The sequence below is a fragment of the Neoarius graeffei genome, chromosome 6, assembly GCF_027579695.1.
Source record: "Neoarius graeffei isolate fNeoGra1 chromosome 6, fNeoGra1.pri, whole genome shotgun sequence".
Lineage (NCBI taxonomy): Eukaryota > Metazoa > Chordata > Actinopteri > Siluriformes > Ariidae > Neoarius > Neoarius graeffei.
Window position 1 is genome coordinate 32,085,568 of NC_083574.1, and position 72,089 is coordinate 32,157,656.

At 41.5% G+C, this 72,089-nt stretch overlaps 2 protein-coding genes across 3 annotated transcripts; one reads left to right on the top strand and one right to left on the bottom strand.

Moving 5' to 3' along the window:
- The first annotated feature begins 4,528 nt into the window (after positions 1 to 4,528).
- Positions 4,529 to 36,490, top strand: kcnk6 (potassium channel, subfamily K, member 6). 2 transcript variants are annotated; one of them, XM_060923570.1, is made up of 3 exons: positions 4,529 to 4,930; positions 15,902 to 16,297; positions 34,829 to 36,490. In XM_060923570.1, the coding sequence occupies exons 1-3, from the start codon at positions 4,612 to 4,614 to the stop codon at positions 35,041 to 35,043; spliced, it is 930 nt and encodes a 309-aa protein (XP_060779553.1). In that variant the 5' UTR covers positions 4,529 to 4,611; the 3' UTR covers positions 35,044 to 36,490. The 2 variants fall into 2 exon arrangements, with proteins under 2 accessions (XP_060779553.1, XP_060779554.1); XM_060923571.1 differs by lacking the exon at positions 34,829 to 36,490 and adding an exon at positions 31,117 to 31,509.
- Positions 36,491 to 43,314: 6,824 nt separating this feature from the next.
- On the bottom strand, positions 43,315 to 43,951 carry sertad3 (SERTA domain containing 3). Its single transcript, XM_060924333.1, has one exon. It carries the CDS (start codon positions 43,945 to 43,947, stop codon positions 43,315 to 43,317), a length of 633 nt encoding a protein of 210 aa, XP_060780316.1. The 5' UTR covers positions 43,948 to 43,951.
- Positions 43,952 to 72,089: the final 28,138 nt, after the last annotated feature.

A 72,089-nucleotide genomic window follows, 5' to 3' on the forward strand; every position in this document is an offset into this window, starting at 1 on the left:
AGTAAATAATGGCAGTTGTCATGGCAACACGATTCGTACAATCTAAAAAAAATCACTTTCCTCAATGAATAAAAACAAACATAAACTTGTCACATTAAATACAAGGAAAATATTGTTCCTCCATTTCATCACTATGACTACTTACATCTTGCAAATGTGCTGTTCGTAGACTATTCGGATGCAATACACTGATATGGAAATCACAAAATTTATTTTTACTGTAGACAGACATACAGCTTGGATATAGAGATGGGGTTTGTTTAAAAAAAATAATACAGTGGCCAGTCTGATTAGCCTAACATTTAAACTAGGCAGAGCACAGCTATGCTTCAGATCTGATTAAACCCCTGACACAGACAAACAATTAAATTGACTGAGAGAAGAGTGAAAAATAACAACTCTCTAATGCACGGAGTCTCTTCAGTCCAGTGGATGTTATTTCAATACTGACAGTTTCACTTATCATTTTGAGAAAAGCATGAAAACACTTAAACTGTGTCAAAATGTAGTAGTAGTAGTCCTATTTTCCCTGCATTTTAAAAAACAGAATCAGAATCAAGTTTGTTGCCAAGTATGTTTTCACATACAAGGAATTTGCTTTGGTGGTAAATATAAATAGAATTTTGAAAAAAAGAAGAATCTAGGATATACAAATATGAAAAGTGGACATATTTAAGGGGTATGTGCATGGATTGTTTTGAAATCCAAGCTGTACAGTATGTCCCTGAATATGCAAAAATAGGTCACAGGATGAAGATGAGTCATGACATGAATGTGTGAGAAGAGAATGTACAATGGGTTAAATAAATAGGTCAAGCTGTACAGTGTGCGCCAGAATGTGCAATACAAGTTCACAGAATGAAGATGTATGGCATGACCATGAAATGTGCATTAATGTCACAGATCGAAAGTGTGAGATTAGAGACAGTGGAGGTCTCTGAGCTTATTGATGAGGTCAGCTGCAGTGGGGAAAAAGCTGGCCTTATGGCGTGAGGTTTTGGTTCTAATGGACCGCAACCTCCTACCAGAGGGGAGTGATTCCAAAAGTTTGTGTCTGGGGTGAGAGGGGTAGTCCACGATCCTTTCTGCTCGCCTCAGGGTCCTGGACTCGTACAGGTCCTGGAGAGAGATGTGCTGAATAATATGATAGTTCGACCCTGTGAGATTGGCAATAAGTGTGAAGATCAATTTGCTGTGGTTAACTTTCAGACCTTGCTCACTTACTAGTGATGTGACACAAAGATTCATTGACTTTATTACTGATTCGAGTTAAGGGAATAAGAATGCTGTTTATTAGTTGAGTTTAGGAACCACTTCTGACAAGAAAGGAAACAGAGTTGTTGTTTTTTATCACCCAAGAATAACAAAACAACGGAGAGACATTTTTATACAGTGGTGCTTGAAAGTTTGCGAACCCTTTAGAATTTTCTATATTTCTGCATAAATATGACCTAAAACATCATCAGATTTTCACACAAGTCCTAAGAGTAGATAAAGAGAACCCAGTTAAACAAATGAGACAAAAATATTATACTTGGTCATTTATTTATTGAGGAAAATGATCCAATATTACATATCTGTGAGTGGCAAAAGTATGTGAACCTCTAGGATTAGCAGTTAATTTGAAGGTGAAATTAGTCAGGTGTTTTCAATCAGTGGGATGACAATCAGGTGTGAGTGGGCACCCTGTTTTATTTAAAAGAACAGGGATCTATCAAAGTCTGATCTTCACATCACATGTTTGTGGAAGTGTATCATAGCACAAACAAAGGAAATTACTGAGGACCTCAGAAAAAGCATTGTTGATGCTCATCAGGCTGGAAAAGGTTACAAAACCATCTCTAAAGAGTTTGGACTCCACCAATCCACAGTCAGACAGACTGTGTACAAATGGAGGAAATTCAAGACCATTGTTACCCTCCCCAGGAGTGGTCGACCAACAAAGGTGACTCCAAGAGCAAGGTGTGTAATAGTCGGCAAGGTCACAAAGGACCCCAGGGTAACTTCTAAGCAACTGAAGGCCTCTCTCACATTGGCTAATGTTAATGTTCATGAGTCCACCATCAGGAGAACAATGAACAACAATGGTGTGCATGGCAGGGTTGCAAGGAAAAAGCCACTGCTCTCCAAAAAGAACATTGCTGCTCGTCTGCAGTTTGCTAAAGATCATGTGGCCAAGCCAGAAGGCTATTGGAAAAATGTTTTGTCAACGGATGAGACCAAAATAGAACTTTTTGGTTTAAATGAGAAGCGTTATGTTTGGAGAAAGGAAAACACTGCATTCCAGCATAAGAACCTTATCCCATGTGTGAAACATGGTGGTGGTAGTATCATGGTTTGGGCCTGTTTTGCTGCATCTGGGCCAGGACGGTTTGCCATCACTGATGGAACAATGATTTCTGAATTATACCAGTGAATTCTAAAGGAAAATGTCAGGACATCTGTCCATGAACTGAATCTCAAGAGAAGGCGGGTCATGCAGCAAGACAACGACCCTAAGCACACAAGACATTCTACCAAAGAATGGCTAAAGAAGAATAAAGTTAATGTTTTGGAATGGCCAAGTCAAAATCGTGACCTTAATCCAATCGAAATGTTGTGGAAGGACCTGAAGTTAGCAGTTCATGTGAGGAAACCCACCAACATCCCAGAGTTGAAACTGTTCTGTATGGAGGAATGGGCTAAAATTCCTCCAAGCCAGTGTGCAGGACTGATCAACAGTTACCGGAAATATTTAGTTGCAGTTATTGCTGCACAAGGGGGTCACACCAGATACTGAAAACAAAGGTTCACATACTTTTGCCACTCACAGATATGTAATATTGGATCATTTTCCTCAATAAATAAATGACCAAGTATAAAATTGTCTCATTTCTTTAACTGGGTTCTCTTTATCTACTTTTAGGACTTGTGTGAAAATCTGATGTTTTTGGTCATATTTATGCAGAAATATAGAAAATTCTAAAGGGTTCACAAACTTTTAAGCACCACTGTATGTAGAGATACACATGACAGGGGCGTAGCTAGGATTTTTCGGGGGGGGGGGGGGGGGGAGGTCACACACTGACTGGCAGCCTGAGTACATTATGTAACAAAAAATAATTACCATTGTTACTTTTAGGTAGCTTAGAAACCGGCTCTTCCATCATTGCTGTTTCTTCCATGTTTTCTTTATGTTGTGTTCTAGAAACGGCACTAAAACTTAGCTTCGAAGCCACAAAATGCAACTTTGATGGAAAAAAAATATATAATAAATCGCTTACCTCTCTTCACGTCGAAAGTTTCGCTTGTTTTGACATGGCGAATTATTAACATGAGGAAATACTCGTAATTCGCAACTAAAAAGACTGCAGCTACACTAGCAGCTTGACCATGCTTTCTAGTGCGATCGTGTTGCGCTTGTGCAGAACTGTGTCAGTCCTGCGCGCCTTGGCTTTCCGGCATGCGCGCTGTTAACAAAGAACACCTGTCTTTAATCAGTGAACTATGTTTGGGCTATTTAAGGACTGCGCCCATGCAAGGATGATGCGAAGTATTACACCGAATCTAGCGTGCCTTGTTTCCTGTTCTTGTTGACCTCCTGGTTTTTTGACTCCTGTTTCTCATCCCTTGATCTTGTATCGTTTTGCCTCTGATATTCTGTCCATGCCTCGACTGACCTCCTGCCTGTTTTCTCGATTACGACTTTGCCTGCTGTGTGTGTTTCACACACTTTATGCTCATATCGCACTGTGTATTATTTAACATGTCTGCACTTACATCCGCCTCTCCCGCACACACTCTGACAAACTGGGTTTTCATGCCCAAATCACAAGAAGTCCATACAAGGTTATAGAAACCCTAATGAGGCTGAGGTGACAATCTAGTTTAAAAAAAGAAGTTAGAAAAATTACAGTGGGCGCTTTTCTAATATTCTTATGCGGCTATTGAAAAAATGTATGGTCCGACAAGGGGGGGATCACGCACCCCAGGACCCTCCCCCCAGCTACACCCCTGCATGACATCTCACCTCATTATCTCTAGCCGCTTTATCCTGTTCTACAGGGTCGCAGGCAAGCTGGAGCCTATCCCAGCTGACTACGGGCGAAAGGCGGGGTACACCCTGGACAAGTCGCCAGGTCATCACAGGGCTGACACATAGACACAGACAATCATTCACACTCACATTCACACCTACGGTCAATTTAGAGTCACCAGTTAACCTAACCTGCATGTCTTTGGACTGTGGGGGAAACCGGAGCACCCGGAGGAAACCCACGCAGACACGGGGAGAACATGCAAACTCCACACAGAAAGGCCCTCGCCAGCCATGGGGCTCGAACCCGGACCTTCTTGCTGTGAGGTGACAGCGCTAACCACTACACCACCGTGCCGCCCCCCGCATGACATCAGATTAAAAAAAAATAAATCGAATTTGGAACTAAAGCCGATTCATTCCGTATCGCTTTTTAAAAGAAACCAGTCAACGTGATTGATTCTGATCTGGCAACCCTATTCCTGAGTTTCACATCAAGGCGGAGATGAAAAGGGTGCGTGTGTGTAAAGAAGAAGTAGAAGAGGAGTTCAGCCGGATAAGCATTTTGCTTGTCATTTGAGCGTCACTTTGCCAATATGTCCTCTTCGCTCAGGTCGTATTTGGGCCTGCTGGGTCTGGTGTGTGGATATGTGGGGTATTTGGTGATCGGAGGTTTTGTATTTTCAGCACTGGAGAAGCCTCAGGAAGAGAAAGTTCAGGCTGAGTTGAATCTTCTCAAACAGCAGCTTCTTAGCAACATGAGCTGCATTAACACCTCAACACTAGAACAACTTGTACAGATGCTCCTATACGCGAACAAATACGGAGTGTCATTATTGCAGAACTCCTCCGGGAACTCAAACTGGGACCTGGCGTCTGCTGTGTTCTTCTCCAACACTCTTCTCACCACTATCGGTGAGTCTGATTCAGCTTCCTTATTTACAGCTACTTAATGCACAAGTACCATCAAATCGCGCATGTGATGGCAATTTAATGAGATTGTGTTCGTAAAGAGCTTAGATCCAGGAAATCCAGGTTAAAGGAGACCTTATATGTTTACATTCCACTTAAATAGGTGTAAACAATTCGGTTGTTGGGTGTCTGAAGATTTGTTTTGGGGCTAAAATTACGACACAGGGCGGGGAGGGGAAAAAAGTACCCTATGAGTACACGTGGCTACTGTTTTTATAAATTTTTTTTCTGATACCATGTCCATACAGTAAATATAGCATATACATGTTATCAATTCTACTCGCCTCATTTCTTGCAAGCATCACCAAGCTGTGAGCAGCATCAGGGCTTGTAGTATTTTGATTACCAGTTTTTAGTGTTTTGTTCAAAATACAGTGCTGTGAACTAATATGTATTTTCAAAATAGTAAGAAAGCACTTGTTCATGAATTGTCTTAGAAGCATTATTTAGTACTGATGAGCATATTTTGTTTCACAAGTGTAGTGTAAAGGTTCTAAAATAAAATTTTAAAAAATTCAAGAGAATAGCAGAAGTTTGACCAATTATACTTTTAGTTTTCACGAAGGAGCTGATTTATTCCCACATGGGACTTTTGTAATTGCAAACTGAGTGGATTGCTCAAAAGATTCCAATGTTGGCTTCGCTGCCTTCTCGACTTTTTGTTGAATGGCTGGAATTCTTGGTGTAAATATCTGCCAAAAACTAAAAAAAAAAAAAACCTTACAAGACTTTTCAGAAGGACCAAACAAAAGCTATGATAATCAAAAGGTAAATTTTTCTTAAACACTTACTTGATATTGAGTCAGTAGCCTTGGTGAACCATGTGGTGAATTTCGTTTATCTTTTTATCTGCCAGTTATCTTCCAGTACTACAAAGTTCTAACGAGGTTTCTCTTATTTTGTTTCTGGTTCTGATTGGTTCTGAAGTTTATCAAGAAGTAGAACGGGTAATCAAACTTGATCAAGATAAGTGCTGATTAGTTACAAAGTTTCGTTATTGTAAGAATGAGTGTAACAACATGATGACATAGTGGCTTCGCCACTTGTTCTTGCGTACCTTTTGATATTGTGAGATCACGATTTGCTGTTCTGGTGATTGTAATGCTTATACGCAGTGTGCTATTGTTACACTCATTCTTACATTCTTACAACACAATGACATGGTGGCTTTGCCACTCATTCTTGTGTACCTTTGATAATGCAAGCTCAACTGTTCATATTGCGATCATGATTCGCCGTTCTGGTGATTGTAATGCGTATGCGCAGTGCGCTATTGTTACACTCATTCTTACAACACGAGGACATAGTGGCTCTGCCTCTCTGAGGCAGTAGCCACAAAAAAAAAAATATAATAATAATCTAGAGAGAAGACTATGGGAACAGAGAGATATTTAGCTAGCTTAGTAAACCCAAATGTTTTGTGATGTATGGGATAAAATTATGAGATCACTTTTAACAATGACCACCATATACATTGATCAGACATAACATTAAAACCAGTGACTGGTGACATGAATAATAGTGATTCTCACTACAGTAACACCTGACAAGGGGGAGGATATATTAGGTAGCAAGTGAAAAGTCTGTTCTTGAGTTGAAGTTGATATTTTGGAAGGAAGGAAAAATGGGCAAGTATTAGGATTGGAGTGGCTTTGACAAGGGCCAAATTGTGATGGCTAGATAACTGGGTCAGAGCATCTCTAAACTGGCACATCTTGTGGGGTGTTGCCAGAATGCAGTGGTTGGTACCTACCGAAAGTGGTCCAAGAAAGGACATTTAGTGAACCGATGATGGGGTCATGGGCTCCCAAGGTTCACTGATGTGCATGGGGAGTGAAGACTAGCCTGTCTGGTACGATCACACAAGAGCTACTGTAGCACAAGTTGCTGAAAAACTTAATGCTGGCTCTGATAGAAAGCTTTCAGAACACAGTGCATCGTACCTTGCTGTGTATGGGGTTGTGTAGAAGAGGACCAGTAAGAATGCCCATACTGACCCTTGTCCACCACCGAAAGCGCATCTGACCTGGACCATGGAGCAGTGGAAGAAGGTGGCTTAGTCTGATGACATGTTTTCTTTTACATCATGTGGACGGCTGGGTGTGTGCGTAGCTTACTTGGGGAAGAGATGAGCTGATGGAGGCAGTGTGATTTTCTGGGTGATGTTCTGCTTGGAAACCATGGGTCCTGTCGTTCACGTGGTTGTTAATTTGACATGTACCATCTACTTAAACATTTCTGCAGACCAGATAGACCCCTTCATAACAGTATTCCCTAATGGCAGTGGCCTCTTTCATCAGGTTAGAGGGACCTACACAATGCACAGTATTAGGCAGGTGGTTTTAATATGATGGCTGATCTGTGTGTGTGTGTGTGTGTCTGTCTAAATTTACACAGTACTGTGCAAAAGTCGATGTCTTCAGAAATTCTGAAATGCTTCTACATAGTATTTTAAAAAATACTATAAAGGGCAATATACAGGAATAAAAGAAACAAAACCAATATTTAGTGTGATAACCCTTTGCCTAAAAAAATGTAGTTTTGGGTACAAGTTGGTAAATTTTACTGAGCATCTTGCAAAACCAGCCACAGTTCTTCTGGACGCTTTGACTGGCACGCTTCTTAATTTTGCAGCAAAACCCAGTAGCCTTCATTATGGTTACATTTACTTGATAATGTAAAAAAAAAAAAAAAAAGAGTATTCTCCCCAAAGTGCTTTTGCATCTTGGGGCCAACACACTTTTTTTTGCGCTCCAACACTTGCTGAAAAATCACGTCAGACTTTTACCTTGTGATGTTTGTTTGGGTCATATTTTGAAGGAAAATCAGTGTTTTGGGTTGGTTTGCTGGCATGCTGCACTCGGGCAGATCGGAAATACCTCTGGGAAATCCCCAATCACCACAAACGCCCTCACTCACTTTGCTGCTGCACTGGTGCCATGACGCTTCAGTGTGTGGGCGGGCACACTTGCATGTTTACCTTAGCAACTGTTGCTTCCCTATGCCTGGGGGACAAGCAAACTTTGTTTACACACTGTGCACATACTAAAGCCAAGCGAAGATGTCTGTTGTCCAAAGAAAACTACAGCTAAAAAAGCTCTACTGCTGGATTACTTGGATAATCTTAGTCAGAAAGAAGCAAAGGATGCAGAAATTAGTTTATTGGCGGTTATGATCCATACAAAATTCCTCTTAACAACTGGAGTGATGGTGCAAATTTGTGACCTAGCGTTAGCTACATGTTGGAATATACCTTCTTTTTCCTGAAGAGTCCTAACATGGAAGGATAGTTTAAAAAAAAAAACTACAAAAGCAAGAAAACCTTCTTTGTGTAAAGAATTTTTCCTGACATCAGCTTTTGGAAACAGAATGCTGCGAAAGCCAAAACATTTACTCTTGAAGGACTCCGACCTGAACTGTAGGCTAGATGGTATTCCTGGCCCTCCATGTCTCAAAAACCCCAACGACATCTAGTTACAGAGCTATTTGCACTCTATCATTTATACAGTGATGCTTATTATTGTTAAACAATATCTGAAGTCTCATTATCTCTCTAGCTGCTTTATCCTGTTCTACAGGGTCGCAGGCAAGCTGGAGCCTATCCTAGCTGACTACGGGCGAAAGGCGGGGTACACCCTGGACAAGTCGCCAGGTCATCACAGGGCTGACACATAGACACAGACAACCATTCACACTCACATTCACACCTACGGTCAATTTAGAGTCACCAGTTAACCAAACCTGCATGTCTTTGGACTGTGGGGGAAACCGGAGCACCCGGAGGAAACCCACACGGACACGGGGAGAACATGCAAACTCCACACAGAAAGGCCCTCGCCGGCCATGGGGCTCGAACCCGGACCTTCTTGCTGTGAGGCTACAGCGCTAACCACTGCACCACCATGCCGCCCCAATATCTCATCTCATCTCATCTCATTATCTCTAGCCGCTTTATCCTGTTCTACAGGGTGCAGGCAAGCTGGAGCCTATCCCAGCTGACTACGGGCGAGAGGCGGGGTACACCCTGGACAAGTCGCCAGGTCATCACAGGGCTGACACATAGACACAGACAACCATTCACACTCACATTCACACCTACGGTCAATTTAGAGTCACCAGTTAACCTAACCTGCATGTCTTTGGACTGTGGGGGAAACCGGAGCACCCGGAGGAAACCCACGCGGACACGGGGAGAACATGCAAACTCCACACAGAAAGGCCCTCGCCGGCCACGGGGCTCGAACCTGGACCTTCTTGCTGTGAGGCTACAGCGCTAACCACTGCACCACCATGCCGCCCCAATATCTGAAGTGTTATTTGTAAAATAACAAAATATCTTGCTCTAGACTTTCAAACAATATTGTAATATTTTAATTTGATCTAATAGTGGATGGTACAATAATTACATTAATACAATAATTACAACCCCGATTCCAAAAAGTTGGGACAAAGTACAAATTGTAAATAAAAACGGAATGCAATAATTTACAAATCTCAAAAACTGATATTGTATTCACAATAGAACATAGACAGCATATCAAATGTTGAAAGTGAGACATTTTGAAATTTCATGCCAAATATTGGCTCATTTGAAATTTCATGACAGCAACACATCTCAAAAAAGTTGGGGCAGGGGCAATAATGGCCCTTTTCCACTACCCTTTTTCAGCTAACTTCAGCCCGACGCGGCTCGCGTTTCGACTATCTAAGAACAGCACGACTCAGCTCGCTTCAGCCCTGCTCAGCCCCCAAAACTCGCACGGTTTTGGAGTGGGGCTGAAGCAAGCCAAACCGAGCTGAGTGAGGCTAGGGGCGTGAGGAGACACTCCCCTGTGCACTGATTGGTGAGGAGGAGTGTCCTCACATGCCCACACACGCCCCGCAAGCACGCTGGGATCTGTAAACACCGTAAACCCGGAAGAAGGAGAATTACGAATTACGAGAATTATGAAGCCTTATGCGCCTCGCCTCATCTATACGCTCTTGCCAGTATCTGTTGGCGTTGTCGGTGACAACAAGCTACAGCACCAAGACCAGCAACACTAACGACTCCATGTCCTCCATGTTTATTGTTTACTCTCCGGGTCGTGAGACTACCGCTTAAAAGGTCACTGATGTCACTGTTTGCGCCGCATAACGACATCACCTGATGTCCACCCACTTTCGCTAACTCCACCCAATGTGTCCACCCACTTCCAGCCAGCACGGTTCAGCGCGGTTGTAGTCGAAATGCAACTCCAACAGCCCCGCTCAGCTCGACTCAGCCCGACTCAGCACGGCACGGCTCAGCCCAACTCAGCCGCGTTGGTGGTGGAAAAGCGGCATAAGAGGCTGGAAAAGTTAAAGGTACAAAAAGGAACAGCTGGAGGACCAAATTGCAACTCATTAGGTCAATTGGCAATAGGTCATTAACATGACTGGGTCTAAAAAGAGCATCTTGGAGTGGCAGCGGCTCTCAGAAGTAATGATGGGAAGAGGATCACCAATCCCCCTAATTCTCCGCCGACAAATAGTGGAGCAATATCAGAAAGGAGTTCGACAGTGTAAAATTGCAAAAAGTTTGAACATATCATCTACAGTCCATAATATCATCAAAGGATTCAGAGAATCTGGAAGAATCTCTGTGCGTAAGGGTCAAGGCCGGAAAACCATACTGGGTGCCCGTGACCTTCGGGCCCTTAGACGGCACTGCATCACATACAGGCATGCTTCTGTATTGGAAATCACAAAATGGGCTCAGGAATATTTCCAGAGAACATTATCTGTGAACACAATTCACCGTGCCATCTGCCGTTGCCAGCTAAAACTCTATAGTTCAAAGAAGCTGTATCTAAACATGATCCAGAAGCGCAGACGTCTTCTCTGGGCCAAGGCTCATTTAAAACGGACTGTGGCAAAGTGGAAAACTGTTCTGTGGTCAGACGAATCAAAATTTGAAGTTCTTTATGGAAATCAGGGACGCCGTGTCATTCGGACTAAAGAGGAGAAGGACGACCCAAGTTATCAGTGCTCAGTTCAGAAGCCTGCATGGTATGGGGTTGCATTAGTGCGTGTGGCATGGGCAGCTTACACATCTGGAAAGACACCATCAATGCTGAAAGGTATATCCAGGTTCTAGAGCAACATATGCTCCCATCCAGACGACGTCTCTTTCAGGGAAGACCTTGCATCTTCCAACATGACAATGCAAAACCACATACTGCATCAATTACAGCATCATGGCTGCGTAGAAGAAGGGTCCGGGTACTGAACTGGCCAGCCTGCAGTCCAGATCTTTCACCCATAGAAAACATTTGGTGCATCATAAAACGGAAGATATGACAAAAAAGACCTAAGACAGTTGAGCAACTAGAACCCTACATTAGACAAGAATGGGTTAACATTCCTATCCCTAAACTTGAGCAACTTGTTTCCTCAGTCCCCAGACGTTTACAGACTGTTGTAAAGAGAAAAGGGGATGTCTCACAGTGGTAAACATGGCCTTGTCCCAACTTTTCTGAGATGTGGTGTTGTCATGAAATTTAAAGTCACCTAATTTTTCTCTTTAAATTATAAATTTTCTCAGTTTAAACATTTGATATGTCATCTATGTTCTATTCTGAATAAAATATGTAATTTTGAAACTTCCACATCATTGCATTCCATTTTTATTTACAATTTGTACTTTGTCCCAACTTTTTTGGAATCGGGGTTGTACATGTACCGGTACAGTACTAGTAGCAGTATTATTGTGCAAACTTTTATTCTCAGGTGCTTTTGGTGTTTGAAGTATTAAGTAGGCGTAAGTATGAAGGGCATTTATGGAGTAAATGCAGTCTGCAGGGGGTAATAATAATAAACTGTATTAAATTACAGATTAAAGTAAAAAGTGCAGCAGAGAGGGGTCAGGTGATTTCTGGCAAATCAGGCTGGTAAGGCGCATGATCAGCTCAGGGACCCTTGCCCCCTCTACACGCAGCCCAGACAGCGAATGGGACCAGCTCCCAGGAAGTGCCGCCTAGTCAAACCCGCCAAGAACTTTCCTAAGGATATGGAGACTCCCCAACAGGGCAGCCTTCTGCATTGTCCACAGAGTGAGAAGAGCTGTGCTTCCGGTGGAAAACCCGGGTACACTCCTAATCTGCGTTAAGAGATCAGAAGATACCAAATCTAGGGCACCGAGAACAATGGGGAGTCTGACAACTTTGTACCTGGGATACAAGCGAGACATTGCATATGCGAGGTCTGCATACTTTGAGTGCTTCTCCTGAATCTTATCAATCACATTGGTGTCAAAAGGGACAGAGAATTCAGTGATGAAAATAATTTAATTGGTTTTGTCAAATAAGACAAGATCAGGTTTGTTGGCTTGTAAATGTTGTAAGCTGTATATGGGCCTGTTCCAGTATAGTTTAAAGCACTCATTTTCCATGACACCCTGTACATGTTCCGGGTCATCCCATGGATGGACCTCAGAGTCAAAGCCACGGGCATGCTGAAGATGGGAATCGAAAACACGGGCCATGCCATTGTGCCTCTTGAGGTAGGAAGTTTGAGCCAAAGCAGGACATCCACTGACAAGATGCTGGACAGTCTCACTAAATTCATTGCACAATCTGCATTTACTATTTACAATTTCCTTTAAAATCACAGTTTGGCGATTTCGGGTGGGAAGTGACTGGTCCTGAGCAGCAAAAAGAAAGCCTTCAGTTTCACTTTTCAGGCCAGCTGACTTCATCCAAGCAAAGGAGTCAGAAGGATTACTATTCTGTTCAACACACTGCACGTAAACATGATGCAGTGGCTTCCTGGAAAGCACCTCCTTAAAGTGTTGACTCTGGGCAGATTTTATGTGTGACTTTATTTGGTTGACACCCATTGCTGTACCATCCAGCAGTACCTTGCCATCAACAAAATCAACATTTACACTGAGTACCTGTCCAACCACCTTGGCACGTTTAAAATAACTATGGAATGCCCTACTTTGGTTATGTATCTTGACATGTGTCGCTAGAGGATAATCAGACAAATAAATATGTGCAAATATACATTTCAATGATTTATTGTGAAGGGCTTCCACATTAATCAAACCACATCCTCCCGAATTGTTTGGCATGTATAAATGATTTAGGGATGAACATGGGTGGTGAGCCCTATTATCTGACATTATTTGTCTGGTGAGGGTGTCAAGGCCACAAATTTCTTGCTGGGTCCAGTCAACAGTGCCAAAAGAATATGAAAGGACTAGCATGGCATAAATGTTAGTGGCTTTGACTTTGTTGCGAGCGTTTAGCTCAGAGCTCCAGATTTTCTTGAGACCAACTTTGTACTCTGTCCTTAGTTTGTCCTTAATATGGGCATTCTGGAGCTTATCTCTCACTTCTAGTCCCAGGTACGTGCACGACTGGCTTTCAACGAGATGTTCAATGACTCCTCCCCCAGATAACTCAACTGACCCATCATCTACAACCTTGCCACGTTTAATATGTGATATGTTGCACTTGTCTAGTCCAAAAGACATGCCAATATCATTTGAAAAGGACTCGAGGAGAATTTGATCTTTCAGGTTGCTTTCTCCTTTGTCAAGGATTTCAAGATCATCCATGTAAAGATGAGTAAGGGGTGTTGGAGATCTGTGCTGTGGGGGTCCTGGATTATTATTATTTTTTTTTTTTCTAACTGCAACAGAACTCATTTAAACTTTTGGTTAGTGGTGTTCTGGCAGTGGTTCAGGGAATAAAACAGGATTATTATATACTACATTGTTGTCAGATGATGACTTTATTTATTGTTCATGTGAACCCCATGCTGCAAACCACAGCATCACAGACCTCCACTTGTAGCAACCTTTTCAACCATGTTAACAGGAAAAAGTGAGTGTCAGTACCACCATAAAATGCCATAAAAGTCACCAGATGCCACCAAATGGGCTCCCTTTTTTCAACGTTTTCAGAGGGGAAAAAGTATGAAAAATTTTTCATACTTTCACGGGAATTAATTAAATTGAGAGAAATTAGCTCAAGTGTGAAAATTGTCAGTGCAGCCACCTTTTTCCTGTGTTCATTTAAGAAACAGGAAGCCAAACCTTTCACAGGAAAATGTAAGGCAGCCCAGAACCCCCCCCCCCCCCCCCCCCAAAAAAAAAAAAAATAAATAAAATAAAATAAATAAACGGATGTCACTACAACATTCTATAAAGTTATGGAAAACAGCCACAAATGACCAAAAATCAGGTTTTGACCAAAATTTTGTTTTTCTGTCAGTAGTATGTTTTAACTTGAACTATATAGAAGTTATTTTATTGAGGCTGCTTTCTAACCTTGCCTTGATTTGCCTCCAAATTATGTTTGCTAAGGAGCCACTGATGACCTCAGTAACTGCAGTCGGTCTGTAAAACCTTATTCCAGCTTTTAAATAATTACATGCCATAGCAAAATGGTCATAAGCCTAAAACATTCAGTTTGTAATCAGATAACAGCTGTCAAAATATCATCTGCAATTTACCTGAGCCAAGACAAAGACAAAAAAATGACCTTAATAACAAGAAATGCGATCAGCAGACCTGAGTTAACTCGATAAACTGATTTACTTATTTCACCGATGTTGGTGTGAAGAGAGAGATTAGTCCTGTGTAGAGGCTTGTGCTTAAATGCTACAAGTGACCTTTTACCTCAGGTGATGAGACAGAGACTGATGTGGATGATGCTGATAATCAAATTAATTATTTCACATTATAAACTTGAATTTAAAATTTGTCATTAAAGGTGTTTTTCCATATATAGGTTAGGTTATAAAGGGTAGGCCTTTCTGCAAAATAGGTGTGTGGGTGGGTGTGGTAGTAGTTCTTTTTCCACTTTAACCCCTTCGGACACAAGGAAAAATGCTATGGAACTTCATGTGTACAATTGTACACGTTATGTCCGAAGGGGTTAAGGTGTCCTCTTTTTTTTTTTTTTTTTTCCACCCGGTTTGAAACTGCGAAAACATTACTTGTGGTTGTGATATTTCAGTTCAGGAAGCCTGTAGTTTTCAGAACTATATATCATATGAAATGTCAAAATTTGGTTTCACAGGCTTTTTCACAAATGTCGATTTCTAGTCTGACTTTTTTTTGTGTGTGTGTGTTAAACTCCTACATCAAAACTTTAGACATTGACAGCAAAATATCTTTAACACTGACATTTTATAAAGAAAAGTTGAGGGGGGAAAAAAGACAAGCTTGTTATCGCTTCCAGGAAATAATAATGACGTTTTCATTTTTGGTTTCTCTTTGTTCTTCCTGATTGTGTTTAAAATGACCAATATTTGTTTAAAAGTATAGTGATGCTAAAAATCCTATTCCACTCATATTCTATACAACATTGTGCTCAGCTCAATTTCTCTACAAAATGCTGTAGAATTATCTCCCCTTTAGCTCTTTGGAAAAGAGAAATGAAAACAAAAGACTTGTGCACAGGGATGTTTTTGTATAGATATGTCAGTCCTTTCAGTTCCCATTTTCAAACTCCCAGTAAAATCAGTCTTTAACCATGTATGCCTAAGGGCTAAAGGTCATGTGTGGTTGACGAGATAACGTTCCCTAGCAGCCTATAGCAAAGACAAGGCTTAAACGTATAGGGATTTACAGAATTTAATTTAGAATTCTCAACATTTTGGACAATTCTAATTTTATAAGCTAATTAAAAAAAAAAAAAAAACGATTGATTTGGAGGATTTGGATCTTGGTTTCCATTAGAATTGTCTTTATTGAATGTTTATCTAGTTAGCGCTGGAATTATTGGTACTGCTGGTAAAAATAGGTTAAAAAATATGGTTGTCATGAATTTGCTCAATCTTGCACTGAACACATGAGAAATTGAACCGTTTATTGAAATCCATTTATTCTCTAAAGTTTTAAATAAATATAAATAAAATATTCTTGTGTGTTTTCTCGAGGTTATGGCAACACCACTCCGCTGTCTGATGTGGGGAAGGCATTCGCCGTTGTGTATGCCTTATTCGGTGTCCCCTTCACCATACTGGTGCTGACGGTATGTGTACAGCACCTCATGGTACCACTGAATCTTCGGCCGGTGGTGTTGTGGAGTCGGCGGTTTGGCTGGCATCCTCACAATGCCAGCGCCCTACACTTTGTCTTCCTGCTCCTGCTGGTCATTGTGATGTTCTTTTTGGTGCCAGCTGCTCTTTTCAGCTACACTGAGGATTCATGGTCATTTTTGGAGGCTATTTATTTCTGCTTCATCTCCCTTTGCGCTATTGGGTTAGGCGACTTTGTTCCAGGCGAGCAGCCCGATCAGAAACTCCGACCACTCTACAAGATCTCTGTTATGGGTAAGTGAATTATTGAACTGATAATATGGTACACTGGTATACTAATTAATATGATAAAATGGTAAGCTATTTATAGTAACCCATGATGGTAAACAGTTTAGGACAGTAGGATTCATTTTGTAGTATATTTTATTCAATTGTATGTACTACAAAAGTACATTTACTGTTTTATCTCATTAAGTACAGCATGTGGTTTTATTGTAGCTGAAAAAGTGGGGAGATTTATGCTGCGTTCAAGTTGAAGTTGCAACTTCCCCTCCTGTAATTCCCCATCTATAATGAATAGAATGACTGACTGAATACGGCCCCTCAACTACTAGTTCCTTCCGTGTTTAGAGTGTGACATCAAATCAACATGGCCATGCACACAATGAACAGTGTAAAGTAGCCCTTCTCAACTTTTAAATGAATTTATAGCGATATCTGCTTTAAATCACTGACGTTTGCCAGCTAGCTTGTTGCTAATCAAAGTCCTTCCCACACCATGTGGCGCATAGGGTGGCGGCGATCTCCGTTTCTGTATCCCTCTGCCTCTTGCCTATTACATAACTAGGGTTACAGTGGGGGGCCAGTCCTCTGGCAACCGCGAGAGTTTGACTCTCCACTCGCATCTGTACTGCAGCGTGCCTTGCCAGATGGCAGTAGGTATCATTTTTATGATGGTCTTTGGTATGACCCGACCGTGAGTAGAACTCTCAATCTCCCGATCGAGAGGCGGACACGCTAACCACTAGGCCAACTCACGGTAACTTGTTGCTAAGCTGCTCGCTATTGTCCACTGTTGTTGCTGTACTGCAATTCAGTCGAAAATATTGCATAAATGTTTCTTCACTATAGCAATAGCTATTCAGGCCTGTAACTGTAAAAGTCTGGTTGAAGAAGCTTTTTATAAGCTTTACATGCTCTATTGGAGCAAATAAGACACACTTTCATGGAGGCATCCATATTTTTTCCACTTTGCGCCTCAAACATCCCAAGGTAAGAAATGACGATATTACAACTTGCACATTCTAATGGTATTTTACAAGAGCTATTTACAAGGCTTCATAAATGCAGCATCAAGCTTGTAACCCTACATTCACGTCAAACGCGGCGAGTGTGTCAAAATTTGCTCACACCGCCCTGCTAACAATGCTGGTAAGTTCATGGACTCTCTGATGTACAGTGGTGCTTGAAAGTTTGTGAACCCTTTAGAATATTCTATATTTCTGCATAAATATGGCCTAAAACATCATCAGATTTTCACACAAGTCCTAAAAGTAGATAAGGAGAACCCAGTTAAACAAATGAGACAAAAATATTATACTTGGTCATTTATTTACTGAGGAAAATGATTTCAATATTACATATGTGAGTGGCAAAAGTATGTGAACCTTTGCTTTCAGTATCTGGTGTGACCCCCTTGTGCAGCAATAACTACAACTAAACGTTTGCAGTAACTTGATCAGTCCTGCACACCAGCTTGGAGGAATTTTAGCCCATTCCTCCGTACAGAACAGCTTCAACTTTAGGATGTTGGTGGGTTTCCTCACGTGAACTGCTCGCTTCAGGTCCTTCCACAACATTTCGATTGGATTAAGGTCACGACTTTGACTTGGCCATTCCAAAACATTAACTTTATTCTTCTTTAACCATTCTTTGGTAGTATGACTTGTGTGATTAGGGTCGTTGTCTTGCTGCATGACCCACCTTCTCTTGAGATTCAGTTCATGGGCAGATGTCCTGACATTTTCCTTTAGAATTCACTGGTATAATTCAGAAATCATTGTTCCATCAATGATGGCAAGCCGTCCTGGCCCAGATGCAGCAAAACAGGCCCAAACCGTGATACTACCACCACCATGTTTCACACATGGGATAAGGTTCTTATGCTGGAATACAGCATTTTCCTTTCTCCAAGCATAACACTTCTCATTTAAACCAAAAAGTTCTATTTTGGTCTCATCCATCCACAAAACATTTTTCCAATATCCGTCTGGCTTGTCCACGTGATCTTTAGCAAACTGCAGACGAGCAGCAATGTTCTTTTTGGAGAGCAGTGGCTTTCTCCTTACAACCCTGCCATGCACACCATTGTTGTTCAGTGTTCTCCTGATGATGGACTCATGAACATTAACATTAGCCAATGTGAGCGAGGCCTTCAGTTGCTTAGAAGTTACCCTGAGGTCCTTTGTGGCCTCGCCGACTATTACACGCCTTGCTCTTGGAGTGATCTTTGTTGGTCGACCACTCCTGGGGAGGGTAACAATGGTCTTGAATTTCCTCCATTTGTACACAATCTGTCTGACTGTGGATTGGTGGCGTCCAAACTCTTTAGAGATGGTTTTGTAACCTTTTCCAGCCTGATGAGCATCAACAACGCTTTTTCTGAGGTCCTCAGAAATCTCCTTTGTTCGTGCCATGATACACTTCCACAAGCATGTGTTGTGAAGATCACACTTTTTGATAGATCCCTGTTCTTTAAATAAAACCGGGTGCCCACTCACACCTGATTGTCATCCCACTGATTGAAAAACACCTGACTCTAATTTCACCTTCAAATTAACTGGTAATCCTAGAGGTTCACATACTTTTGCCACTCACAGATATGTAATATTGGATCATTTTCCTCAATAAATAAATGACCAAGTATAATATTTTTGTCTCATTTGTTTAACTGGGTTCTCTTTATCTACTTTTAGGACTTGTGTGAAAATCTGATGAAGTTTTAGGTCATATTTATGCAGAAATATAGAACATTCTAAAGGGTTCACAAACTTTCAAGCACCACTGTAGATGAAATGGGTGGTTCCAAGGTCGAAGGTCATTTGGAATGCTTCGTCTTGCAAAGTTTATTTAAAAGAGCCATAAAGCAAACACACGTCTCATATCTTAATAAAAATCATTTTTAAAAAATGATAACGTTGGTTGACTAGGGAGACTGGGTAGACATTTTGTTTTTACTTGTTTTATGCCACGTTGTTTAAAAAAAATTGGCAAAAGTGACTGCTTTCATTTTTACGTATCCAACATGCACCTCGTCTCATTATACCTCCCATTCAATAGCATCATTCAAGTCACATTTAAGTAACTAGCCAGTACTCTTTTGCATGCTATGGCGCTTGTTAGCATGCAGTTCTCTCTTATAGATGACTTGCAACCATGTGATCAAATGTGCTATGTCATGAGCATCCACCATGATGGTGGATATAAAATTCAACTAGGATGGCAGCCACTGAAAGCGTGTCTGTAAACAATGCTGAATTTTCTCAGTTTTACCACGATTTGAACAGTCAAGCAAAGATTCGATCCAAAGAGAAGATAAGTACCGTATTTTCCGGACTATACGTCGCTCCGGAGTTTAAGTCGCATCAGCCAAAAAATGCATTATGAAGACGAAAAAAACATATATACGTCGCACCGGACTATAAGTCGCACTTTTTTGAAGGGTTATTCTATCCATAGAATCTGTGATTCTATCTGATAAGCGGCGCGTGGTTACTGCGCGACTGCATTGTTTATTTAATAAACGAACAGCTGAGCAGCTGCCCTGTAAGTAGCCTAGTCTGATTATTTTAAATATCTACTACTATCTTTAATACTATCACTATCGTTATTACTAATAGCCTATATTATTATTATAACTAATATTAGTAGCCTATTACTGATGCATTAATCAGTTTGCTTTTAGAATATTTTTACCGGTAGGGCTTATTATCGCCCCATGGCTCTTTCATCTGTGTTATTAAAGCTGTAGTCATCATCGAGGAGTGTCATTCTTCATTTTTGTCGAATTTTATTTCATCAAATCAGAGGTCAAGTAGGCTATAGGTATATCATCTCCAAAGACAGGTACGGTAGTAAAAACAACCGTCTAGTGAAAAAAAAAAAAAACAACAACAACCGCTTTTAAATCCCCTACTTAAATCCTTAAAATGAGTCATTTAACTCATGTCTTGTGTGATCTGATCTCCAATGGTGAAATAAACCGGCTGTGATGAGTACAGTCTGTTATTTTAGAAGATAAATGTAATATATAATTTAATATATAGACTAATAAAAATTAATATTTTATAATATCACGACATATTACTGTCTGTAACTGTTTGTCACTAAAGCGTTTTCTAAGATCATAATGTCTGATATTATTATTATTATTATTATTATTATTATTATTATTATTATTATTTTACACACACAATAAGCGCATGTGCGTAAAGTTATAGTAAACCATCCCCCGCCTTTTTTTTTTTTTTGAGTCGCCGGACCCACCCACCTCCTGCGTTCTGGGACCTCCCACTTCACAAATTAAGCACTGCCTAAAATCACTACATAACTTATTTAAATAACTATAGGCCTATCATTTAATAATAAAACACAGGTCAATCAAGTTTATCAAGCTGATGATTTCACTCCAAAACAGCAAATCCATTGAATTCCTCATCCTCGGTGTCGCTTCTGAACAACTCTGCCTCCAGCGGCAGATGAAGCGCCGTTTCCTCTTCTTCTGCGTGGCTGTCGTCAGACTCAGCATCAGCTCCAGTTATTCCGCGGTGAAAAAAAAAAAAAACATATATACGTCACACCGGAGTATAAGTCGCATGGCCAGCCGAACCATGAAAAAAAGTGCGACTTATAGTCCGAAAAATACGGTATGTGTGGTTTTGACCCATATTATTTTTAAAAAGTTGGATTTTTCTGAAGGTAAGATGCTTCTACCGACCATCAAGTACCCAGATATCACGTTATATCTGGTTTGGCTGCCGAAGAATCAAGTCCGACCTTGGACGAAACATATCCCATGTTCTGAGTGGGTGCCCAGTCTGGATTGTTTCTATCATATAATTTTGCTGGAGCTCCTAGAAGCGAAATGGTAATATACGTGTTAAAATTATAACACCGACCGAGTGAACTATGACAAGAGAGTGCTCATTTTATAGCAAAATTCTAGCAACACGAAATAAAATTCTTCCATGATGTTCTTGTGAGAGCTTTTGAATCTCACCTGAGATAAAATGATTACTACAAACACGAGCTGTTTTGGTTTTAGCCTCTGTTAGATCAGCCCTGCCGATGTTGTTCAGCCGTGCTCGTCTCCTCTCTGTACTAAGCCTCAGAGTTTCCTTGCCTTCTTTCCGAATCATGGACGGAATTCTAAAAGTACCATGGTCACAAGTACTGTTGTGACCCCAATCATACACAGCACAAAGATATGGCATAATTAATGAACGCTTAGAACAGTGGAAAAACAGAGTTGCACACGCGTGACTGTTTTTATATGGAATGTCGCTTGACCCCGCATTTGTATCTCTGCCAACATGGCCGACAGTCGGGTTTCTATTTTGCTTTAACGTCACTTGCAAGTCAAGGATTTTCACAAAACATATTACACACTTCAGCACCTCACTTGAACACCAACTCGCTTGAAACACCCACCACTGCAATTATCAGTTTCTCCCCCATAATGGGCTACTTGGGAATGTTTTGAATGGAACCAAAATTTACATAACTTCGTCCTTAAAGCCCCCGTCACACTTATTCGGAATTAGCAGGAATCAAGCAGAACCAGCCGGAATGGGAATTTTTCAAAATTTGTGCCACATTCGGGCGGGAATTTCAAACTGACCAACATTCTTACAGCTTTGTAAGAATGCCGTTCGAATACTTAGAATGCACTTCGAACCTGCCTCGAATGATTCTTGCACATTCTGGGTGTATTAGCTTTCGAATGTAGTTGGAACACAGTAGGAATACCTAGAATGCAGTAAGAATGTTAAGAATGCACTTCGAATGCCGTACGAGTGTGGTTCAATTGCTGCCCGAATACCACCCGAAGTCTGGTTGGAAGGTGCCTCGAATGCTGTACAAATTCACCTCAAATCCAGTCAGAACGCTCCCGGAATAGTCGCCGAATATGTTTCGAACGTCTAAGAATTCAAAGACAATGCAGCTCGAATACTTAGAATGTACTTCGAATGTGCTTAGACTGTAACATGAATGTCCCGAGTGTACCAAGAATGCCACCGGAATGGTCCCCGATAGGGTATAAAACGCTGCCAAATCTAGCATTTTCATCAATCTTAGCCCAGACACCATAGAGTATGGACCCCCTGGACCATGTTGCTTTGCTCCAGATTGCTGTCCTCCAGCAAGACCTGCTTGAAAGAGATGTGGAGGAGGCTAGGAGAAGAAACATTAGGAGGAGAAAACCCAGAAGGTATCAGACCCGACCATGGCCGCGGCCAGTGGTGGAGTTCTTGACCTTGGCTCCCTTCTTCCTTGGCGGAATGATGCGAGAAACTTGGGAAACTTTTTAAAACAATAGACAAAAGGTTGATGTTGAGCAGGCGACGACTCAATGCAGACTGAAGTTCCAGCGGCAGCTAGCCATGTTTTTATGCGATTCAGTGGTGGTCTGAATTACATCTGGACTCATTCGAGGGCCAGTCGGAACGTTCCAACTGCATTCGAGATGTATTCGAGTGGCAATTGAAATATTCAGACGGCATTCGAAGTGCATTCCAGCTGAACGATTTTAATATCGAAATAGATTCCGGCAGTAAGAATATTTAGAATGCAGTTAGAATACACTTCAAATGCCATTTGATATTTCTCCTCTTCGAATGCACCTCGAATGTTTTGAGCATGAGCAAAACATTCGGGCCGGCCACAAGAATGGGCCCGAATGTTTGGAATGCACTCCGAATGCAGTCAATTTTTAGACTGCACCTCAAATATCCCGGAATATATGAAGAATTTTCATTCCGACGGCATTCTGCCTCTAGTGTGGCTACTCTTAGTATTCTTTAGAGTGGAGTGCTTCTAAATTTCTGTTGATTGCTGCCAATTTGCATCATAGTTCATAACCATAAAAATTTTTCAACTTTTTTTTTTCTCTTGACTCCCCCACTGCCCAGAATGTACCATCAACCATCTCTCCACCAATAGACACTAGTTCACATAGAAAATGAATGACTTGCAGTCATTTTGATGCTTTTGTCATGTTTAGTGTGAACGAAGGGTATGGGTTTGTAACAAATGTCGCTATAGTAAACATGTGCTCTACTTAAAGTAATGATGGATGTAATTTCTCTTTACTTAATTCTTGCAGTTCTTGACCTGATATGGATTACTACAGTTGTGGAATAGGGCTGTTGACTGTGTTTTTATTATATATTATTACTGCTTGATCTCAAACACATTAAAAAAAAATCAAGAAATTGCACTAATTAACTTTTGACGAGGCACATCTGTTAATTGAAAAGCATTCCAGGTGACCATCTCATGAAGCTTTTTAAGATAATGCCAATAGTGTGTAAAGTGTCATCATAGTAAACGGTGGCTATTTTGAAGAATCTAAAATATGAAACACATTTTGTTAAATGCTTTTTCATTTACCACATAATTCCATATATGTTTCATGTGTTATTTCATAGGTTTAATGTCTTCAGTATTGTTCTACAATGTAGAAAATAGTCAAGATACAGAAAAAATGATGCATGAACAGGTGTATCCAAACTTTTGACTTGTAAATACAGTATGTGGCCAAAAGTGTGTGAATACCTGACCATCACACACGTGCTTTTTGAACATCCCATTTTGGACCTAGTTTTTATACAACCCCCAGTTCCAAAAAAAGTTGGGACACTGCGTAAAACACAAATAAAAACAGAATGTGAATATTTGCAAATCTTGGAAACTCTATATTTCATTGAAAATAGTACAAAGACAACATATCAAATGTTGAAACTTGTATATATTTTTTAAATGGATGCTCCTTTTGAATTTGATGTCGGCAACACATTTCAGAAAACTTGGGACAGGAGCAACAAAAAAACCTGAAAAAGTTGTTTAATGCTTTTAAAAAAATTGTTTAATTGGCAACAGATCAGTAACATGATTGGGTATAAAAAGAGCATCCCAGAGAGGCTGAGTCTCTCAGAAGTAAAGATGCGGAAAGGTTCATTGCACCGTGAAAGACTGCGTGGGCAAATTTGGGGATCATATCATCTGTGGTACATAATATCATTAAAAGATTCAGAGAATCTGGAGAAATCTCTCTATGCAAGAGATAAGACTGAAAACTGACATTGGATGCCTGTGATCTTCAGGCCCTCAGGCGACACTGCATTAAAAGCAGACATGTGTCTGTCGTGGAAATCACTGTATGGGCTCAGGAACACTTCACAAAACCAACGTCTGTGAAAACAGTTCATTACTGCATCCACAAATGCAAGTTAAAACCAGATATAAACAATGTCCAGAAACACCGCCACCTTTGGGCCTGAGATCTTTTACGATGGACTGAGGCGAGGTGGAAAATTGTCCCGAGGTCTGAGGAATCAAAATCAGAAATTCTTTTTAGAAATGGACACCACGTCCTCCAGGCTAAAGAGGAAAGGGACCATCCAGCTTATCAGTGCACAGTTTAAAAGCCAGCATATGTGATGGTATGAGGGTGCATTAGTGCACATGACATGGGTAGCTTGTACATCTGGGAAGGCATCATTAATGCTGAATGATATAAACACGTTTCAGAGCAATATGCAGCCATCCAGACAAAATCTTTTTCAGGGAAGGCCTTCCTTCTTTCAGCAAGACCACTTTCTGACCAAACCACTTTCTGCACATATTAAAACTGCATGGCTCTGTAGTAAAAGAGTCCGGGTGCTAAACTGGCCTGCCTGCAGTCCAGACGTGTCTCCCATTTAAAACATTTGGTGCATTATGAAGCGCAAAATACGGCAAAGGAGACCCTGAACTGTTGAGCAACTGAAATTGTATATCGGGCAAGAATGTGACAGCATTTCTCTTTCAAAACTACAGCAGTTGGTCTCCTCAGTTCCCAAATGTTTAGAGTGTTAAAAGTAGAGGTGATGCAACACAGTGGTAAACATGCCCCTGTCCCAACTTTTTTGAAACGTGTTGCTGACCTCAGTCAAAATGAGCATATATTTTTCAAAAAACAATAATTTCTCAGTTTCAATAGTGCAAATAGCCTTTGCACTATTTTCAATGAAATATAGGGTTCCCATGATTTGCAAATTATCACATTCTGTTTTTATTTACAGTTTACACAGCATCCCAACGTTTTTGGAATTGTTGTTAACCTCCACTCTGCTGGAAAGGCCTTTCACTGTATTTTGGCATGTGGTTTTGGGGATTTGTCCATTCAGCCTCAAGAGCATTAGTGAACTCAGGCACTTAGGTGAGAAGGCCTGGGGCACAATCAGCAGTCAACAGTAAGGTTGAGGTCAGGGCTCTGTGCAGGTCACTTGAGTTCTTCCATTCCAACTTTGTTCTTCCAGTCTTCATGGACCTCTCTTTGTGCACAGGGGCATTGTCAAGCTGGAACAGAATTAGACCCTGTTGTAATAGTACAGCATACAAATTGTGTTTCCAACTTTGTGGCAACAGTTTGGGGGGAAAAACCAAATATGGGTGTGATCGTCAGGTGTCCACAAACTTTTGACCATATAGTGTATGCATAAATTAGAAACTCGTTCTACAGTGGTGCTTGAAAGTTTGTGAACCCTTTAAAATTTTCTATATTTCTGCATAAATATGACCTAAAACATCAGATTTTCACACAAATCTTAAAATTAGATAAAGAGAACCCAGTTAAACAAATGAGACAAAAATATTATACTTAGTCATTTATTTATTGAGGAAAATGATCCAATATTACATATCTGTGAGTAGCAAAAGTATGTGAACCTCTAGGATTAACAGTTAATTTAAAGGTGAAATTAGACTCTGGTGTTTTCAATCAATGGGATGACAATCAGGTGTGAGTGGGCACCCTGTTTTATTTAAAGAACAGGGATCTATCAAAGTCTGATCTTCACAACACATGTTTGTGGAAGTGTATCATGGCACGAACAAAGGAGATTTCTGAGGAACTCAGAAAAAGTGTTGTTGATGCTCATCAGGCTGGAAAAGGTTACAAAACCATCTCTAAAGAGTTTGGACTCCACCAATCCACAATCGGACAGATTGTGTACAAATGGAGGAAATTCAAGACCATTGTTACCCTCCCCAGGAGTGGTCGACCAACAAAGATCACTCCAAGAACAAGGCGTGTAATAGCCGGCGAGGTCACAAAGGACCCCAGGGTAACTTCTAAGCAACTGAAGGCTTCTCTCATATTGGCTAATGTTAATGTTCATGAGTCCACCATCAGGAGAACACTGAACAACAATGGTGTGCATGGCAGGGTTGCAAGGAGAAAGCCACTGCTCTCCAAAAATAACATTGCTGCTCATCTCCAGTTTGCTAAAGATCACGTGGACATGCCAGAAGGCTATTGGAAAAATGTTTTGTGGATGGATGAGACCAAAATAGAAATTTTTGGTTTAAATGAGAAGTGTTATGTTTGGAGAAAGGAAGACACTGCATTCTAGTATAAGAACCTTATCCCATGTGTGAAACATGGTGGTGGTAGTATCGTGGTTTGGGCCTGTTTTGCTGCATCTGGGCCAGGATGGCTTGCCATCATTGATGGAACAATGAATTCTGAATTATACCAGCAAATTCTAAAGGAAAATGTCAGGACATCTGTCCATGAACTGAATCCCAAGAGAAGGTGGGTCATGCAGCAAGACAATGACCCTAAGCACACAAGTCGTTCTACCAAAGAATGGTTAAAGAAGAATAAAGTTAATGTTTTGGAATGGCCAAGTCAAAGTCCTGACCTTAATCTAATCAAAATGTTGTGGAAGGACCTGAAGCGAGCAGTTCATGTGAGGAAACCCACCAACATCCCAGCGTTGAAGCTGTTCTGTACGGAGGAATGGGCTAAAATTCCTCCAAGCCAATGTGCAGGACTGATCAACAGTTACTGGAAACGTTTAGTTGCAGTTATTGCTGCACAAGGGGGTCACACCAGATACTGAAAGCAAAGGTTCACATACTTTTGCCACTCACAGATATGTAATATTGGATCATTTTCATCAATAAATAAATGACCAAGTATAATATTTTTGTCTCATTTGTTTAACTGGGTTCTCTTTATCTACTTTTAGGACTTGTGTGAAAATCTGATTGATTGTTTTTAGATCATATTTATGCGGAAATATAGAAAATTCTAAAGGGTTCACAAACTTTCAAGCACCACTGTACCTATGAAAATGCCTTACCCGAGTTAACTGCGCAAGTGCATAATGGATCATTTGCTATTTCATACACACCCATAAATGTATGCTGCCACCAAATGAATTGGTTTGCTGTCTTTTTAGACAAAGAAATAAGGTTATTTTTCTAATATTTTGTAATATTCATGCACTTGTCAGCTAGGCTTCATTTGCCTCTATGATACGTGTCATCATGTGTGTTGATTTAGGTTTGAGTATCTATAATAATGTATTACCACCAAACACTAAGGGAAGCACACATTTATGCTGGTAGGATATTCTCTCAAGGTAGGACAAAATAACAGCTGTGGTTATAAATTTTATGCTCTGTGTAGGAAAATGTTTGAGGCAGGAAAAAAATTTCAGAACACTACTATGCTCAGGGTATTCATATTTCTGAAGTGTAGATATTTCACCAGAGATGCCGATGCTACATCGTCACGCCTCTGGGTGCTGAACGCTGGCTCGTGGTATAAAAACGCACGCTGGCACAGCTTCATGTCTGCTTTATTTGGTTCAGTGTAAACAACCAAAGCCAGAATATTGAGCTGTCGTGTTTTTAAATGCCAATATTACAGACTGTGTAAAAAGGGCTTTTTTTTTCTCTCTCTCTCTCTCTCTCTCTCACACACACACACACACACACACACACACACACACACACACACACTTGCACCCACACACAGACAAATATTAGGTTAACTAAATTAAAAATCTTTGAGCATGGCACTGCGTTAAGGTTCAGTTGGCATAGTAAAATATGATTTGGAACACATGTTCAGTGATGGAAAAACAGTATGTTTTATTCGAGTCTAATGAAAGAAAATGAAGTTTTCTTTCTTTTTTGGGGGTTTCTTATAATTGATTGCTATTACAAGCTGAGGCTTTTTCATTGATGTGTGGCTTCCTGGGGATTTTAGGTAAGGAGGTGATCATGTGATATCACTGAAGCTACAAACTCACGTGATGTTTAAACATATTTGAACTGCGGTATTAACAGAACACAATCTTGGGGGTGTGTAATGTCTGTTAGTGGGGGGGGGGGGGTGTGTGAGATCATTTTGATTGTGTGTGTGTGTGTGTGCGTGTGTAGTTCCTCTTGCTCTGCTTTTTTGTTCTCGTTAGTGGCTTCCTAATTTTATGTAACATTTGGACTGGTGTGAAATGGTGTATTGAATCCTATCTCTAAAGAAGATTAAAGTATTGTTGTGAAAACATGTAGGTCATATATGGTGGTTGTGCACAGCTGCATACTATATCTAACAAAATGCCATGTAATGGTTTCAGATGCTATATATTGTACTGTATTAACTGCTACTGATTTATTTTATACTAGTGCAGCTCAAACAATTAGAATATTATGAAAAAGTTCATTTTTTTCATAATTTAATTCAAAAAGGTAAACTTTCAGATATTCTATGTTCATTACATGTAAAATGAAATATTTTAAGCCTTTTAATTTGATTATTATGGCTTATAGCTCATGAAAATCAGAAATTCAGTATCTCAGATTATTAGAATATTTCCTGAGGTCAATCAAAAAAGGATTTATAATACAGAAATGTAGGGCGGCACGGTGGTGTAGTGGTTAGCACTGTCGCCTCACAGCAAGAAGGTCTGGGTTCGAGCCCTGTGGCCAGCGAGGGCCTTTCTGTGCGGAGTTTGCATGTTCTCCCCATGTCCGTGTGGGTTTCCTCCGGGTGCTCCGGTTTCCCCCACAGTCCAAAGACATGCAGGTTAGGTTAACTGGTGACTCTAAATTGACCGTAGGTGTGAATGTGAGTGTGAATGGTTGTCTGTGTCTGTGTGTCAGCCCTGTGATGACCTGGCGACTTGTCCAGGGTGTACCCCGCCTTTTGCCCGTAGTCAGCTGGGATAGGCTCCAGCTTGCCTGCGACCCTGTAGAACAGGATAAAACGGCTAGAGATAATGAGATGAGAATACAGAAATGTCTAACTTCTGAAAAGTATGTTCATTTATACACTCAGTACTTGGTTGGGGCTCCTTTATCACGAATTACTGCATCAGTGCAGTGTGGCATGGAGGTGATCAGCCTGTGGCACTGCTGAGGTGTTATTGAAGCCCAGGTTGCTTTGATAGCTTTCAGCTCATCTGTATTTTTGGGTTGGGTGTTTCTCATCTTGCTCTTGACAATAACCCATACATTCTCTATGGGGTTCACGTCAGGCAAGTTGGCTGGTCAATCAACGCAGTAATATCAAGTGCAGCAAACCATTTGGTATTAGTTTTGGCACTGTGGGCAGGTGCCAAGTCCTGTTGGAAAAGGAAATTAGCATCTCTATAAAGCTTGTCAGCAGCTGGAAGCATGAAGTGCTCTAAAATCTCCTGGTAGAAGGCTGTGTTGACTTTGGACTTGATAAAACACAGTGGACTAACACCAGCAGATGACATGGCACCCCAAATCATCACAGATTTTGGAGGTACCATGCGTTATCCTGGTAAGTTTGTGGTGGCCTTTTTTTTGGGGGGGGGGGAATGGATGGACAGCATGGTGTACAAATGAGGGAACAGTACAGCAGAATGTTTTGATTATACTTTTTGTAAAGTGACAACAGAAATTGCTCTGAGTTGGCAGATGACAGGAGTCTTTGCTGGGCTCGCTTATGGATATCGGTGATTGTGTTCAAAGCTGAGTTTCTTGTCTAAAGTGAGTCCAAGATATTTGAAGTTGTGTTCTATCTGCTATTTTGCCATGGATGGAGATAGGATTCAGTCCAGTGAGGTGTGTGTGTGTGGGTGGGTGGGTGTGTTTTTTTTTTTAATGGCCAGTTCCTTTGTCTTGTCTACAGTATATTCATATGGAGGTAGTGTTGTCACCTGTCCCGGTTTTTCCTGATTGTCCCGGATTTTCATGGTCTGTCCCGGAAAAAAAAATAAAAATCCGGGACACTGAATGTCCCGGTTTTTTGTACATAATGGGCAAAATGTGTATTTCAACTTGCGAGCCAGCTGAGAACCAGTTTGCTTTTCCGAGCTCGCCGTGCTAAGCGGAGCCACGTCATTACGTCGCTGTATACGTCACTTACGTCGCTGTATACGTCAGTTACGGCGCTACGTTTGCATAAACCTTGGCGCGAATATCAAAGCAAAAACACGGAAGAAGCAGCAGCAGCAGCAACAACAACAATAATAATGATGATGGCTGACTTCGCGTTTGTACAGCTGTTGCTTCTCGTCGCTTAAAAATGGCGATCTTTCGCGGTCTTGTTATTGTTGTTGGTCTTAACAACTCCGCCCCCCGCTGACGTAAGCGGTTCTTTCCTCTGGCCCAGCAGAGAGTTGGTGCTAGCCTGGAACCGGTTTTTCTGGCCCCAGAGCCAGTTCTTTGTCAGTGGAAACAGAAAACCCGGTTCCAAACTAAGCACTGGCCCCGAACCAGCCCTGGAACTGCTTTGGTGGAAATGGGGCAATGGAGGATGCTTGGACTGATAAAAGAAACAGACTCTCTGTTGCAATGGTGAAGGCTGAGCTTCAAGTCAGGCTAAACTTTCAGTTGTCCTGTACTGAGTTCAAGACATTCATTGAAAATCAGCCAGGACTCATAGCAGCAGCAAAGAAAAACACCAAATATAAATGGAAGATTAGGTAAGGTTTTGGTGAATTAAATGAAATCCAAATAGTCTTATCTGCCTACTCCTGTATGTACTGTATGTGCCCAGTTATATGTCCTCCTATGTATTTGTTTAGCCAAGAGCAGCAGAGGCACAGGCAAGCACAAGCAAAGCACACACCACACTCTAAGCAATCAGGTAAACTGTTTGACACTACACCTTACATTGTTACATTCAGGTATTCTTAGATACAATGAAAAATTAGATTATTTTTATTCCACATAAGCAAACAACTTTAATTATGTATTCCCCTTTTACCTGTGCCCACTACTGCCCCCAGGTGTCCACAACCAAAAACTGTTGGAAATAAACCAAAATAATGAAGACCTGCTATATTATGTAAAGCAATTAACTAAACAAATAACTAGCAAAAGCGTCATTTTTACTAATTAGAGCAATACAATTTCAGCGTAGAAGGGCGATTTTTGTCTTGGTTTAGATGTGTGAAGAGCGCTGTTGCTTACAAGCAAAAAGGTCGATTGGATGGTCGAAATGTCCAGGATTTTTGTCAGACACAGGTGGCAACCCAATATGGAGGTAGTTGTCTGTGCAGCATTGTATGAAATGAGAAAGTGTTGATGGGCTGTGATGGAGTTATTGTCATTAAGTAGTCTCTCTACCAAACAAAAATATCCTAGCCTATGTTCACATTACAAGCCTCATTGTTTGTTTAATTCCAATTTTTTGCTCAGATTGGACTTCCCTATCTTGACTGTTCACATTCATAGTTACAAGTGACCGGTGTCTGTCTCGTGTGAATGCATTTGTCCTCCAAAATAGCATGCATGTGCTCATTAATAAGTTTTTGCACAAGTCATCTGTTTGTTGCATCTTGTTTCCGCTTGTTGATCACAGGAAGCAGTAATAACTCTATGAAGCTAAATGTTGCAGTGAACATAGTGTACAAGAAATTCCTTTGTGCTCTGCCATTTTAACTCTGACACTTTCCAAAGTCAAAGATATTTACTGTGCAAGCATAGAACTGGACACGTGGATAAAATATTAACATGAGTATACTCTGTTTTAAAAATATTTAGTGTGAGCTCTCAGATTAAGTACTAGGTGTAATTTAGGTTGTTAAAGAAAGGGGACTGAATGCTTGTCAGTTATGCCGTTTTTAGACTTTTTAAAAAAATGATTCCGAGGACATCAGAATACTATTACTTCATTTCTGGAGAGACTCACTTGAGTAGAAAAAAACCCTCTGTGCTTCAGTTTGATGTTGCAACAGAGTTAATCATGGGGTGAACATACATTTATATACAATGTCTGGCAAAAGTATTCATCCCCCTTTGTGTTTGTCCTGTTTTGTCACGTCACAAGCTGAAATTAAAATTAATTTTTGGGGGGTTAGCAGCATTTGATTTACACAACATGCCTACCACTTTAAAGGTGAAAAAATTGTTTTATTGTGACGCAAACAAGAATTAAGATGGGGGGGACAGAAATCTGGAGTATACATAGGTATTCACCACCCCCAAAAGTCAATACTTTTGCTGCAATTGCAGCTGCAAGTCTCTTGGGGTATGTCTCTATTAGCTTAGCACATCTAGCCACTGGGATTTTTGTCCATTCCTCAAGGCAAAACTGTTCCAACTCCTTCAAGTTAGATGGATTGTGTTCGTGTACAGCAATCTTCAAGTTATGCCACAAATTCTAAATTGGATTGAGGTCTGGGATTTGATTAGGTCATTCCAAGACATTTTAAATGTTTCCCTTTTAAACCATTCCGGTGTCGATTTGACTGTAGGTTTAGGGTATATTGTCCTGCTGGAACATGAACCTTTGTCCCAGTCTCAAACCTCTGGCTGACTCAAAACAGGTTTTCTTCCAGAATTGCCATGTATTTAATGCCATCCATCTTTCCTTCAGTCCTGACCAGCTTTCCTGTCCCTGCAGATGAAAAACATCTCCACAGCCTGCTGCTGCCACCACCATACTTCACTGTAGGAATGGTGTTCTCAGGGTGTTGGGTTTGCGCCATACATGGCATTTCCCATGATGGCCAAAAAGATCAATTTTAGTCTCATTTGACCAGAGAATCTTCTTCCAGGTGTTTGGGGAGTCTGTCACATGCTGTTGAGCAAACTCTTCCAAATGTGTGGGGTTTTTTTTGTTTGTTTTTTTTCCCTTTCTTTTTCTCCCAAAAAGCAGTGGATCTTTGCAGCTCCTTCAGTGTTATCTTTGGTGTCTTTGTTGCATCTCTGATTAATGCCCTCCTTGCCTGGTCTGTGAGTTTTGGTAGGCGGCCTTCTTGTCAGGTTTGTAGTGCTGCCATAGTCTTTTCATATATATATATATATATATATATATATATTATTATGGCGGCACGGTGGTGTAGTGGTTAGCGCTGTCGCCTCACAGCAAGAAGGTCCTGGGTTCGAGCCCCGGGGCCGGCGAGGGCCTTTCTGTGTGGAGTTTGCATGTTCTCCCCGTGTCCGCGTGGGTTTCCTCCGGGTGCTCCGGTTTCCCCCACAGTCCAAAGACATGCAGGTTAGGTTAACTGGTGACTCTAAATTGACCGTAGGTGTGAATGTGAGTGTGAATGATTGTCTGTGTCTATGTGTCAGCCCTGTGATGACCTGGCGACTTGTCCAGGGTGTACCCCGCCTTTCGCCCGTAGTCAGCTGGGATGGGCTCCAGCTTGCCTGCGACCCTGTAGAAGGATAAAGCGGCTAGAGATGATGAGATGAGATAATATTATTATTATTTTTTTTTAAATAACCCAATCCTGATTCATACTTCACAACGTTGTCTCTGACCTGTTCTATATTGATCTCATCCGTCCACAAAACGTTTTTCCAATAGCCTTCTGGCTTGTCCACGTGATCTTTAGCAAACTGCAGACAAGCAGCAATTTTCTTTTTGGAGAGCAGTGGCTTTCTCCTTGCAACCATGCCATGCACACCATCGTTGTTCAGTGTTCTCCTGATGGGGGACTCATGAACATTTAACATTAGCCAATGTGAGAGAGGCCTTCAGTTGCTTAGAAGTTACCCTGGGGTCCTTTGTGACCTCGCTGACTATTACATGCCTTGCTCTTGGAGTGATCTTTGTTGGTCGACCACTCCTGGGGAGGGTAACAATGGTCTTGAATTTCCTCCATTTGTACACAGTCCATCTGACTGTGGATTGGTGGAGTCCAAACTCTTTAGAGATGGTTTTGTAACCTTTTTCGGCCTGATGAGCATCAACAACGCTTTTTCTGAGGTCCTCAGAAATCTCCTTTGTCTGTGCCATGATGCACTTCCACAAACATGTTGTGAAGATCAGTCTTTGATAGATCCCTGTTCTTTAAATAAAACGGGGTGCACACTCACACCTGATTTCAATCAATGAGATGACAAACACCTGACTCTAATTTCACCTTTAAATTAACTGCTAATTCTAGAGGTTCATATACTTTTGCCACTCGCAGATATGCAATATTGGATCATTTCCCTCAGTAAATAAATGACCAAGTATAATATTTTTGTCTCATTTGTTTAACTGGGTTCTCTTTACCTACTTTTAGGACTTGTGTGAATATCTGATGATTTAGGTCATATTTATGCAGAAATATGGAAAACTCTAAAGGGTTCACAAACTTTCAAGCACTACTGTAAATCAAATGGTGTTAACCCTCCAGAAATCCATTTTAATTCCATCTTGTAATGCAACAAAACAGGACAAACACCAAGGGGGATAAATACTTTTGCAAGACACTGTATACTCCTATTTTCAAATATTAATACATCAGTGCAATTCGATGAATTTCTGTTCACATTTCCTCTGTTCTTTTCCTTCAGTCTACCTCTTTATAGGTTTGATGGCGATGTACTTTGTCCTTCATTCTTTCAATAAACTGGCTGATCTTCGGGGATGGACAGCATTTTTCCAGGTGCCCCGTGGCAACACAGGGGAAGAGACCGAAAACACTTCTGAAGGACCTAATGAGTGTTTAACGGACACAAAGCCACTGGATCCCAGTGATCATGTCTTGTACAACTCCATGAGCAGATAGACATTTCTACACTAACTGTTCACTGAGCAGTAGAGGATGAGGGAAGTGTAGAGTTTTTGTGTGTGGAGGGGGTCTTTTTACAAGGGGGGGGGTGGTAATTTTACAGGCTAGTGCAATGGTAATGTGCATTGATGCACAATTTCTTTGTGATTTGTTTTTGGATTCAGTGCAGTACTGATAAAGGGGAAGGAGAACAACAAAGGACTGTTTCATATGCTCAGGGTTTTTCTTGAATAGATTTTCATGTTTACTGAACCGATTTGAGTTTTTTGTTTTTTTTTGTTTTTTTGTTTTTTTAAATGGTGGGTTTCCCCCCCCCCCCTCTCTCTCTAGTAACCAAAACCAGCAAGTTGTTTTAGATGTTTTCTGCTATCTTGGACCATTTTGGACAAGTATATTTTTGGTAACTACTAATGTTTTTGAAACCAGAGCAAATTGAACTATTAGGTAATCACAATTTCTGCTTGTAGATGTTTTCCTACTTTGTTGGCTGTTTGGACCACTTGTGTTTTACTTCATAGATTTGGCTTCTTTAAATATTAATCAGAGAAATTTGTAATTTTCTTTGCCATTCACTCCTTGGGTGCATTAAGGGTAAGCATACCATTTAAAGTTATATGTGAGGTTGGAATGTAACACAGTGCAATATCAGTCAGTCTGTATGGAGTTGTGCTGACACTGTTTATCCTGTTCAAGAGGCATCTTTGATCTGAAGCCTACGGTTTCTACAGAGCCTCTGTGTACACTATGCAACAGTTGAGATTAATAAAAATTAAAATACTTTTTAATTTAGCGTTGTCGATTTAGCATCACTACTTTTTTTTTTTTTTGGACCACTTGTGCCTTATTCTGGGCTTTCTGAGGCTTTACATCTGTGAAACTTGATTTTTATATACCGGTATGGCTGATCCCGTTTGCATTTTATCATCAACTTGTTCATAAGGTTTTTTTTTTCCTTCTATTCAGACTATGTTGCAGAGGTGTACTATAGAAATTGGTTACATGATCCATCAATGTTGTTATTGCAGATGCTATGATGATGCTGTCACCAACATTCATTTTAGAGGTTGCTTTTTGGGGTACTTTAATATCTGACCCATTAAAAACTAAACTTTTACATTTTAGGAAATTTCCTTTTCTGAGATGGTGGTCATCTAACCTTTTAAACCTAATATTTTAATATTGTAATAATATCAACCATAATAAAAACAGTATTTTGATAGACATAACTACTGCAGTATGGCTCTAAATATTGTCAAATTTGTATTGTGTAAATTGTGCTGATAAAACTATGCCATGTCATGATTGATGGCTGATAATGGTTTATGATATTGTATAAGGCAGATGGTGCTGTCTGGTAAACAGAATATCTGTATTGCCTTGTATAAGAACACATGATGCTCCTTTGAATCTGTCCAAAAATGAACAACTTATGTTATCCTCTGAATGGCATGACCTGTTTTAGTCCATTGTCAGTATCCAATAATGCAGTTGTCTACTGAAATGAACACACGGATGATGTTTTGAAGCGTCTTTTAACAATAATGTTGTTGTTTATTGTTGTTATTGGAAAGCACCTGATCTCGCATGATGATGGATATTTTATGTGCAATATCAATGACTCACATGTGAAATATGAAACTGTTACCCATTAACGATATTTACCTGTATGACTAATTTAGGACTAATCTGATTTATAAATGTTGACCTTTTTATTTATATATATATATATATATATATATATATATATATATATATATATATATATATATATATAGGCTTACTTTGTTGTGCAAAGAGGATCTTTGTGTCTGAATCCAGAACTTTAGAAAATAAATAGGGCCCAATCAGGAAGGGACTTTGAGACTTTTCTTTGTGAAGTTGGCAATAACGGAGAAAATGTTCATCCAAGCAGAGCTCTGTAAGCCTCGTTCATAGACTATACATGTCTCACATAAATTGACATGTGGTTTAACATCACAATAGATTGTAGCTTAAAATGATCTGTGAAATAAGTAAATTAACATTGGCTGGCGTTTATGTGGTCATGTCTTTCTTTAGCTTGAACTCTTAGATGAATGAATTAGTTAAAACTATTTTCTCTTGTTTAATGAGGGAAATCTAATCCAAACAGCACTTTTAAGGGAGTGGGGTGTCAGGGTCTTCTACTTTACTTAATACCCATGAAGACTTACTTTCTTCAAATATTTTCATGCTGGAGGCCTTTTCTGATCATAAAATAGCCTATCAAAATATGCTACTTAGTTATTTGTTTGAGGCATTTTTCTGGTAAGGTCATGGTAGACAAATTACTTGCAGTATTGCTTTATGAACACCAAGTAGGTAGGACAGTTTAATAAGTTAGGACAAATTTTTAGACCATTGGTTTGAAGTTATGGATTGTAATGTGTTCCAAACCATGCTAAATAGTAGGCCAAATTAGTACACTAGCAGTGGTGGTAGCATTTCTATACATACCGTACACTAGTGCATCTCAAACAATTACAATATCATGGAAAAAGTTCCTTTTTTTTGTAATTCAAAAAGGTAAAGTTTCTATATTCATTACATGTAAAATATTTCAAGCCTTTTTTTATTTTGATGATTATGGTTTATAGCTCATGAAAATCAGAAATCTAGCATCTTGTTTTATACATCACGTAATGCCATGCATACAGCCACTCTCTAAAGTGACTGTGGCTTTTGGCCTGGAGCCGATGTCATCAGATGGTGCCCAACCTTCACGGGGTGTTTCGACCCTTAACCGCTATACCCTCCAGCTGGCGGGTCAGCAGTGGTGGCCAGGTCACTGCCTGTCAGCTCCAGGCCTCCAGCCCCCCTCCTCCCTCTTAAACCACAACCAGCATGGGTCATATTATTAGAATATTTCCTAAGATCAGTCAAAAAAGGATTTACAATACAGAAATGGGTGGCACGGTGGTGTAGTGGTTAGCACTGTCGCCTCACAGCAAGAAGGTCCGGGTTCGAGCCCTGTGGCCGGCAAGGGCCTTTCTGTGCGGAGTTTGCATGTTCTCCCCATGTCCGCGTGGGTTTCCTCTGGGTGCTCCGGTTTCCCCCACAGTCCAAAGACATGCAGGTTAGGTTAACTGGTGACTCTAAATTGACCGTAGGTGTGAGTGTGAATGGTTGTCTGTGTCTATGTATCAGCCCTGTGATGACCTGGCGACTTGTCCAGGGTGTACCCTGCCTTTCGCCTGTAGTCAGCTGGGATAGGCTCCAGCTTGCCTGTGACCCTGTAGAACAGGATAAAGTGGCTAGAGATAATGAGATGAATACAGAAATGTCCAACTTCTGAAAAGTACGTTCATTTATACACTCTACTTGGTTGGGGCTCCTTTATCATGAATTACTGCATCAATGGTGTGTAGCATGGAGGTGATCAGTCTGTGGCACTGCTGAAGTGTTACTAAAGCCCAGGTTGCTTTGATAGCAGCCTTCAGCTCATCTGCATTTTTGGGTCAGGTGTTTCTCATCTTCCTCAGGTGAGCCAAGCACAGCAAACCGTTTCGTGGTAGTTTTGACACTGTGGGCAGGTGCTAAGTCCTATTGGAAAAGGAAATCAGCATAGCCATAAAGCTTGTCAGCAGATAAAGTGCTCTAAAATCTCCCAGTAGACGGTTGCGTTGACTTTCGACTTGATAAAACACAGTGGACCAACACCAGCAGATGGCATGGCACCCCAAATCATCACAGACTGCAGAAACATCACACTGGACTTCAAACACCTTGGGTTCTATACCTCTCCACTCTTCCTTCAGACTCTAGGACTTTGATTTCCAAATAAAATTAAAAATTTGCTTTCATCTGAAAAGAGGACTTTGGACCACTGAGCAACAGTTCAGTTCTTTCTCTCCTTAGCCCAGGTAATGTAAGATGCTTCTGACGTTGTTTCAGGAGTGGCTTGATATTAGGAATGCAACAGTTGTAGCCCCTTTCCTGAAGACGTATGTGCTGGTAGCTCTTGATACACTGACACCAGCCTCAGTCCACTCCTTCTGAAGCTCACCTAAGTTCTTGAATCAACTTTTCGTGACAATTCTCTCAAGGTTGTGGTTTGCAGTCCCTGTTGTTTGTGCACCTTTTCCAGCCAGCCTTTTCAGCAATGACCTTCTGTGGCTTACCCTCCTTGTGGGGGGTGTCGATGATTGTCTTCTGGACAACTGTCAAGTCAGCAGTCTTCCCCATGATTGTGGTTGCTTGTACTGAACTAGACTGAGAGATACACAATATTTATACTGTTTTACTCAAACTCGAAATTAAATATTCTCATATTTTGAGATTTTTTTTTTTTGCACTGTAGGCCATAATTCTGGGCGGCACGGTGGTGTAGTGGTTAGCGCTGTCGCCTCACAGCAAGAAGGTCCTGGGTTCGAGCCCCGGGGCCGGCGAGGGCCTTTCTGTGTGGAGTTTGCATGTTCTCCCCGTGTCCGCGTGGGTTTCCTCCGGGCGCTCCGGTTTCCCCCACAGTCCAAAGACATGCAGGTTAGGTTAACTGGTGACTCTAAATTGACCGTAGGTGTGAATGTGAGTGTGAATGGTTGTCTGTGTCTATGTGTCAGCCCTGTGATGACCTGGCGACTTGTCCAGGGTGTACCCCGCCTTTCGCCCGTAGTCAGCTGGGATAGGCTCCAGCTTGCCTGCGACCCTGTAGAAGGATAAAGCGGCTACAGATGATGAGATGAGATGAGGCCATAATTCTCAAAATTAAAAGAGAAAATGCTTGAACCATTTTAGTTTGTGTCATGAGTCTGTATTGATGTATATAATTTTCACTTTCTTAAATAACTGATGGAAAATATTGAACTTTTTTATTTTTTTATGATATGTTGTTTGAGATGCATTAGTACTAGTGTGTAGTATACAGACTGGGGGAAAAATCCTTCTAAGCCTCCCATTCTCCTTGAATGTGTACTGCAGCACAAAACATTCTTGCATTAGCATTTCTTTATCAGAGAGGGCTTCAAATCCCCAGATCCTCATACCCCCAATTGCTGTAAATGGAATTTTACTTTTGTAGAAGTGATAAAGTTAAAAATAAAATCACTGATTATACACTTGCACTCTGTTAAACTGTGTGTTTGATTATAAAAGTGTACCTTTTGTCTTGGAGTCATGGATTGTAGTTTGTTTTATGACTTGGGGACATGCATATGCAAAGTCATATTCCTGCTGTTGGACTCCAGCTACAGGTTTGCACTGGGGATGGGTTTCCTCCAAGGAGCTATGTCCATCCAGTATCCAGGTGGATAACTAATTGATCTTGTATTCCAATGGTTTCCGAAGTATGAAAGAACAAAATATAGAGGTAATGAAATGTTATTTGTAGAGATAATAAATGCCTATTTGTACTTCTACAACCGATACAATTAATTTTCTATATGAAAGGTGGGAATGGTGATGTTCTGAGGGAGCCCGATTTATTTATTTATTTATTTATTTGTTTGTTTTTTGCAATTAGAAAAGTGAGATTTGAAGTTTCTGAACCTCTGTCATATGCAAAGAACAATTGTATACTGGCATGGACACTTTGAAACACTCCAATTTGCCTCACTTGTTCCTGAATCAGATTATTCGGAATAAGTCTTTAACCACAGACACACAGTACTCTCCAAAATCGGACGGTCATAATGCCATTGATGGCAGTAGTAGAGCATGAATGTTTGAGGAGTTGAGAGAGCTGAACAGACTAAAATGAAAATAGATGACTTGTTGAAACAAAACCAAAATGTCAACTCAGAATTTAATCATAAAATAATTTTTTGCACCATTGAAGATCACATTGATTATAAATATGCAAGTCATTCAGGGTGGATTTCTTCCTGAATTCTTACAGTAATGAATTAACAATGTTGCTTTAACCCAGCATTCGCAAAAGTTTTGACATCTGTCCACCTGGACTTGTATAAAAATTAAAATAATTCACAACTTCAGTATAATAATGCTAAATGATGAAGCCAAGTTTTTATAAATAGGGAAGAAAAGAAACAAACACATTTGTACAGTTTATGGATATATAAACTTATGGGCAGGTGCCCATAAGTTTATATATAACACAAACACATTGGAACAGTTTATGGATATATATCCATAAACTAACTGTTCCATTACCCATTAGTCTCACAGCTTCAGTGCAAAACTAAAGAAGCCAACTTCAAAACTCCAAACATGTCCGGGCTGGAACTCTTCTACACTTCATTTTTTGGCTGAAACGTCACTTCAGATCAGAATGAGCAGCAAAGTGAATCAGTCACATAAGGTATTTCCAAACATTATCATTTTCAAAACCTATTAAAAGGTGTAATAGTCTAGTGATATATGGCTTTAATTACAGACGTTCAATTTTAAATTTTCTGTTCTATGGACTTTTCCTGATATTAGTAAGGCACATTTTCAGCAAGAGGAACCTTTAATGTGATTGGGACATTATGATCATTCATCAGTCTTTACTGTGAACCTGACCCATGTTTTGAGAGGTAGGATGAGAACAGAGAACACATAGGAAACCCAAACAGACGAACATATAAAACTTCACAGACAGTAACATGAGCTCAGGATTGAACCAGAGACCCTGGAGCTGCTCCACCATGCCATCCTGTGGCATTATAAGGCACCTGACAGAGTATGAATACACTAAATCAGGTGTAGAAGGCACTATTCTTCAATATAGTTTTATGGAGCTTACCCATGTATAAAGTAAGGACCTGTCCAGGTAGCCATGTTGAGCATGGCGCTACTACTATGGCAGGGAGTCATGGCCTAATGGTTAGAGAAGCAGCTTTGGGAGCAAAAGGTTGCTGGTTCAATTCCTTAGACCAGCAAGAATGGCTGATGTCCTTGTGCAAGGCACCTAACTGTTCCCCAAGCAAGAATGGCTGATGTCCTTGTGCAAGGCACCTAACTGTTCCCCAAGCTGCTCTGAGTAGGTTGTATGTTGCTCTGGATAAGAGCATCTACTACATGCCTGTAATGTATAAGCTCTCAAAAACACACTTCTTATGTAGTGCACACAATGGGAATGCAATAAAAATTTCCCCCCATAACTTCAACCTCACTTTTCAGTAACTATGTTATCCTGGTCAAATTCATTTTGGATCCAGAGCCAATCCTTGGAACACTTGTCCTGAGGTGGTATTAAACCCTGGATTAGATGCCAGTCCATTACAAGGCACCATAGACACATTCACACCTAGGGGCAATATAACATGGCCAACCCACTTCCTGACATGTAGACAAGCAGACTCTCTCGCGTGTGCCGTAAACATCTACCTGCACAGGCTTAAGGTGCAATCAGTGTGCCTATATAAAAACCGTGAACACACACTTACTTTGCGAAGTATTGAATTGCGTTGCTGACACATTACCGAACCTTATTTCCTTGTTTGGTTTCCTGATCCCTGATTTTCTGTTTCTCGTCTTTGATTCTGCCGAGTCTACGATAGGCTGTTTATGCCTCGCTTGACCTAGTGCCTGTTTCACTGTTTTACAATTTTGCCTGCCATTCTGGATTGTTTACCTGTCTTCACTTGTATTAATAAACACACCTTCTGCACTTACATCTGTCTCCCAACTATCTCGACAGAATACTTCACACTCCCTGACAAAGAGAATGCACATTCCCCTGTTCATACGTCATGTTCAGGAACAAACTAATGTTAATGGTGCTAAAACAACCACCGTCAAACGGTGCGGTTGGAGTCTTGTTTTCGGACCAGACTCGAATTTTTTTTTTTATTCAAAGACTTGACTCGGACTTGAACACTGGGGACTCAAGGCTTAGTGACTCGACTATAACACTGATCACCATTATTCATACCCTATGTAGTGTACTTCTACTATATAAATTGCACTTATGAATTGCAAATAGTTCCCTATTGGACATATGGCACTAAACACAGCGAATGAGCCTTGTTTCATTCCATATGTAATAAACAATGAGTCCATTATTCATATCTCAAAATATTATGCATTGGACTTGTATAGGGAGCAATATCGTCCTATTGGACACAGTGCACTAAACAGGATGTAATAGGCATTTATACCCTATGTGGTACAAATTTAGGGAGGAGGGAGTAGGGAGCTGAAGGCCAAACTGCTCCTTACCTACATAAGGCGTGGAAGCCAGGTATCTTTTTTTTTTTTTTATAAATTATAATTTGTACAATCATATCCTCATAGAGCCACTATTTCAAACTTGTATGGTATAAATATAAAGAGACTTGAATGCCAAATCCTCACTGGACATGCAGTGCACTACACAGAAGGTAAAAACCCTATGTCATCCTCGAAACAGGGCACACAGGGTAAATACTTCACAAATTCATCAACAGAAAGGTCAAAAGTATTGTTAGACATCTCCCCTTCACATATAGAAGTATCAAAGTCCAATAACAAATCATCTAGAACAGTGTCCTGCAGATGATTAGATAAACTTTTGCTTGGACACCTTTTGCAGGTCCTGTCTCCTGTAAGGTTTTCCATGGAAGCTAACGGTAACTGCTGAGGTGCAGATGATCCAGAGCTACCATCAAGAGCTGTGTCCAGATTCTTCAAGATGGCATTAATGGCAGTGGATAAAGATAGATCCTCCATGAAATCATCCTCCATGTCTTCAAACCCAGCAGGCATGCCACGTTCCTGCCAGAAACATGTTGTTGGATGATGTGTTTGACTTTTTTTCATAGGGTTCTCAATTCCAGATTCCATGTGTGTTTTGGCCTGACGGAGCGTGTTGGTGATGAGGACAGAGCGCAGTAAGCTGGGCTCCATGAGGGCCTGATCGCGCTGGTACTTGTCTATAGAAATGTTCAGCATGGACTGCAGCTGATTCTCCCACCCTGGGCCTCCGACATCACGGAATTTACGCTTCAGCCCACGTGCCACCATTATACACCCTATGAGGAGAAAATACAGAGAAAAACTAATTTTACCACTCATGTTAAAAAAAAAATTAACCTTTTATTCTACAAATTTTATTCTACAAATTAACAGGTTACGGAGATTTCTCTCTTGAAGAATCAAGCAATCAGCACAAGAACACGTGTGCTCAGAAATGCAGGCTCTGCTAAGGGTGGGGGGCAAATTAGTACAATATTTGTGGGGCTATTTTGGACACTGGAATTTTCCAATGATAACAAACACTCAAGATCACAGGACATTTTCTATTGGGTTTGGAAAAAGATTAATCATAGTATTACCACGAGTTGGCCTAGTGGTTAGCATGTCTGCCTCTCAATTGGGAGACCGTGAGTTCTACTCACAGTTGGGTCATACCAAAGACCGTCATAAAAATGGCACCTACCCCCATTGGGCAAGGCATGCTGCAATACAGATGTGAGGTGGGGAGTCAAACTCTTGCAGTTACCAGAGGATGTAACCCCAGCTATGTGAGAGGCTGAGGGCTACAGGAACAGAGATTGGCACTGCCCTATGGTGCGGGAAGGACTTTAGACTTAGACGGTATTGTGTCTGAAAAGGCATAAGGAAGATAATAATGTAGTGCATGCTCAGGAAGAGCTGTAAAGGCAAATGCATCCTTTTTTATTTTTCATTCTCGTGGGGGAATAAAAGCCAGCTGGGTGGTCAGGGATGATCGTGTCCTTTTCAGTGTACAATGGTCAACTTCAGATCGTTAAATTGTGATTCATAATGGATCCAGTCGCAGTATAAAAAATTATGACTAATGGTTACACATGCTTATTGCATATCCTTTAATATCCTACTTGTTAAGTACAGATCAGTCAAAACTAGAACTGTGAGTAAATTCACTATAGAATACCCCCTGCTCGCAACAAAATTTGTCAACTGGAACTGTGTGTGAACTTAAAAATGATACCCCTGCAACACCATGATTCAAATTCCTATTAGTCATTCATCTCAATAATATATAGGGTCTAAATCCATTTGGTACAATTTCATACAGTGAAACAGCAATGTCCAGAAAGGACACACTAAACAGAACAAACACAGTGTGTCTTCTTGAAGACTGAATAAGGCCATTTCAAATTGATTTATAAATCCTGTGCTCTATCATCTCCCTTTCTGAAACCGAAATTGGTTGATTAAAGATTTTTGAAAACAATACATATTAATATTATTCTTAATTTTTTGAAATTCATTCAGTAAGAAATCCTCCCATCTGTTGTGTATTTTATGGATAAGAATCAATAAAATCAACTGATGTGGCCAAGAATATTTGCAATATTACTTACAGTGGATATAAAAAGTGTACACACCCCGTTAAAATGATAGGTTTTTCTGATGTAAAAAAAATGACCACAATAAATAATTTCAAAACTTTTCCCACCTTTAATGTGACCTATAACCTGTACAGTTCAATTGAAAAACAAACAAATCTGTTATGGGGAAAAACATTTTAAAAAAAAAAAAGTACAATAAGCTGGTTGCATAAGTGTGCACACCCTTGAACTAATACTTTGTTGAAGCACCTTTTGATTTAATTACAGCATTCAGTCTTTTTGGGTCAGAGTCTATCAGCCTGCCACATCTAGACTTAGCAATATTTGCCCACTCTTCCTTGCAAAAGTGCACCAAATCTGTCAGCTTGAGAGGGCATCTCTTGCGCATAGCCCTCTTCAGGTCACACCACAGATTTTCAATTGGATTTAGGTCTGGGCTCTGGCTGAGCCATTCCAAAACTTTAATTTTCTTCTGGTGAAGCCATTCTTTTGTTGATTTTGATGTATGTTTGGGGTCATTGTCATGCTGAAAGATGAAATTCCTCTTCATCTTCAGCTTTCTAGCAGACACCTGTAGGTTTTGGGCCAAAATTGACTGGTATCTAGAACTGTTCATAATTCCCTCCACCTTGACTAAAGCCCCTGGTTCCAGCTGAAGAAAAACAACCCCAAAACATGATGCTGCCACCACCATGCTTCACCATGGGTATGGTGTTCTTTTGGTGATGAGCAGTGTTGTTTTTGCACCAAACATACCTTTTGGAATTGTAGCCCAAAAGTTCAACCTTGGTTTCATCAGACCATAACACATTTTCCCCACATGCTTTTGAGAGTTTTGATGTATTTTTCTGCAAAATTTAGCCAGGCCTGGATGCTTTTCTTTTAAGAAAAGGCTTCTGTCTTGTGACCCTACCCCATAGTCCAGACATATGGAGAATACGGGGGATTGTCATCACATGTAGTACACAACCAATAGTTGCCAGAAATTCCTGCAGCTCCTTCAGTGTTGCTGTAGGCCTCTTGGCAGCCTCCCTGACCAGTTTTCGTCTCGTCTTTTCGTCAATTTTGGAGGGATGTCCAGTTCTCGGTAATGTCATTGCTGTCCCATATTTTCTCCACTTCTTGATGACTGTCTTCACTGTGCTCCATGGTATATCTAATGCTGTGGAAATGTTTTTGTACCCTTGTCCTGACTGATACCTTTCAACAATGAGATCCCTTTGATGCTTTGTAAGCTCTCTGTGAACCCTGGTTTTTGCTGGAGGATGCAACTGAGTAAATGTCAGGAAAATCCTACTAGGACAGCTGAACTTTATTTGGGGTGAATCAGAGTCATTTTAATTGATGGCAGGTGTGAGCCCAAAAAGACTGAATGCTGTAATTAAATCAAAAGGTGCTTCAACAAAGTATTAGTTTAAGGGTGCGCACACTTCTACAACCAGCTTATTATATGCTTTTTATGCCCCCCCCCACACACACACAGATTAGTTTGTTTTTCAATTGAATTGTACAGGTTATCGGTCACATTAAAGGTGGGATAAGTTTTGAAATTATTTATCATGCTCTCATTTTTTTACATCAGAAAAACCTGTCATTTTAACAGGGTGTGTACACTTTTTATAGCCACTGTATATGCACTCACTATTTTAAAAACAGCATAATTTACTGCAAAAACTTGAATGGTATGGCTGCAGACAAAAGTTGGTGATCACTGTAGTACACGGGTATTGTTGAGAGAATGACATCTTCTAAATCAGGGGTGGGGAACATCCGGCCTCTGGGCCGTATACGGCCCGCGAGACCGTTTGATCCAGCCTGCAAGATGATTTCATAATTACTCTCTCTCTCTCTCTCTCTCTCTCACACACACACACACACACACACAAATATATATATATATATATATATATATATATATATATATATATATATATATATATCAGAAAAAATATGAGACTGTAATTAATAAAATAGGCGAGTGGTTGTCTTTCCAGGCCAAGGTCAGAGTCCTGAACCCCACATGAGTGGATCGTGATCATGCACGGTCACGTCACGTCATTTAGCGGGCATAGAGACTGTTTAACGATTTCACCAAAACGCACCATGGCGAGTATGAAGAAGAGAAAGGTAGATGCGGAATGTCGTGCTTTTCAGGAAAAATGGACAAACAATTATTTTTTCGTAGAAGTAAAAGACTAGCCAGTTTGCTTAGTTTGTGGGGAAGTACTTGCAGTGATGAAAAAGGCTAATCTGGAGCGTCATTACAGCACCAAACACACCAAGCTGGACGAGCTGAAAGGACAAGTGTGTGTGGATAAAATGAATGCTCTTCTGCGGAGTTTGGGCGCCCAACAAGCAACATTCACAAGACCTCAAGGTAACCAAGAAAATGTTACACATGCTAGTTTTGTGGTAAGTGAGCTAATCGCTAAGAAACTGAAACCACATTCAAAAGGGGAGTTTGTGAAGGAGTGCCTTGTTGCTGCCGCGGAACTGCGCACACCGGACAAAGTTAAATTTTTCCAAAGTGTGAGTTTGTCTCGAAGAACCATCTCCGATCGGATTACTGACATGGCACAAGACATTGAGAAAACACTGAAGGATACCGCAAGGGATTTTCAGTTTTTCTCATTAGCCTGCAACAACACTGCAACAACAGACATCACAAATACCGCCTAACTCCCCATTTTTGTGTGTGGGATTACAGCTGAGTTTGATACACGGGAGGAAATGCTGTCTTTGCAAGCCATGCATGGCACTACCAAAGGTGAGGATTTGTTTGAGCAAGTTGTTTTGGCTATGAACAAATTCGACCTGCAGTTTGACAAGCTAAGTGGACTGGCTACAGACAGAGTCCCAGCCATGGTTGGCGTGCAGAAAGGATTGACTGCGTTGGTTAAAAAAGAAACGAGTCGTCTCAGTCTGGATCCAAATGAGTTGGTTATGTGCCACTGTATCATACACCAAGAGAGCCTGTGTGCACATTCCCTGAAGCTCAATAATGTGATGACTACTGTTGTTTCCACCATCAACTTCATTAAAAGCAGAGGACTTAATAGCCGCCAGTTTAAAGAGCTACTGAGTGAGCTTGAGTCAGAGTATGGAGACCTGGTTTACCATTGTGAGGTGCGGTGGCTGAGTCATGCAGATATGCTTGCACGTTTCTACAACTTGAGGGAAGAAGAAAAGCAGTTCATGGAGATGAAGGGCAAACCAGTCACTGAACTCAGTGATAGCAAGTGGCTGTGTGATTTGGCCTTCATGGTGGACATTACCAAGTACCTCTCAGAACTGAATGTTGAGCTCCAAGGTCCCAACCAGCTTTTCAGCTCACTGTTTTCAAATGTGAAATCATTTGAAGCTAAACTGAAGCTGTGGCAAGTGCAACTGGAAAGGGGAAACACTGTACACTTTCCTACTTTGCCTGCTGTGACATCTGAATATGCTGGGGAGTGTGCAAAACTACTCCAGGCCTTTGGAGAGAGGTTCCAGCTGATGAGAAGTTATGAGAAGGACCTGAACATATTTGCAACACCATTCAATATGGAACCAACTGATATGCCTGACAACCTACAGCACAAAATCATTGAGCTGCAAAGCAACAATGAGCTCAAAGCTAGGTACAACAAACTTCCTCTGCTTGAGTTCTACAAACTGTATGTGCGTCCTGAGGATTTTCCCACTCTGAGAAGACATGCACTGAAGTTTGCACCACTGTTTGGGACAACCTACTGCTGTGAGCAGTTCTTCTCAAAACTGACCCTTGTAAAGAATCGGTTCCGCTCAAGACTGACTGACCCAAACCTGGAAAACCAGCTGTGAGTAGCATCGTCATCTGTACCATCTGACATCAGACGCCTCGCCAAAGAGAAGCAGTTCCAGCCTTCATGTCGGCCAGATATAATAATAAAAATTGGTAAAATATTATTATATTGTAGCATCTTCATTACATAAAATGCTCAAAGTGCTTTACATTAGTACATATAAAATCAATAAGAACACAAGACTAAAAATAGAGCATTAAAACAACGAGGTGGATAAAATTTAAAAAGAAAATGGGAAGATTAAAAAGGGATAAAACAAAAAGTTACACAAATAAAGTTGCTTTATTTGAATAGCATGAAAGAAAGCTAAAATAAATGGGCTGCATCTTAAAATTTTCAGCAGAGGTTATGGCTTAAAAAATTTAGTTTGGCCCCCACAGGATGTTATAAAACTCGAAATGGCCCTTGATAGGAAAAAGGTTCCCCACCCCTGTTTTAAATGAACGTTTGTGTAGACATGGTCAATAAAATGTCCTCTTCTATGTGTGGGAAACTTGCACAACTGGCGAAATCCGTAATATTTGCACAGATCCAAGAGTTTCTTTGTATTACTGTTTTGAGTGAAAATGTCTATGTTGAACTGTCCCATAACTACAGCTTTAACACCATCTGGAATCTGGGATAAATGTCTCTCCATTCCATAAAGAAAATCCTGAACACTGGTTTTCGGATGATTGTATAGTGTGAGAACCACAAAATGCACTGCTCTACCCTCAGCTGGTGACAAAATAATCATCTGATAATCAATCGGCACATCTCTCATATTTAGTGAAGCAAATGAAAGTATGTCCTGATGAATATATAGAAGCAACCCACCATTTCTTTGTTTTCTTTGGCAACTCACATGATCAAGATGCAAGCTGTTAAAGTTCTGTATTTCTGGATGGATGTCAGAAGGAATTAGCCAGGTCTCTGCTAAACTGGTGATACGGCTCTGTTGGACAATTTCATCTTTCATCAGAGAACAAAAATGAGGAACGAGTGAATTGATATTCAAGAAATTCATTTTCAAATATCTGGTAGCTGACTTCTCTAATGACAGTGGAACAGATGGTGAGAATTTAGCATCTTGTTTCACCCTTTGTATTTCTGACAGAAATTTTTTTATTTACTTTCATTTTTGATTTCTCAATATCTTCTAAGATGAAGAGCCCTTCTAGTGTTTTTGTTCTATTGATGGCTGTGTAAAACTGTCCAGCACGGAAAATGCCTCATTGACAACACACGTTTCTTCAGTTTTGCCTTGCCCTTTGTGGATTGTCAAGGCCAGGCTAGTGTGAGTGGATACGGTATTCTCTTTCCAGTAATTTGATGATTTTCCGATAGCAACAGGTACTCCAATATAGACCTTGAAGTAAGACATTGGTTCGGGATTATTTTTCTTCATGCCCATCTTCAGGTGGTATACTTCAACTGTGTAAAGTTTCATCAAAATCCATCAAACCGTTTAGGAGGAGTTGTGCTTACAAGACATGCAGACAGACAGACGGACAAACAGATGGACGGACAGGGTGATTCCTATATACCCTCCCCAAACTTTGTTTGCGGGAGGTATAAAAATTCTGACTCATGGTTGCACATGCTCATGGCATACCTTTAATATCCTATGTATAGATCAATCAAAACAACGAACAAGATCCCAGACTTTCCCCTCACTCAGCCACAATGTATAGCTTTAAAGCGCTCGCGTGCGTGCGTGTGTGCTCACACACACACTCTTCTATCAGAGTGTTATGGCTGGACCTGCTGGAGACAGTCAGACTACAGACGACGCTGGACCCTGGTCGTGAAAGATCATCACTCACAATTAGACCCTGCTTTCTGCTAGAATATACTGTAGGACTCCTTTTTAAGTTAATTTTTCCCCAGTTTGGCCGAGAGTTAATTACTCAGTATCCAAAACCTCTTTACATGCTGAATGGACATTGAATGGATACTGCATATCATAGCAATTGACAGTAGAATATATTTCGTCAATATACACTCACCGCCCACTTTATTAGGAACACCCATCCACCTGCTGATTTATGCAGTTCTCTAGTCAGCCAATCCCTTGACAGCAGCACAATGCATAAAATCATGCAGATACAAATCGAGAGCTTCAGTTAATATTCAAACATGAGAATGGGAAAAATTGTGATCTCAAAGTGTGCCTTTCACTGTGGCATGGGTGTTGGTTTGAGCCAGATGGATTGGTTTGAGTATTTCAGAAACTGCTGATCTCCTGGGGTTTTCTCTCACACACACACACACACACACACACACACACACACACACACACACACACACACACACACAAAAGTCTCTAGAGTTTACACAGAATGGTGCGAAAAACAAAAAACACAGAGTGAGCGACAGTTCTGTGGGTGTAAACATCTTGTTGATAAGAGAGGTCAGAGGAAAATGGTCAGACTGGTTTGAGCCGCCAGAAAGGATATATTAACTCATAGCAACTCTTTACAACCATGGTGAGCAGAAAAGCATCTCAGCATGCAGCAGCAGAAGACCACATTGGGTTCCACTTCTGCCAGCCAAGAACAGGAATCTTAGAATCAAGAACCAGTCCCTGTTAAAGTGGCCGATGAGTGTATGCTCTCTTAATTTGTTAACTTAATTTGTGAAATCCCTTCACATGGTTACATTTTGACATATGAAGTTATGAAAACTACAGGCTTTCTAGCACTGAAATCGCTCTCTTGTATTTATCTCAACTACAAGTCAAATTTTAGCATTTTAAAGCCAAGTTACTCACAGAACATTTAAAGATTTGATTTCAGTGCCACTAAAAGACACCAATACACATTCCCTGAAAGTAAACGCTATATATTCATTTCATTTGTATTATACAACATGCAATAAGCTAAGTCTCATCTCATTATCTCTAGCCGCTTTATCCTTCTACAGGGTCGCAGGCAAGCTGGAGCCTATCCCAGCTGACTACGGGCGAAAGGCGGGGTACACCCTGGACAAGTCGCCAGGTCATCACAGGGCTGACACATAGACACAGACAACCATTCACACTCACATTCACACCTACGGTCAATTTAGAGTCACCAGTTAACCTAACCTGCATGTCTTTGGACTGTGGAGGAAACCGGAGCACTCGGAGGAAACCCACGCAGACACGGGGAGAACATGCAAACTCCACACAGAAAGGCCCTCGCCGGCCCCGGGGCTCGAACCCAGGACCTTCTTGCTGTGAGGCGACAGCGCTAACCACTACACCACCGTGCCGCCCGCAATAAGCTAAGTATGATATAAAAATAAGAAATACATCTATGAGAACTATGTGAAGTAGACGAGTAAACGTAGACTTTACTCATAGCCTACGGCTGTTTTTGTAGCCAACTTTGTTTAACTGTGCCTTTATTTACATAACATGATTTTGCAGATACCCTGGATGAGTTTTGAAAGGTAATAAAAATGTTTTCATAAAGTTGAGGTATTGTGTTAGTGGCGTGGAATTCAATTTTGTCCATTTACCACCATTCAACCACAGACACATTACCACATACACAGTGTTCTCCCCAGGATTAAAATAAAGCCCCTGCGTGGCCCACAGGGTGGAGGGTACGAGAGGGGGGTTTTGAAAAAAGGGAGCCCATATGGTAGCATCTGGTGACTTTTAGGAGCATTTTATGGTGGTACTGACACTGTCACTTTTTACTGTTAACATGATTGAAAAGGTTGCTACAACAAGTGGAGGTCTGTGATGCTGTGGTTTGTAGCATGGGGTTCACATGAACAATAAATAAAGTCATCATCTGACAACAATGTAGTATATAATAATGCTGTTTTATTACCTGAATCACTGCCAGAACACTGATAACAAAAAGTTTAAATGAGTTATGTTGCAGTTAGAAAAAAAAATAATCATACCCCCTGCAGACTGCATTTACTGCACAAATGCTCTTTATACTGAGGTCTGCTTAATACTTCAAACACCAAAAGCACTTTAGATTAAACATGTTTGAGCAATAATACTGCTACTAGTACATGTAATTATTGTACTATCCACTATTAGATAAAATTAAAACTTAAAATATTGTCTGAAAGTCGAGCAAGATATAATAACACTTCAGATATTGTTTTAACAATAATAAACATCACTATATAAATGATAGCGTGCAAATAGCTCTGTAACTAGATGACCGTGGAGTTGTTGAGACATGAAGGGCCGGGAATACCATCTAGCCCACAGTTTAGGTCGGAGTCCTTTGAGAGTAAATGTTTTGGCTTTTGCAACATTCTGTTCCCAAAAGCTAATGTCGGGAAAAAGTCTTTACACAAAGAAGCTTTTCTTGCTTTTGTAGTTTATTTATTTATTTATTTAAACTGTTCTTCCGTGTAGGGACTTTTCGGGGAAAAAGAAGGTATAGGTATATATTCCAGCATGTAGCTAACGCTAAGCGTTTTGAGGTATTTTGTATGGATCATAACTGTTACTAAACTCTAATTTCTGTGTATGCCTATCCTTTGCTTCTTTCTGACTAAGATTATCCAAGTAATCCGGTAGTAGAGCTTTTTTAGCTGTAGTTTTCTTCAGGCAATAGACGCCAGACATCTTCGATTGGCTTCAGTATGTGAACAGTATGTAAACAAAGTTCACTTGTCCCCCAGGCAAAGGGTAGCGACGGTTGCTAAGGTAAATGTGATGTCAGTGCAAGGGTGCTCGCCCGTGCACTGAAGCGTCATGGTACCAGTGCAACAGCAAAGTGATTGAGGGTGTTTGTTATGATTGGGGATTTCCCAGGGGTATTTCTGGTCTGCCTGAGTGCATCATGGCAGCAAACCGGCCCCAAAAATCTCATCTCATTATCTCTAGCCGCTTTATCCTGTTCTACAGGGTCGCAGGCAAGCTGGAGCCTATCCCAGCTGACTACGGGCGAAAGGCGGGGTACACCCTGGACAAGTCGCCAGGTCATCACAGGGCTGACACATAGACACAGACAACCATTCACACTCACACCTACGGTCAATTTAGAGTCACCAGTTAACCTAACCTGCATGTCTTTGGACTGTGGGGGAAACCGGAGCACCCAGAGAAAACCCACGCGGACACGGGGAGAACATGCAAACTCTGCACAGAAAGGCCCTCGCCGGCCATGGGGCTCGAACCCAGACCTTCTTGCTGTGAGGCGACAGCGCTAACCACTACACCACCATGCCGCCCGCCCCAAACATCGTAAGGTAGAAATCTGACGTGATTTTTCAGCGAGTGCTGCAGCCAAAAGAAAAAAAAAATAGTGTGTTGGCAAAGCTCTCCAGGGAGAACGCTGCATATATGCTCAGGATGCAACGGTATGTGGTATATTATCAAACCTTTCGGTATGCCCCATATGGTTCAACATGCATGAACCATGGTCATTTTCCTATCATTTCCAAAACTTGCTTATTGCACTGTGGAGTACACACACCGACACATTCAGATCCACAAAACTTCCTTGGAGCCCATCAGCACCCTGCATGCAAATAAGAGGTGGAGAAGAGAAGGGAAAATAAAAACAAATATTTTCTCAGCTCCAAAACGACAATGTTGACAGCTAATGGGACAGAGAGAAGCAAACTTGAAGAAGCACCATCGTCTTTCAAATCCCGGGGTTCTTGCACCATTTTAAAAAGTAAAATTTAATGCCGGCGGCACGGTGGTGTAGTGGTTAGCGCTGTCGCCTCACAGCAAGAAGGTCCTGGGTTTGAGCCCCGGGGCCGGCGAGGGCCTTTCTGTGTGGAGTTTGCATGTTCTCCCCGTGTCCGCATGGGTTTCCTCCGGGTGCTCCGGTTTCCCCCACAGTCCAAAGACATGCAGGTTAGGTTAACTGGTGACTCTAAATTGACCATAGGTGTGAGTGTGAATGGTTGTCTGTGTCTATGTGTCAGCCCTGTGATGACCTGGCGACTTGTCCAGGGTGTACCCCGCCTTTCGCCCATAGTCAGCTGGGATAGGCTCCAGCTTGCCTGCGACCCTGTAGAAGGATAAAGCGGCTAGAGGAGATGAGATGAGAGAATTTAATGCCTTTTAAAGACCTTTTTAAAGACAACCCAAAATATTGAAACTATTTTGTTGATAGAAAAACAAATTTATTGAGACCTACTATATCTCATCTCATCTCATTATCTCTAGCCGCTTTATCCTTCTACAGGGTCGCAGGCAAGCTGGAGCCTATCCCAGCTGACTACGGGCGAAAGGCGGGGTACACCCTGGACAAGTCACCAGGTCATCACAGGGCTGACAACCTACTACATTAATAAGCTTAATAACAATCTTTTGGCTGCTCCCATTTAGGGGTCACCACAGCGGATCTTTCGTCTCCATTGTTCCCTGTCTTCTGCATCCTTCTCTACCACACCTGCCACTTTCATGTCCTCTCTCACCACATCCATGTATCTCTTCTTTGGCCTTACTCGTTTTCGTGCGCCTGGCAGCTCCATCCTCAACATTCTCCTTCCAACATGCTGTGCATCTCTTCTCAGGATGTGCCCATACCATCTCAATCTCATCTCTCTTAGCTTAATTCCCAAGCTCTCCACATGTGCTGTCCCTCTGATGTGCTCATTCCTTATCCTGTCCAATCTTGTCACTCCCATTGCAAACCATAACATCCTCAACTCCGCCACCTCCAACTTTGCCTCCTGTCTCTTTGTTAAGGGTACGGTCTCCAATCCATACATCACAGCTGGTCTCACTACTGTCTTGTACATCTTACCTTTCACTTTTGCTGGGACTTTCCTATCACAAATGACTCCCGAAATCCTTCTCCAACTGCTCCACCCTGCCTGCACTCTCTTTCTCACCTCACTATCGCAGACCCCATTTCCCTGCACAGTTGACCCCAGGTACTTGAATTCACCAACTTTCTTTACGTCTACTCCTTGCATCTTCACTACACTCTCATCCCCATTGATGCACATGCATTCTGTTTTGCTACTGCTCACCTTCATTCCTCTTCATTCCAATGCATGCCTCCATCTCTCCAAGCCCAGCTCAACTTCCTTTCTACTTTCACCACATATCACAATATCATCCGCAAACATCACCATGTTCCATGGTGACTCTTGCCTTACTTCGTTCCTCAAGCTATCCATCACTATGGCAAACAAGAAAGGACTCAAAGCAGATCCTTGATGAAGTCTCACCTTCACCTTGAACCATTCAGTCGTTCCAACTGCACACCTCACTACTGTTTCACTGTTCTCATACATGTCTTGCACCACTCTAATATACTTCTCATTCACTCCACACTTTCTCATACAATACCATAACTCAACTCATAACTCATTTCCGGTTGAGAGTATGTAGTGCGCGAGTTTGCTGCCTCTTCTCCCCAGCGTTTTCTTTCTTTTTTGTTTTCTTTAACTGTGCTTCTGATTTTTTTGGCAATGTGTTGCATTTCCATTTTTTTCTTTTTGGTTAATTTCGGACTCTTCTTGTTCGGTTTTGACACCGGCTTTTTGCAACCACCTGTAGCTAACCCACCTGCGAGCCCCCGCTTTCTTTCCACCTGCTTGACTTCAGCAGTGGTGAGTGAGTTTCCACCATTCACTACACTGTTGTCTTGTTTTATGTGCTGGCTAGTCAAATTGCTTCCCTACATTGTTTTCTGGGTGTGGAACCGCTGGTGTTTTGGCTACGTTTATGAGTGGTGTTAGGCTAGGTGGCTTTGCACCTTACATTGGACTGCGTCTATCCATCTGTTTTTGGATCGTGACTGTGGGTCTGGGTACTGGTTTTGTGGCCCGGCTTTTACCCATGTTTTACACCTACTCGCCGGAGGAATTAAAAAGCCTTAGTGCGCGGCACCGCTTGGATTCCGCGGCATTTAATCTGTGCTGCTCTATTGGAATCGCGTGCCGCCCTCGGTATATTCACCGCTCTCCGACTGCTCATTATGCTTCGGAGTCTTCCATACCCATCATATGGACTCACAATCGGATTGCCAAGGTCAACAAGAATGCTCATGGAGTTAATCACGGTGTTCTTCGCTCACTTGGGAAACTGCAATGTTCTGCTGTCTCTGGATTGTCACCTGTGTTTCCTGCGAAGATTGGACTTTTAAACTCCCGCTCCATCGCCAACAAAGTGTCACTCATTAATGACCTAATTATTCAAAAGACCCTGGACATACTTCTGCTGGTGGAAACATGGCAACAGGCTGGGGACTATCTACATTTAATTATGTCTTCACCAGCTGGATACACACATATATCAAAGCCCCGTCTCACAAGGAAAGGTGGAGGTCTCGCTGCAGTTTTCCGATGTGGTTTGAAACTTAAAGAGATTGTTTTTCCTGATGTTACATCCTGTGAATATCTGGCTTTGAAAACCTCCACTCCCACACCGATGTTACTGATCTTAATCTATCGACCTCCCAAATCATCACCATCTCTTTTTCTGTCTGAACTGAATGAACTGCTAACTGTAGCCTCATCTGTCTGTTCTGCTGTCATTCTTCTGGGTGACTTTAATATTCATGTTGATATTAGTTGCTCCCTGACTGATGAGCTCTTGACTGTCTTTAAATGTTTTGGTTTAACTCAGTATGTTGACTTTCCCACACATAATCATGGTCATATACTGTACTTGACTTGCTTTGCTCTATTGGTACAAAAATTGTATCTGTATCGGGTTCTGATGTAGGTTTTACTGACCACAAGTTGATTGAGTGTTGTCTCAGTGTGCCTTCTTCTAAACTTCCTCTGCGTTCTACTGTCTCTTTCCGTAATCTTTCTTCTATTGATGTGCATTCTTTCTCTGCCTCTCTCCTCTCTTCTTTTTGTAAATCTGCTGAGGTTTCCTCTCCTGATGATACAGTTGTTATTTACAATAATACTATATCTAACACACTTAACACTTTCGCTCCCCTTAAAACTAGACAGGTCTCCGCAAATCGCGCCTCTCTTTGGTTCACCTCTGAGCTTAGGGCCATGAAGGCCAAGGAAGGCAGCTAGAGTGCCTTTATAAGAAAACTGGCCTTACTATTCATCTTTCACTCTTCTCTGAACACATCGCAAAGTATAAGGATGCTCTTAATGCTGCCCGATCCTCCTACTATGCTAACATCATTAAAAGAGGCAATCATAGACCCAAAACTCTGTTTAATACAATAAATAAACTTCTTCAGCCTCCTTCCTCAACCACTCCCAGTTCCCCTGCTCAGTGTCAGGCTTTTTTCAAGGATAAAATTGACAGTATTTACCAACACTTTCATTCTGAAATTCATCCTTCTGTCTCGCTAGTTCCCATCTCCTTCAAAAATGCTTCAGTTACACCAATACTAAAGAAACCTGGTCTAGATTCTCTTTCACTGTCCAATTACAGACCCATTTCGAATCTCCCTTTCCTAGCTAAAGTAATGGAGAGAGTTGTAGCCTCTCAGCTTCATACTTTCCTTGCTCGTAATGATCTCTATGAACCCTTTCAGTCAGGCTTTCGCAATATGCATAGCACTGAATCTGCTCTCTTAAGGAGTTGTTAATGACCTCCTGCTCTCAACCGATGCTGGTCATCTCAATGTCCTTGTTCTCTTGGACCTCACAGCTGCCTTTGGCACTGTACATCATGAGATACTCATTTCCAGACTGTCTTCTTTTGGTATTACTGGCTTAGCTTTATCCTGGTTTCAGTCATATCTAGCTAACAGGCAACAGTTTATTTCTATTGGTGTTCATAAATCATCCACTGCTACTGTTGCTCAAGGTGTGCCTCAGGGTTCTGTCCTTGGTCCCCTTCTTTTTATATTACATGTTTCTCCTATAGGCCAGATTATTCGTAACCATGGCCTTAATTTTCATTGTTATGCTGATGACATTCAAATCTACAGTGGTGCTTGAAAGTTTGTGAACCCTTTAGAATTTTCTATATTTCTGCATAAATATGACCTAAAACATCATCAGATTTTCACACAAGTCCTAAAAGTAGATAAAGAGAACCCAGTTAAACAAATGAGACAAAAATATTATACTTGGTCATTTATTTATTGAGGAAAATGATCCAATATTACATATCTGTGAGTGGCAAAAGTATGTGAACCTCTTGGATTAGCAGTTAATTTGAAGGTGAAATTAGAGTCAGGTGTTTTCAATCAGTGGGATGACAATCAGGTGTGAGTGGGCACCCTGTTTTATTTAAAGAACAGGGATCTATCAAAGTCTGATCTTCATGTTTCCACATGTTTGTGGAAGTGTATCATAGCACAAACAAAGGAGATTTCTGAGGACCTCAGAAAAAGCGTTGTTGATGCTCATCACGCTGGAAAGGATTACAAATCCATCTCTAAAGAGTTTGGACTCCAGCAATCCACAGTCAGACAGATTGTGTGCAAATGGAGGAAATTCAAGACCATTGTTACCCTCCCCAGGAGTGGCCGACCAACAAAGATCACTCCAAGAGCAAGGTGTGTAATAGCAAGATCACAAAGGACCCCAGGGCAACTTCTAAGCAACTGAAGGCTTCTCTCACATTGGCTAATGTTAATGTTCATGAGTCCACCATCAGGAGAACACTGAACAACAGTGGTGTGCATGGCAGGGTTGCAAGGAGAAAGCCACTGCTATCCAAAAAGAACATTGCTGCTCGTCTGCAGTTTGCTAAAGATCATGTGGACAAGCCAGAAGGCTATTAGAAAAATATTTTGTGGATGGATGAGACCAAAATAGAACTTTTTGGTTTAAATGAGAGGCGTTATGTTTGGAGAAAGGAAAACACTGCATTCCACCATAAGAACCTTATCCTATCTGTGAAACATGGTGGTGGCAGTATCATGGTTTGAGCCTGTTTTGCTGCATCTGGGCCAGGATGGTTTGCCATCATTGATGGAACAATAAATTCTGAATTATACCAGCGAATTCTAAAGGAAAATGTCAGGACATCTGTCCATGAACTGAATCTCAAGAGAAGGTGGGTCATGCAGCAAGACAACGACCCTAATCACACAAGTTGTTCTACCAAAGAATGGTTAAAGAAGAATAAAGTTAATGTTTTGGAATGGCCAAGTCAAAGTCCTGACCTTAATCCACTCGAAATGTTGTGGAAGGACCTGAAGTGAGCAGTTCATGTGAGGAAACCCACCAACATCCCAGAGTTGATGCTGTTCTGTACGGAGGAATGGGCTAAAATTCCTCCAAGCTGGTGTGCAGGACTGATCAACAGTTACCGGAAACGTTTCATTGCAGTTATTGCTGCACAAGGGAGTCACACCAGATACTGAAAGCAAAGGTTCACATACTTTTGCCACTTACAGATATGTATTATTGGATCATTTTCCTCAATTAAAAAAATGACCAAGTATAAAATTTTTGTCTCATTTGTTTAACTGGGGTCTCTTTATCTATTTTTAGGACTTGTGTGAAAATCTGATTATGTTTTAGGTCATATTTATGCAGAAATGTAGACAATTGTAAAGGGTTCACAAACTTTCAAGCACCACTGTACATCACTATCACCCCTTCCATAGCCTCTGTTCAGCTGCTAAGGACTTGCATCACTGACCTTAAGCAATGGCTGCATAAGAACTGCCTTAAACTTAATGCTAGCAAAACGGAGGTTCTATTAGTAGGTACCAAAAGACAGGTTATGAATTTCTCCAGTTTTACTATTGATGTTGATGGTGTGTCTATTAGTCCTTCCCAAGTTATAAAAAACCTTGGAGTTATCTTTGACTCTACCCTTACGTTTGAACCCCATCTTAAACTAATTACTAAGAATGCTTTCTTTCACCTCTGCAATATTGCACATCTCCACCCTTTTCTCTTGGAAACTGATGCCAAAATGTTGGTCAATGCATTTATTTTTTCTCGTCTTAACTACTGTAATTCTCTCTTTTATGGTCTCCCTGCCACATTGCTCAATCGCCTGCAGTACATCCAAAACTCAGCAGCAAGAGTCCTCACACTCACCAAGCGCACTGCTCACATCACTCCTGTTTTACAGCAACTGCATTGGTTGCCAATTATTTTTCGGATCAAATACAAAATCTTGCTTTTAACCTATAAAGCTCTTCATGGTGGGCGGCACGGTGGTGTAGTGGTTAGCGCTGTCGCCTCACAGCAAGAAGGTTCCGGGTTCGAGCCCCGTGGCCGGCGAGGGCCTTTCTGTGTGGAGTTTGCATGTTCTCCCCGTGTCCGCGTGGGTTTCCTCCGGGTGCTCCGTTTTCCCCCACAGTCCAAAGACATGCAGGTTAGGTTAACTGGTGACTCTAAATTGACCGTAGGTGTGAATGTGAGTGTGAATGGTTGTCTGTGTCTATGTGTCAGCCCTGTGATGACCTGGCGACTTATCCAGGGTGTACCCCGCCTTTCGCCCGTAGTCAGCTGGGATAGGCTCCAGCTTGCCTGCGACCCTGTAGAAGGATAAAGCAGCTAGAGATAATGAGATGAGATGAGCTCTTCATGGTTTCGCCCCTTCCTATCTCTGTGAGCTAATTCATTTGTACTGTCCCTCCCGCTCCCTCAGATCTTCTGTCTGTGGACTTCTGACTGTTCCACATTTTAAACTGGCATCTATGGGTGGCAGATCATTCAGTGTTGCTGCTCCTAAACTTTGGAACTCGTTACTACAATCGCTTTGTGACTGTTCCACTCTCTCTTCCTTCAAAGCTAACTTGAAAACTTTTCTCTTTACCTCACACTACTCTTCCTAGTGTGTGTGTTTTTTTTGGTAGCTCCTGTGTAAAGCGTCCTTGGGTTTGTGAAAGATGCTACATAAATTGAACTTATTATTATTATTGTTATTATTATCTCTCGACACTATCGTATGCCTTCTCCAGGTCTACAAACACACAATGTAGCCTTCTCTGGCCTTCCCTGTACTTCTCCATTAACATTCTTAAAGCAAAAATTGCATCCGATGTGCTCTTCCTTGGCATAAACCCGTACTGCTGTTCACAGATTGCTACCTCTCTTCTCAATCTCGCCTCCAATACCCTTTCCCATAACTTCATGGTGTGGCTCATCAATTTTATCCCTCTGTAATTACTGCAGCTCTGTACATCTCCCTTATTCTTGTATATTGGGACTACCACACTCTTTCTCCATTCATTCGGCATTTTCTCATTCTCTAGGATCTTATTAAACAAGCTCGTTAGGAACTCCACAGCCGTCTCACCCAAACATCTCCAAGCCTCAATCGGGATACCATCTGGTCCGACTGCTTTCCCAGTCTTCATTCTTTTCATGGCTGCCCTCACCTCATCCTTACTAACCAACTCTACTTCCTGATTTGCCGTCTCCAACAAATCTGACCTTTTCTCTCTTGGATTCTCATCTCATTGTCTCTAGCCGCTTTATCCTGTTCTACAGGGTCGCAGGCAAGCTGGACCCTATCCCAGCTGACTATGCCAGGTCATCACAGGGCTGACACATAGACAACCATTCACACTCACATTCACACCTACGGTCAATTTAGAGTCACCAGTTAACCTAACCTGCATGTCTTTGGACTGTGGGGGAAACCGGAGCACCCGGAGGAAACCTACATGAACAAGAACATGCAAACTTCACACAGAAAGGCCCTCGCCGGCCATGGGGCTCGAACCCGGATCTTCTTGCTGTGAGGCGACAGCGCTAAACCACTACACCACCGTGCCGCCCTCTTGGATTCTCCTCATTTAATAAATCCTCAAAGTACTCTTTCCACCATCTTAATACATCCTCTTTGTTTGTCAGCACATTTCCATTTGTATCTTTCATCACTCTTACCTGCTGTACATCCCTCGCTTCCCTGCTTCTCTGCCTAGCTAGTCTATACAGGTCTTTCTCTTCTTCTTTGGTCTCCAGTCTTTCGTACAACTCCTGGTATACATCTGCTTTTGCCTTCGCTACTGTTCTTTCTGCCTTCTGTCTCATCTCTTGGTATAACCACCTACTTTCCTCATCTCTCTGAATAAGCTTAATAACATAACAAGCTTAAAAATTTAAGATCTCAGAATAGCTTGTCCCAAGCCAAAAAGTTGAAAAAAATGTTGTACAGTGTCTTGCAAAAAGTATTCATCCCCCTTGGTGTTTGTCCTATTTTGTCATATTTCAAGCTGGAATTAAAATGGATTTTTGGGAGGTTAGCACCATTTGATTTACACAACATGCCTACCACTTTAAAGGTGAAAATTGTTGTTTTATTGTGACACAAACAATAAGATGAAAAAACAGAAATCTGGAGTGTGCATAGGTATTCACCCCTCAAAGTCAATACTTTGTAGAGCCACCTTTTGCTGCAATTACAGCTGCAAGTCTCTTGGGGTATGTCTCTATTAGCTTAGCACATCTAGCCACTGGGATTTTTGTCCATTCCTCAAGGCAAAACTGCTCCAACTCCTTCAAGTTAAATGGGTTGCATTGGTGTACAGCAATCTTCAAGTTATGCCACAGATTCTCGATTGGATTGAGGTCTGGGCTTTGACTAGGCCATTCCAAGACATTTAAATATTTCCCTTTAAACCACTCCAGTGTAGTTTTAGCAGGATGTTTCAGGTCATTGTCCTGCTGGAATGCGAACCTTCGTCCCAGTCTCAAACCTCTGGCTGACTCAAACAGGTTTTCCTCCAGAATTGCCCTGTATTTAATGCCATCCACCTTTCCTTCAATCCTGACCAGCTTTCCTGTCCCTGCAGATGAAGAATATCCCCACAGCATGATGCTGCCACCACCATGCTTCACTGTAGGAATGGTGTTCTCAGGGTGTTGGGTTTGTGCCACACATGGCATTTCCCATATGGCCAAAAAGATCAATTTTAGTCTCATTTGACCAGAAAATCTTCTTCCATGTGTTTGGGGAGCCTGTCACATGCTGTTGAGTAAACTCCAAATGTGTTTTCTTAAGCAGTGACTTGCCCCACTCTGTGGAGTGTACGGCTTAAAGTAGTGTGAGGGAAATTTAGTGGATTCCTATTCTCTATGCTTCTGTGTGTTGAGCTCAAGTGGCCTAGTGTACTGAGAAAGTTGTTTTTCCCATGTTGTAATTGCCTTTCTGTGGCCTTGGTGGTGATAAGCAGGGTGCCTGAGTTCTCCCTAACTACGCATCCGCCTGCACATACCAGAGCATGCCAGGTGCACTCTTTAGCAAAGCTTCATAGAAAATCTTGAGCCAATCACATACAGATGCGAGCAGTAAGTGAATGCCTTTAGAGTATAATAGATAACAGCCACTAAAACACAACTCAGAGTGCGCATACTCTCGGCATCATCAGAAGTGGTGTCTTCTTCTCTTCTTCTTTTTCCTTTCCTATTTTATATATCTGTTTTATATGATCTACTATAATAAATAACTGAAAAGACAACTGCGAAGCGTTCTGAAGTGTTTATTAGAAGTTTCCATTACAATTTGGTGTCCCTGGGTGGGCCCTACGTGTCTGATTCTCGGATGACGGAACACTCCCAAGGCTACGGTGCGGAGCTGAGAACTCGGACGAGAGACCAGACCGTCAGGGCTCACCGAACCAGTAAGTGATAACTTTGCATTCTTGTGTAAAGAAATTAGTGGAAACAGTATTTAAAGACTGATACAAGAGATGGACAGAGATTTGTCCTAGTCAATCAAGACTGATATAAGAGATGGACAGAGATTGTCTCAGTCAAGGAAGACTGATATAAGAGACAGACAGAAGTTTGTCCGAGCCCAGGAGGACTGCTAAGCTATGTTTGCAGAAATGGATAAAACACAATTTTGAGACAATTAACCGCGAGTAGTTTATTTGGTTGTGTAAGAGAATTATTTGCCTAAGTGACGACTGGGTAATGGCTCGCCTACTTGAGGGGGGGGAAGTACGGGTGTATGTTTCGACGGATTCACGTTCAGCGATTCGTAACTGGGAAAGAATTGAATCTTGCTCCCTTTGTTCTGTGAACAACTGGCCTGTCGTAGGAACGGGATAGAGAGGTTCGATCACGAAATCGCCAAGACATACTGGTGTGCACACAAAATATTGATGAATTAACAGAGCATTGTCTTCCTCCAAATTCTGAAACAGAGAAATAGATTTTGTACACATGCGTGAGTTGTCTTTGCGGTTGTTGTGCTAAATGATACCTACTTTTAGCTTAAGGTAAATGTCAGATAAATTGTTTACGAATAAGAACATACTTAAAGGATTATTGTGTTACATTTTTGGACATAGTCCAACTTGTTCTTCTTGTGATCCTGATAAAGAAACTCAGCCATTGTTGTCACATCCTATTAATATAACAGTGTACAATGGGGAACAGAAACGGCAAGTTAGGGAAAGAAAAGGAAAAAGCAAGTAAGTGTGAGGCTACATGTGCTATAATAAGAATTGGATGTTTCTATGACAGCCCAAACATCCAGTCTATGAAAACCTCATATGGCGAGGATTATTTGGCACAGTTTGATATATGAGTAAAAGACTTAGGATTCCCTGAGAAGGGCAGTTTTAGTCCCAGGCAGATAGAACAGTTAGAAGAAAAGTTGAAATGGAAGGAAAAAGAAGAGTCTGCAGATAATGTTAAGTTCTTAGGGGACTGGAGGGCGTTTTCTGCATGGAAAGAAGAAACACTTAAGAGAGAGTACAAAAGAGAGAAATGACAGGCAGGGCTCTCACCCTCTTCTCAGTGTTTGAAATTTCAGATGGACCCTGACCTGGAGTCTGCCCCACCACCCCAACACACACTGCCTCCTCAGCAAGGCGGAGCATCATTCCCACAAGCGCCTCACCCACAGAAGGGGGGAGAAGTCGAGACAAAGAAAAAAACTGAGCCTCTGGAATCTCTCCCAGCCTACCAGCTGCCTCCAGCATCAGCGCCTCCCCTTGCTTCTCCATCACACACGAGATCCGGTCTTGCATATGGCGACGGAAGAGACACCCTCCTGGACCTGACCACATGCTCACCAGTGGGTCCACAAGGCTGTAACCTAAAGTCTGAAGTTCTTCATCTTCGAATGGTGGAAGTGGCTGGAGCTGACAGCATGCTTCTAGTCCACAGACCCTGGATGACAGCTGACATGAAGGAAAGCATGGCTTCTCTTCCCAATGTAAGAGAGGTAGGAGGAAAGAGATTTGGTAATGACCTGTTGATATTTTGCAGAGAATTCCGACCGACCACCCATGAACTTCGCCACCTACTCATGACCAAGATGGGTATAGATTGGAACAAGGTTTCCAGAGAGTGGCCAGAAGCCGACCAGCGGATGGCAATAACGAGTATAGAAATACCCTCACTGCTCTCTGTGCTGCTCATCTGATCGAAGCTTTTCCCTTGAACATAGACACTACTACGATCAGTATGTGTAAGCAAGAAGATGGTGAAGTGGTGTCAGCATTTCTCACTCGTCTCACCGCCACGCACGAGAAACACAGTAGCCTGACCAGACCCGTGACCCTGGCTGGAGTGGAAGGCACTCCTGAGGTCTGGGAAGCGCACCTGCAGAACAGTTTCATGAACGGTCTGAATCCAGCAGTGGCCAAGTCAGTAAAGCAGCTTTGTCTCCTGTGGGAAACCACCAGTCTCACCAAGATCGAGCAGTACCCTGTGCATGCAGAAAGGCTGCTGAAAGAGAAGGAGAAGACAAAGTCGGCACAAAGAGACCAAGACCTATACGCCGCCACTCTCACACTTCTTCAGACTGTTCAGCCTGGACAAAGAGGCTGAACAGTCTGGAGAAGTGTGAGAGTGGCGGCGTGTAGGGGCCGAGGCAGGATGACCTGGGGTGACCCGTCCTGGATAAAAGGTGCAACCTGCTACAACTGCAATCAGAAGGGACACATTGCTCGAGATTGTCTCCACAGTAGCAAACAGAGGCCCCATGAGGAGTACAGCAAAGCAGACTGATGGGCGGACTCCGGGAACGGGCCCCGCACAGAGAACAGGGGAGGTAACATACACACACACACCTGATGATACACATACACAGACAGGAACATTCACATAATGTTAAACACATTAGTAGCAGCACCTGCATGCAACAGCAAGACTACACAGAAATGCCCGATACACCAGTCCAGGTAGATACACCTGAAGTTGCATTAAGTTTATTAAAATGAAGAGCTCTTTTCCAAAACGTGATAAACGCCAAATAAAAAAAAAAAAAACGAGTTTGTCACGCTATTCTGCTGTGTACTGAGCCTATTCACTGCTCCATTAATGTTTCATGCCAAATCGCCATATTTCCTTGTTTATATGTGCTACAAATTGTAGTTTTTCTCCAAAACGCGATAGGCGCTACATCTGTTTTTTGGCTGAGTGCGACATTTCCTCTAGACCAATCAGAGTTCGGTCAGCGTTCTACACTATCCCACATGGCGGTGCCCTGAAGCAAGGAGTTTTGTTTGCTTGTGTAGCTTCTTGAGCACAAATAACTTTTGTAAATGGTGGTTGTCAATACTTTTGATGGTTCTGAAGAACCTGTGAGACCTACACCAGGTGGTAGAAGACGTTGTTTAAACAAAGATAACCATGAACGAGAGCAAACTAAGAAAATTTGCTATTCTGGTGGCGGGCTGATTCCCGCCGTTGGATGTAAGCACACTGCTGCCAAAAACTTTTGCCATGCAGATAAATTAACACCCGATGACCTAGTCATGAATTTTGAGAAGTTTTATGACAAACCTGGTAAGGTTGAACAGGACAGGGCTCTACTGTATTTTTATCAGTGTTGATTATTGTTATTTAATTAGTGGTTTTGTCATGTTATTTAAGGTGGCACTTTTAATGGATTGCATTTAAAAAATTGAACTAACTGGCCATTTGTTATTTAGTTAGTTGTTTTCTGTGGTGGACAGTCTTAAAACGTAAGATTAAACATAAATGAATGAATGTTATTTACAGTGGGGCAAAAAAGTATTTAGTCAGTCACCAATTGTGCAAGTTCTCCCACTTAAAAAGATGAGAGAGGCCTGTCATTTTCATCATAGGTATACCTCAACTATGAGAGACAAAATGAGAAGAAAAAAAATCCAGAAAATCAAATTGTCTGATTTTTAAAGAATTTATTTGCAAATTATAGTGGAAAATAAGTATTTGGTCAATAACAAAAGTTCATCTCAATACTTTATTATATACCCTTTGTTGGCAATGACAGAGGTCAAATGTAAGTCTTTACAAGGTTTTCACACACTGTTGCTGGTATTTTGGCCCATTCCTCCATGCAGAGCTCCCTCTAGAGCAGTGATGTTTTGGGGCTGTCGCTGGGCAACACGGACTTTCAACTCCCTCCAAAGATTTTCTATGGGGTTGAGATCTGGAGACTGGCTAGGCCACTCCAGGACCTTGAAATGCTTCTTACGAAGCCACTCCTTCGTTGCCCGGGCGGTGTGTTTGGGATCATTGTCATGCTGAAAGGCCCAGCCACGTTTCATCTTCAATGCCCTTGCTGATGGAAGGAGGTTTTCACTCAAAATCTCACGATACATGGCCCCATTCATTCTTTCCTTTACACGGATCAGTCATCCTGGTCCCTTTGCAGAAAAACAGCCCCAAACCATGATGTTTCCATCCCCATGCTTCACAGTAGGTATGGTGTTCTTTGGATGCAACTCAGCATTCTTTCTCCTCCAAACACAACAAGTTGAGTTTTTACCAAAAAGTTCTATTTTGGTTTCATCTGACCATATGACATTCTCCCAATCCTCTTCTGGATCATCCAAATGCTCTCTAGCAAACTTCAGACGGGCCTTGACATGTACTGGCTTAAGCAGGGGGACACATCTGGCACTGCAGGATTTGAGTCCCTGGTGGCGTAGTGTGTTACTGATGGTAGCCTTTGTTACTTTGGTCCCAGCTCTCTGCAGGTCATTCACTAGGTCCCCCTGTGTGGTTCTGAGATTTTTGCTCACCGTTCTTGTGATCAATTTGACCCCACGGGGTGAGATCTTGCATGGAGCCCCAGATTGAGGGAGATTATCAGTGGTCTTGTATGTCTTCCATTTTCTAATAATTGCTCCCACAGTTAATTTCTTCACACCAAGCTGCTTACCTATTGCAGATTCAGTCTTCCCAGCTAGGTACAGGTCTACAATTTTGTTTCTGGTGTCCTTTGACAGCTCTTTGGTCTTGGCTATAGTGGAGTTTGGAGTGTGACTGTTTGAGGTTGTGGACAGGTGTCTTTTATACTGATAACGAGTTCAAACAGGTGCCATTAATACAGGTAACGAGTGGAGGACAGAGGAGCCTCTTGAAGAAGTTGTTACAGGTCTGTGAGAGCCAGAAATCTTGCTTGTTTGTAGGTGACCAAATACTTACAACCCCGATTCCAAAAAAGTTGGGACAAAGTACAAATTGTAAATAAAAACGGAATGCAATGATGTGGAAGTTTTAAAATTCCATGTTTTATTCAGAATAGAACATAGATGACATATCAAATGTTTAAACTGAGAAAATGCATCATTTAAAGAGAAAAATTAGGTGATTTTAAATTTCATGACAACAACACATCTCAAAAAATTTGGGAGAAGACTATGTTTACCACTGTGAGACATTCCCTTTTCTCTTTACAACAGTCTGTAAACATCTGGGGACTGAGGAGACAAGTTGCTCAAGTTTAGGGATAGGAATGTTAACCCATTCTTGTCTAATGTAGGATTCTAGTTGCTCAACTGTCTTAGGTCTTTTTTGTCATATCTTCCGTTTTATGATGCGCCAAATGTTTTCTATGGGTGAAAGATCTGGACTGCAGGCTGGCCAGTTCAGTACCTGGACCCTTCTTCTACACAGCCATGATGCTGTAGTTGATGCAGTATGCGGTTTGGTATTGTCATGTTGGAAAATGCAAGGTCTTCTCTGAAAGAGACGTCGTCTGGATGGGAGCATATGTTGCTCTAGAACCTGGATATACCTTTCAGCATTGATGGTGTCTTTCCAGATGTGTAAGCTGCCCATGTCACACACACTAATGCAACCCCATACCATCAGAGATGCAGGCTTCTGAACTGAGCACTGATAACAACTTGGGTCGTCCTTCTCCTCTTTAGTCCGAATGACACGGCGTCCCTGATTTCCATAAAGAACTTCAAATTTTGATTCATCTGACCACAGAACAGTTTTCCACTTTGCCACAGTCCATTTTAAATGAGCCTTGACCCAGAGAAGACGTCTGCGCTTCTGGATCATGTTTAGATAAGGCTTCGTCTTTGAACTATAGAGTTTTAGCTGGCAACGGCGGATGGCACGGTGAATTGTGTTCACAGATAATGTTCTCTGGAAATATTCCTGAGCCCATTTTGTGATTTCCAATACAGAAGCATGCCTGTATGTGATGCGGTGCCATCTAAGGGCCCGAAGGTCACGGGCACCCAGTATGGTTTTCCGGCCTTGACCCTTACGCACAGAGATTCTTCCAGATTCTCTGAATCTTTTGATGATATTATGCACTGTAGATGATGATATGTTCAAACTCTTTGCAATTTTACACTGTCGAACTCCTTTCTGATATTGGTCCACTATTTGTCAGTGTAGAATTAGGGGGATTGGTGATCATTTTCCCATCTTTATTTCTGAGAGCCGCTGCCACTCCAAGATACTCTTTTTATACCCAGTCATGTTAATGACCTATTGCCAGTTGACCTAATGAGTTTCAATTTGGTCCTCCAGCTGTTCCTTTTTTGTACCTTTAACTTTTCCAGCCTCTTATTGCCCCGTCCCAACTTTTTTGAGATGTGTTGCTGTCATGAAATTTCAAATGAGCCAATATTTGGCATGAAATTTCAAAATGTCTCACTTTCGACATTTGATATGTTGTCTACAGTATGTTCTATTGTGAATACAATATCAGTTTTTGAGATTTATAAATTATTGCATTCCGTTTTTATTGACAATTTGTACTTTGTCCCAACTTTTTTTGGAATCGGGGTTGTATTTTACCGAGAAATTTACCAATTAATTCATTAAAAATCCTACAATGTGATTTCCTGGATTCTTTACCCCCATTCTGTCTCTCATAGTTGAAGTCAAATCAAATCAAGTTTATTTGTATAGCGCTTTTAACAATAAACATTGTCGCAAAGCAGCTTTACAGAATTTGAACGACTTAAAACATGAGCTAATTTTATCCCTAATCTATCCCCAATGAGCAAGCCTGTGGCGACAGTGGCAAGGAAAAACTCCCTCAGATGACATGAGGAAGAAACCTCGAGAGGAACCAGACTCAAAAGGGAACCCATCCTCATTTGGGCAACAACAGACAGCCTGACTATAATATTAACAGTTTTAACAGGTATAACCCTCAACTGTCCTCATGGGGCCGTCCTTCACAGGAGCAGTGCGATAAAACTCCGACCAGACACAGGGCACCAGGATGGATCAAGCAGGTCCGAGGGGCAGAAGAGGCCAGCATCTCAATCCCAGGATCAACATGTAACTCAGAGGGACAGATTGGGGGGGGGGGAGAGAAAGAAAACACAGGTTGTTAGGTATGCCCTAAAAATGACAAGTATTAAATCTGTGTGGTAGGCTCGCAGAGATGGGAGTCTTTACATCAGGCATAACACACAACAATGGCATGTTAATATGGTAAAAAATATCATGACCTGCTCTGGCTGGATGCTTGATTGGGTGATGGGAGCACACTCCTCAGCAATGATGAGATGCAGATGGGACCCTTAGGGCTGGCCAAGACAATTCAGTTACATTTCACCGGGTCTGGGACATGCGACAGAATGTCTGACGGCCGATTCCCTGCAGGCTACGATAGCCAGTCGAGGTCTCCACCTTCTCCACCAAAAGATTTCCTGTTGACTCCATGTAACTCAGAGGGATAGATTTGGGGGGAGGGAAAGAAAACACAGGTTGTTAGGTATGCCCAATGTCACCTAAATAAGTAGGAGCAGTATACATATTGCACCGAGTACAAGCAGGGACTCCGGCAACTAACTATGACAGCATAACTAAAAGGAGAGAGCCAGAAGGTAACACAGGCATGAGGGAGCCCCGGGACATAAAGCAGCCAGCCACTACACCGTCAACAAACTCGAGTGAGCAAGCGAGTGGGGACTGACAGCATCCATACATCCCAGTTTACCAAAACACTCTATGTCTGAGGACCCTCCAGATCTACTCCTTTACCTCATAA

Bases quoted from the DNA above. Each gene is read 5' to 3' on its own strand.
- kcnk6 (XM_060923570.1), top strand. From the start codon at position 4,612: ATGTCCTCTTCGCTCAGGTCGTATTTGGGCCTGCTGGGTCTGGTGTGT. The intron at 4,931-15,901 runs GTGAGTCTGATT...TGTTTTCTCGAG, and splicing joins CACTCTTCTCACCACTATCG to GTTATGGCAACACCACTCCG. The intron at 16,298-34,828 runs GTAAGTGAATTA...CTTTTCCTTCAG, and splicing joins CTACAAGATCTCTGTTATGG to TCTACCTCTTTATAGGTTTG.
- sertad3 (XM_060924333.1), bottom strand. From the start codon at position 43,947: ATGGTGGCACGTGGGCTGAAGCGTAAATTCCGTGATGTCGGAGGCCCA.